This window comes from Dermacentor silvarum, chromosome 7 (genome assembly GCF_013339745.2).
Source record: "Dermacentor silvarum isolate Dsil-2018 chromosome 7, BIME_Dsil_1.4, whole genome shotgun sequence".
NCBI classification, from domain to species: Eukaryota; Metazoa; Arthropoda; class Arachnida; order Ixodida; family Ixodidae; genus Dermacentor; species Dermacentor silvarum.
Genome location: NC_051160.1, coordinates 31,613,473 through 31,685,561, shown reverse-complemented (window position 1 = coordinate 31,685,561; position 72,089 = coordinate 31,613,473). Strand labels below are relative to the sequence as shown.

General features: G+C 48.6%; 1 protein-coding gene across 1 annotated transcript; it reads right to left on the bottom strand.

Annotated features, from left to right (window-relative positions):
- Positions 1 to 42,116: 42,116 nt before the first annotated feature.
- Positions 42,117 to 59,324, bottom strand: LOC125946900 (uncharacterized). The gene is made up of 5 exons (XM_049671079.1): positions 59,214 to 59,324; positions 58,501 to 58,621; positions 49,741 to 49,914; positions 42,628 to 42,756; positions 42,117 to 42,209 (listed from the first exon to the last, which is right to left on the bottom strand). Exons 2-5 carry the CDS (start codon positions 58,573 to 58,575, stop codon positions 42,117 to 42,119), a joined length of 471 nt encoding a protein of 156 aa, XP_049527036.1. The 5' UTR covers positions 58,576 to 58,621; positions 59,214 to 59,324.
- Positions 59,325 to 72,089: the final 12,765 nt, after the last annotated feature.

Sequence of the window (72,089 nt, the reverse complement as noted above, 5' to 3'; positions counted from 1 at the left end):
AACACGTTGTTACGTTCGGCGACCAGCGGGGGCAGCGAACTTGGAGTATCTCCTGATTGCCTGTGACGAATCGCTTCGGGAGGCTGAAAACGTCCCACGGGAAAGATCAGCGGCGACAGCATGCCTAGACACCTTTCAAAGAAAACGTGGTTACTAGCTGTCACCCGGGCGCCGACCACGACGCTAGAAAGAAAAAAAAAGCAATAAACTCTTGGAAAAGGACCGCTTCTACGACGCTTTCTCACGGCCGCTCGGCAGACCCGCTTGCAGCCAAGGCCGTTCTCCAGACAAACCTGTCGATGGGTGGCCCAACCCGGGAACTCAGACGCACCAGATCGAGTCGAGTGCGAAGCTGCCTGTCTACGAGCGTCCCATCCTTTCTGTGGGGAAGTGAGCAGTGCGTGCCCGAGGGCACTTCTCCGAATGTGTTCAGGGAACAATGGCACCGGGGGATTATGCGCAGCCTCGCCCTCGAGGCGGTGGCTCTCGACGCTCCGATTGGAGGAAGGTGGGACCGCAGCTTTCCCTGACCCAGGAGCTTAGGGGGGGCCAGAGGACTTTTAAGGGGACTTCTGCGGCTCTCTGGTGTGCTTCGATCCAGTAGTGCTAGACTGATGAGACGTTAACGTTCTCAACTTCTCATGTAAATATTGTAAATAAACCCAGTACTCTTCGTTCTCGATGAGAATCTGTTCCTCCCTTCAACGACGTCTTCAGCGTGGATGAGGCAGGACGACGGCATGGGCCAGCTACCCCTTGGGATATGCCCGACCTCGTACTCTCCACGAAAGAAACAACCTTCGATCTCGTCAACTCTGGTCGGACGACGGCGTGGGCCCGCTTAGCCTCCGTGTGACGCCCCGGTCGCCGAGGCCAGCTACCTGTTACGAGACGCACCGGTGACGTAGGCTAGAGAGCGACCCCCAGTTTGACGTCAGACTCCGAGACCACGATTCCCAGCTCCTACAATGTGCAGCCAACGAAGAAGTGACTAAGAAATGCCCACAATATGGACACTCCAAGAGAACATGGCGATGGCGGCATCGCCATCGCCTTGGAGTCGCCGTCGCCGTGATGTTCCGCATGTATTTAGGTAGATGCATAGTACATGCCGTGGCATGCTCTTGGCATGCTGTATATGCGGATTATATAGCCACACTATTGTATAGCTAAAGTAGCTCATACAGGTCTTAAAATCTTGACAAAATTAGTCAGAATTTTTAAAATGGCAGCCTAGGAACAAATATCACGCAAAGAAACACCGACAGCGCATGCCTTTTATCTCAAATACTCACAGGCTGTTAAATAATTTCCGGACCAATATTAGAGCTCTAACCTTAAAGTTATGTAATTTTACTGGCGCGGGCTCCGTACGGGCAGCGTAGCGGCGCCTGTGCGCAGCCATGCTACACGGCGTGGCAAAGCTTTTAAGGGTGACGGAAATTTTGACGCACCCGTGTATATCGCGTGCGCGTATAGTTAGGACAACGTTCCAGAAGTGTACGCCGACACCGAATTTTCTGCGACACGGGGCCCTTAACGCTATCGCGTGAAAAGCACTCTAGCTTGTAGCGCGCAGCAAGGAACGCACTTTGCGACGAGGTGGAGCGAGGGCAACTCACCGCATCACGGCTCGTCAACGCGAAGCCCGAGCACCTGGCGTAAAGGCATTGCCCCAGGCTGTACTCGTCCTTCTTCAGCTTGTAGATCAACGTCCCCATCTCGAGAGACAGGCCAACCAACGTTTTCGTGTTGGTATATGTCGTGTTGGCTCGCACGAAATGCCAGTGGCTCTCCTGCACAGTTGTGCGCACATTAGAAAAAAAGGTTGCGCCGAAGATTGTGCTGGGCGTGAAGGTTTATTAAATGCATAGTAGTCTAGTGTTGGGTTGTTTTGTGCGTTAGGATTACCGAATGGCGTCGATTACCAATACAACATCAGTTACCGCTTGGCTGTCACACGGGCAGTGCCTGTTTCCCAAGAGCATTTCATAAATATTACCTTATGACTACGGCTAAAAAAAGTCAAGAGACACTTTCTTTTCTTTTTTTTTTCTTTCTTCTATAATTCAGGGTAAGGGCGCAGAGCACAGCTGCACAACGGTTGGTTGGGTCATAGCTGACGGTACGCACCAGGCTTGGGAACCTTGCCATGGAGGTGCCAAGGACATTTGGCGGCGCGGCGTAACAGTTCTCTTCGTCCTCCATCGAACCTACCGATGATATGGCAATGACCGCGTCGACCTTGAACGTACTGCAGAGCAAGAGCGGACGCATATGACACCGATTCAACCACAACACGGACTCAGAGATCGGCAGGTGCGCACCGCTCGATCACGGTGGGTTATGAACCACATAGTCAAGCTGCACGTTTCTAAACAAAGGGGGCGCGGCTCTCAATATAACAGTGTGTGTACATTGGAAGCATGCCAAGCAGCCACACGTACAGCTTCATTGCAGTTTTCTTCGATAACAATGGTGGATTGGTTGATTGATTGATTGATTGATTGATTGACTGATTGCAAGAAATGTCACAGCGAAGAGCTCTGTAACTTAGGCTGTTTGTGGTTGTTTACCGTGCATGAAAATACTGACGTGCGCTACTCTGTTTGCATTGAAACATCGCTAAAGCCTCGGACCGAACCCTCTACATCGCGAGCCCTCGATATCGCAGCAGCAGCACGCCATACTGACTAAGCCACTGAGCCGGGTAAGTTCACTCCTGATCGCTCAATTAGTGTGCCGATTCATCAGCAGGAAATGTGTGAAAGAAAGTTTGCCTTCGAAAAATAATCGTTTTTCATCCAAGAAAAAGGGAGGGGGGCCTGAGGGGGGGACATGAAACATACGTATTAGTTATATGTTTTTTTTTTGCACTACTATTTTCATTCTCATAAAATGTTAAGCATCTTCGGCACTGGCTCCGAGATCCACACTGACACAATCTGTCACATTGACGTCATGGGTGCCCTAGTTGAGGCTGCAATCCAGAAGAAGATCAGATGTTTGACCTCATTAAAAAGGCCAAGTTTGCGAAATATAATTTCAGTATTTAGCCTGGCGAAATCAGTTCAGTGGTAGCGAGAGCAATTTTGAGCTGTCGTAAGCATTATGACAAGGCTGAGCTACAAGGTCAGTTCTGTCTCGATCGCAGAAAAAAACTGCAGTCAATCCGGGACGTCAGGCTGCACAATTTAGCTGTTGTCGTGTTTTGAGACGTAGTTCAGTTATTATATTGCATCATTCACACATTGGTCGCACTACTATCTATTGATGAGCCCCGCGAAATTCGTTTGTTACAGTTGCGCCGGGAACGATCAGCAGAATGTCGACACTTACTTGACGATTTCCTCGACTAAATCGTTGTACTGGCTCATAAAATACAATTTGCTGTAATCGCGTGATCCAACCGCGATGATGGTCCTTCTTTCTGGATCATCGCCCTGGAAGCCCTTGAGAGCCTGTTGAATCGAGAGAAGCCGTGAGATCCCACACTAGCTTTAGAAGAAAAAAAAAAACGATTCCTCGTCGATTACGATACTCCGTAATGCGACATTGGAACGCAGCTCTGTAAGTGTTTTCATTTTGCGAAATATTGGCTGGCGCGGACAATCTTTCTCGTGCGGCACGTTGTAAACGGAGCGAAGTGTGGCGCGTCTGCCTCGCTAATCGGGAGAACGCGAGAGCAAGCGCGTGGGGCCAGCGCGTGAGTGACACGCGGGCGCGATTCAAGCTGCCGCTGCCGACAGACCTACCAGAAGACGCGCGCTACTCTAGCGCCATCTCGTAGCAGTCGTCGCCGCACAACGCTTTTCTTCTCACGCTTTTGCCATACCCTCCTCCTCCGCTTTCCGGCTCATGGTTGCGCTCCACCCTCCTTTTCGCTTTCCTCCTCGCGTCTTTCAACACCGCTGCGCTCCGCGTTCGCTTTCACCTTTCCCTGTGCTCGTTTGCTCGGTTACACCGCCGACGCCCGTCGCAGGAACGGGCGCCTAAGAGCCGCGCTCTAAAAATTACGCCAGACTTAGCGCACTTGTTGAAACAAAGGTTACGCGAAGCTTGCGACGTTGATTTTAAACTCTGAATTGAATTCTGGTGTTTTACGTGCCAAAACCGCAATTTGGTTATGAGGCACGCTGTAGTGGAGGACTCCGGATAAATTTTGACCACCAGGTGATGTTTAACATGAACCCAAAGCACGGGACACGGGAGGTTTAGCATTTCGCCCACGTCGAAATGCGGCCGCCGCGACCGCGATTTGATCCCGCGACCTCGTGATTAGCAGCGCAATACCATAGCCACTAAGCCACGACGACGGGTGATTTCAAACTTTAAATCGAATGATATATATGTAAAGACGCACACTGTGCGCGCAATTTCATTTTATTTCCAAGTCCGGCACAAGGGGGAACTGCTCGCTTTGGTCCTTGACCAACCACAGAAGTTTTGCGTTATTTCGTTTCACGCTAACGGGCCTGTTCGTGTTCTGCGCCAAGTTTTGCAGGCAGCATATTGAATGCGTGCCTACTTGGCCAGACGTGGATACGTCTTCCATGCAACCCACGTGAGTGACGCGATGGCGGTTTACACGGCAACCGGGATCTGCCAACATCACTCGGCGTGAATAGATAGTGTCTTGCAATTATTATTGAGCATGGAATTGGTTTTGGTAAACAATGAACGAAAGGAATACGAGGAAATGGAGGTATCATGCCCAGACGCATCAGATGAATCGAATACATGCGATGGGCAAAGCGGTAAACGAGGCGAGGGACCGTTGTCAAAGACTGAAATCGGAACTATACTCGGGCGCCTACTTTATTCTGTGGCAATGAGGGAAAAGATACGGAGGCGAAGCGAACGTGTGACAGCGCTCCCGCAAGTAGTTTCACGGTCTCTTTCACTGATTCGAGTTTGTTTAAGCTGGGAAACAAAAAAAGCATCAACCACCTTACTCAATACAGCACTCGCGATACAAAAAAAAAAAAAAAGAAACGTGAAATCAGGCTTATATACCGTAAAATACCCACTCAGCGTTACATTGTAGTTTACCCGTCGCAGTGGCTCAGTGGCTAAGGCGTTGCGCTGCTGAGCACGAGGTCGCGGGATCGAATGTCGGCCGCGGCAGCCGCATTTCAATGAAGGCCCAATCCAAAAACGCCCGTGTGCTTGCGTTGTAGTGCACGTTAAAGAACCCCAGGTGGTAAAATTAATCCGGAGCCCTCCACTACGGCGAGCCTCATAATCAGAACTGGTTTTGGCACGTGAAACCCCAGAAAGCAGCACAATTGACATCACTTCCGGTAATTACTACGGCCATAACTTCCGGTGTATAGGACAGAGAAGACCACTTTCACTGAGTGATGCACACGCATGACCTTGCGGCTGTAGTGAGCCTCTGTTAAATTTAACTGCTGTCATGACTCCTTATGAGAGGTAAAGCGAAAATGCTGTCAGATGTATTGCGTCTCGTTTATTTTCACTGGTGGCCGCAGCAGGGAAAGAAATTCACGCGGAAACCATCTTACGTGAATGTAGGTGCTAATGTGATTAGCATTGGAGCAATCTGGCGACACACCGTACTGCCACCGCGGAGACGCGTCATGTTTGAGGACTGTATGTGCAGCGGGGTTCCTCTCGCACATTGACACGTTGCGTCATCTAGCGGTGTCGCTGCAATGTCCGCGCGTGGTGCGCGTGTGAATATTTATTCAGATACGATTGTCTGAATGCACATGACCCCGATTTCGATTCCACACAGCGCCGAAAACGTTTAGGGCTGCGTTGGCCATAGCCAACGCAGCCCTGGCGCACGGCGACATGGCGACGGCAGTGTGTCGCCTACAAAGCGACGACAATGGATTGTACGAAGGAATGCCTTCGATAGAACGACAAACGCGGTATGATGCCGGCAGGCGGCATGACGACAATGAGAGGGCGGAAAGTGCATGACGACGATGACGTCACGACGACCGTGTGACGACAGCCCGATGGCAAAGCTGGAATGACGACGATGACATGACAACCGACGCATGATAGCGACTGTCCGACGACGATGCAACGAATACGACGGCATGACAATGGCGCATAATCACGATTGAATGACAACATCACGATTACGATAGAATTGTTAAGAAGTAATGACGTGAATGAATCCACGAAGCCGTATAGGACGACTGACAGCACGACGGCAATGGTATGACGACGACTCTGGGGACGACGAGGGCTTGACGAAAAAGTCGGATAACAAAGCTTGAATCGCTAAAATGGTACGACCGGCCGCTACGGCATCAAGACGGTACGACACTGAATGCATCGCGACGATTAGGACGATGACGCAATGAGAAGGGCGTAACAAAGGTGTGGGGACACTTCGGAATGTCAACGAGTGTATGGCAGAAAATGACGTATGACGACTGTATCACGAAACCCTGTATGATGACGATGGCGTGACCACAACGGCGTGACGAGAGTAGGATGACAAAGCTGGAATGACCATGATGCAACGACCACTATGGCATCACGGCGATAAGCACATGATACCAGTAGCTTAAGATATTAAAAAAACTTCCACCACTAGGTCGGGTAGAAGGCGTGTCGATGACGACATGACGAGAGTCAGGTCACAAAGCTGGAATGACAACGGTGGAGGCACAACGAAGTCATCACGGCTACGAACACATATCTAGTGGCCGAATCTGGTAGACAACCTGGACCACTGGGTCAGCGTAAAAGGCCGGACGGATGGACGGAGACAAAGACAGAACGGCTCAAAACGGCTGAAATAGGCAAGGAATACCTGGCGCATTAAAAAAAGCTTCGAAATCCGTAACGTCACAATAACATATTGGCGCCGAGGTTCTGGCACGTAATGCAAAAGAAGATGAAGTTTGACTTTGATTTCCTCTTGTAGTAATCAACCTATTACTCCTTGGTTTATCAGTATAAACAATTATAATCTGATCAAGTGTTCCTATTAATTTTTTAATGCGATTGGCATTATTTGCCTACTTCAGGCGTTTTGGGCCTATCTATCTATCTATCTATCTATCTATCTATCTATCTATCTATCTATCTATCTATCTATCTATCTATCTATCTATCTATCTATCTTTCTATCTACCTATATATCTAACGATATATCTATCTATTTACCTATCATCTGTCTATCTAGCCTGTTATGCCGACTCTGTGCCCCAAGTTGTCTACCAAATTGGGCCACTAGGTATGTACTCGTGATCTTCATGGCGCCTTGTTCGTTCCATCAGCGTCATTCCAGCTGCGTCGTGTCTCTCGTCATGCCGTCGTCGTTAGCCTTCTACGCCGACCGAGTAGCCTATGTTGTCCGATATCTTGGGCTACTTGATGTGTGCTCGTGGTCGCAATACCTTCGCGGTCACTGCATCGGCGTCTTTCCAGCTTTTCAGCTTTTTCATCCGACTCTTGTCATTCCGTCCTCGTCACTCAAACGTCGTTATACAGACTCGTGATAATGTAGTTGTCTCGTCATCGCGTCATACACTCGCCGTCATCCCAGTGTCCCTCATGCCGTTCCCATGCCATCGTGGTCATTGCGTCGTCGTCAAAGTCGTCGCCATTCATTCGTTGTAATACCTTCATCGTGATGGCGTCGTGATTGTTGTATCGCCGTCATTACAGTTCCATCATTCAACTCTCGCCATGCAGTCTTCGTCATACATCAGTTGTCACTCCATCGCTGTCATGCAATGGTCGTCCTCCCATTGTCCTCATACCAGTGCCATTCCCTCGTCGTATTGCATCATCGTATTCATCTTTGCCTCAACGTCAAACAGTCGTTGTCGTGCATCCATTGTAACATCGTCGTCGCCATTGCCATCGTGGACGCGTCATCGTCATCATTCCAGCTTCGTCTTCCGGTTGTCGTCGTGCCGCTATCGTCACGTCATCCTCGTCAGACGCCCCTCGTCATCCCGTCTTCCTTATGCCGCCATTGGCACGCTGTCATCGTTATACTATCGTCATTATTTCAGAATCGACACATCTCAATGCCCTCGTGCCACCGTCGTACCACCGCCCTTGTCATTCCGTAAGTCATTCCTTTTTTTCGCCACTCCATCGTTGGTACTGCGTCGTCGTCAGACAGTCACCGTCATTCCCTCACGCTCATATAGGCGACCTTGGAAAGCAAGTGCCATGCCAAACTGGACCGATACCTGAGATAGTAAATGTAGAAACAAGGCAAGGTCTCACGGATTTCAAAACGAGATTTCAGGAATACAGTGTGTCGTTACGCTGCTTCAATGCTAATCGCATTACCACCAACAGTCATCGCGAGGGGGGGGGGGGGGGGGGGTTCTGCCGTAACCGTTTTCACTTACACTCATTTGTCAAACCTAACGCTGTCACTCACCTCTACAACCGGCTTCATGGCCCGCACGGCTCCTGAAAGTTCGCTGGGCTTCCTGACGATGTTCAGTAAGCCATAGCTCCGTATTTTGTTCAGGGCCAGTACGTTTAGCTCGCTTACGGCAAAAGTTAGCAGCTCCGGTGTGATGTACCTGCAACGGAACGAAAACCATGGGTACGACGAGTCTTGGAGCTCGGTCTAAATAGGTAAACCTGCATACTGCCTTCATTGCGAGCAGTCCCTATGCTCCACTGTTTCGGCCAGTTTCGGTATTGTGCGCTGTTTTTGACAGCATTTAGCCTCGGCGTAATTTATTTTCTGGCTTCAAACCCCCCTTGCATCTCATTAAAGTTCTCGACCCCAATTTATCACGATGTAGTAGTTGTGTATGGCAGCGCAAGGTTGATATTGGCTGTCAACGCTAGCTTATGACGAAGTGCTGGCCAAATTACCCGTAGTGAATGTTGCGGCTTATACAGAGTGTTTCTGAAAAAAAATACGAAATTCCTGCAAAAATAGGAGATTTTGACTAAGCAATCTCCTCAAAATGCGGCCTCAGCACCAAGGCGTAAGTTTCAAAGTGAATCATTGTATTTACTATTTTTATTTTATTTTATGCATACTACACGCTATTGTAGGGGTCCTAGCAGGAGTGCTTTTAGTCGTATAGAAAATTGTGAGAACAACATGACAATCTAGCATTTAAAATAAATGAAAAACAAATAAAATAACATCTGGGACGCTATGTTTAGCAGCCACGAAAGCAACACGTTATTCCGTGCACAAAATCATTAGCATCAACGATACTTGAAGGTAATTCGTTGCGATCAGAAGCAGATTCAGCGAAGAAGCTACATAAATGGATCTTTGTCCTTGCGAAAATCGGTGCCAGTACTGTATCATTAGTGTGCCTAGTTCTCGTAATGCGTGGTTTTACAAATGCTGGGATGGTAAGTAATATTTCCGATAAGACAGTAACACTTATTAGTAATCATATAATAATCATATAATAATAATAAGACTAATCAACTTTTCAACCGAGATTCAAATGATTGATTCACATGCACAACTTGAAGACCGTCATCGGCGTTGTTAACAACTGGTTCCCTACATGTCAGAATCTTACGTTGCATGCTAATTTGTACAGCCTAGTGAATTTCGGCCAATTTCACAAGATAGAACTGAAATTGAACTGCCAAAGAGCGCAACTGTCATGGCATTAGCAGTCGCCCATGAGTGACGTGTCTGCTTCCGCCTTACTACCGGACGAGCATGAAGCGAATGAGATAGCGGTTGGATAGGGCGCTCGTTTGATGCTTGTTTACAGACCTGTAAGCGATGTTTTATTCATTATTTTTAAATGTGTTAACAGACTTACATTGCAATGCTATATCGACTATCTGTGGAAATAAGATCAATAGGGGTATTTGGTAATACAACGATTGAGTGCCGTAATGCATTCTGGCCGTTTCGTTGAGGTTTGCTATAGTCTGTTTTCATTTGCAGTGTTTTGCGAGGTGCTCGTCTTCTCTCATAACTATAGTTGTGGAAGGGTTGGTCGATCTTTGAGAAGTTTACAATAATTGGTATGAAGTATTCGAATGAAGTATTCCAACTATGGTTGTTTTCCTAAACGGAATTTCCAGCACTCGCTTTCTTACGCTGAACGATTACAGCTCCAGAGGGTGGTATAGCATAGTAATGTCCATCTCAGCATATAGCTACGACCAAGCCGTGCTTATATATACCGTAATCCTATCTGCACAATAGCAAGAACCACTTATACGAACGTTGGCCCACATTTCCCTCCTTCTTGTACTACCGGAAGTATTTCCTGTGTGTCGCGTGAAGCTAGGTGGTCGGCAACATTTTGCCTTACTTGATAGCCCTGTCGCTGTTGTACTCGACGTGGGCACTGCCAAGTGCGTCCGCTGTAAATAGGGCCCGAAAGACGCTTCCAAAGCAATTATAAATCGGTAACCGCGCAATCAGTGCTGGATACGCCCAAGCTGGGCGGTCTGCGCCTCACAGAGCATTGCATAGAAAAATACCATCCGTACGATTTCGGAAGCCTTACCGGTGGTCAAAGGCGACGCCTGAATTCACAATGTTGTAATCCTTGGCCTTCTTCTGGAAAATCTTCCAGCTGTTCTGCTCTAATGAAGCCACTATCTTGCCGTCCACGACGACTACGTCGGTGTAGTACAGGTACTGGCAGATACCTTCGGGCGGGTACATGCTCTCGATCACGGCAGCGTGGCCCACGGTGCACACAATTTCTTTTACTGAAATGAGACGAGATAGCCAATTGTTCACACTACCCGATTCTTCGTACGATCCGCCGTACTAGAAATCGGATAGCCTCCGCGCACGTGTGTTCAGCGCTTCATACCGCGAGAAGACGCGTCGAAAAAATTATTGCTTCGACTGTTGGAGACCGGTGGAGCGTGTCGTAAGCTTGTTTGACGTGGCTGTTGGTATATCACTGGTCGTACGACAGGTCGCATTGTTTTGATGCAAATGAGTTTAGTGGTCGGAGTGGTAAACACATGTCCGTAAAAACCACCTGACCTTTCGGACGACACGCCGTAAAGATGCCTGCCTGAAACCTCTTGCGCCCTGCAAGGAACTTTCTGCAAAGTTGCTGTAGCGGTTTTGAACGGGCATCCACATCAGCCGCGCCGCTGACGTAGAAGACAGCCAGGCGAACGACCATCGCGAGGAGACGTTCGACCATCGCCTGGGCTGGATGCAGCCGTTGCCGCTCCACACATCTTACCATCTGCGCTCTGCGTTAAATGTCACCGCGGGCGCCCTTACGACAACCTCCACATTTGTGGTGGCCGAAGGAGCTGCTGCTTTCTCCGAGACGACACACTGCCATGGATAACTTACCGTAGTCCCGATTTATGCCGCGTTTACCGCCGTTCTGGTCCCACTACTTTCGCTCATATTTTGCGCAGTTCGAGGCAGCTCTCGAGCTGAACACTGTCATTCAGGATTTCAAGCACGAGGTACTCCGTTGCATTCTGCCAGCTAACCTTGTAGACTGCCTTGGAGTGCCACCGCCCGGCCTGCACCCCTACGACTCGCTGTGAGAGGCAGTGTTGAATTTATTTGGTGCTACATATCGCCCTCAGACAAGGGTCTGAGGGGCGCCCTCGGGGTCAGACAAGGCGACACAAGCTCTCCAATGCTATTCACTGCATGCTTAGAAGAAGTATTCAAGCCCTTAGACTGGGAAGGCTTAGGAGTGAGGATCAACGGCGAATATCTCAGCGACCTTCGGTTTGGAGATGAGATTGTCCTATTCAGCAACAATGGGGACGAATTACAACAAATTATTGAGGACCTTAACCGAGAAAGTGTAATAGTGGGTTTGAAGATTAATATGCAGAAGACAAAGCTAGTGCTCAATAGCCTGGCAAGGGAACAAGAATTCAGTATCGCCAGTCAGCCTCTAGGGTCTGTAAAGGAGTACGTCTATTTAGGTCAATTACTCACAGGGGACCCTGATTGCAAGAGAAGGAAATTTACAGAAGAATAAAATTGAGTTGTAGTGCATACGGCAGGCATCACCAAATCCTGACTAGGAGCTTACCGGTTTCGTTGGAAAGAAAAGTTAACAATTATTGCATTCTACCGGTGCTAACATGTGGGGAAGAAATTTGGAGGTTAACAAAGAATCTCGAGAACAAGTTAGGGGGCGCACAAAGAGCGATGAAACGAAAAATTGTGGGCCTAACGTTAAGAGACAGAAAGAGAGCGGTGTGGATCACAGAGCAAACGGGGATAGCCGATATTCTAGTGGACATCATCAATACTTCTTTTTGGGTGAGTTGGTACATCTTGCGGACAAACAGATGCGGACACACAGCGCCTGTGTGTCCGTGTCTCCCTTCTTGTGGTCGTCTGTTTGCGCTGTCACCCAAACATTCTAGTGGACATTAAGAGAAAAAAAGTGGAGCTGGGCAGGCCATGTAATGCGTAGGATGGATAACCGGTGGACCATTAGGGTTACAGAATGGGTACCAAGAGAAGGGAAGCGCAGTCGAGGACGGCAGAAAACTCGGTGGGATGATGAAGTTAGGAAATTCACAGGCGCAAGTTGGAATCAGCTAGCGCAAGACAGGGGTAATTGGAGATCGCAGGGAGAGAGAGGCCTTCGTCCTGCAGTGTATATAAATATAGGCTGATGATGATGATGGTCGCCCTGTATCGGACCTCTACTCAACACTGCCAGTTTAACACTGCCAGTTGAACAACCCGCACCGGTCCCTCATTCAACCGCAGGGCAAATAGAGACCAGCCTTAACCCGCTGAACTGTGTGAAGTTTCTCGCATATCGGACTGCACCAGCCCTTCATCTCCTGCTGCTATAGCCCATCAAGCGCCTAGACTATGCGGTTCTCCAATGTCCGAGTCGAGTGCTTCGCAACGTAAGCCCTTTGCCCCAAGTCTCACTGACTACTTCTCCCTGCACGTAGTAGAATTGCGCCATCAGAGCAACTCCCGCGATACAGTCTCCCTAGATTCGATGGCACCTTTCCAGCCGAATTCTGCCTCAGTATCACACTGTCTGGGTATGTGCACAGAGCTTTCCGTTTTGTCGAGTCACACCGCGTCTGCAGAGGACCGCCACTGACCGCCTGCCGTCTCGCCTATAACTCCTCGTCAACACATCGAGAAGGGCAAACAGGGCCGCACACCTTCCGTGCCTACGTGTTCCGGCAGAAGCTCGGCATCGTCGAGGGCGACGGCCACAGCGTCAACCACTGTACTTTCTCGTCGCCGTTCTCTCGGCTCCTCGCCGACCCCGTCGGAACATCAGCAGCACGAACGCAGTCAAGCGTGTTGCCTTTCTACCCACGTCAAACAGGCCTCCACAAAATTTGTCTCATGGTACTTGACTGTCCTTCTTGTGCCGGACGACGCCTAAGTTGACTGCGCGTTCAAACGCACGCTCGCTCTCGACATGGGATGGTTGCCGCAGCCGCCTCTCTGCTCGCCGCTTAGACTTCCCCAAGGAACGTAGGGACGTTGGCACGGCTCATTGGTCGCCTTCGCGTCTTCCTGCAGGTTGTTGGTGCGACTATTCAAACAATATATCGGAAGGATTTTACGCACATGTGTTTTGCTCCTAAAGTGATCAACATATGTGTATTGAAAAACCGTTGGACGACGCATCAGAAAGGCGCGTGCCTATGCTGCCGGAACCAAAAGGAACTTGACGGGACATGTTGGATGTGGTCAGTGGTGTGGTTCTACGAGTGCTCACGTCCTGTCTTGCCACTCAACTTGCCGCTCAACAATATTGTTGACCTTTAATGCATCTGAAAAAAAAAACTAGACAAATCCAAATATTAGTCTGTGCCTTTTAATTTACCTTTATTTATGTACCTGCTCAACAGTGCTATTCAATGAAATGTCGAGTGTGAGCAGCAGCAGATGTATTGCTCACAAAACCTGAAGGCTTCATGGTGATCTTCTTAGCGCACGTGGGGGTGATAGTCTCGCCAATGCGATTTATTTTCCTTTTTTTTAAGCAAGCTCTTGTTTCTTAACTTTACAAAAGTACATCTCAAGAACACACATTAACCTTGCCAAAGCAAGTGCTAGAGACCAGTTTTGGACCATACTCAATTGACCTGTCATTGACCATACTCAATTGACCTGTCAGCACCTGGTCAATAATAAATTTGACCTACTGTATCTCGCTTAGATTTTAGAGAAACCGTTAAATATTTCACTTGGTATGTATTTGAGCTTAGTAAAGGAGAATTAAAGCAATAAACCGATTCTAGGTCAAGTGTTGCTTATCTTGCCAGTTAAAGGGTTAAAACACTAACACCTGGTGAAAAAAGTGTGGTACGGCCCTATGCCATCCAATACCTTGCCATGAAGATGTGGAAGCCCACCGCGACTGGCAACACTGCACAGAACCCCTTCAAGGGTTTGTGTGGTATTGTGCCGAAAACTCACACACCCATGTCGTTCTTCTGAATACGAAAATCTGTTTACGAGCGTAGTGGCGTTTTTTTTTGTGTGTGTGTGTGTGTGTGCGTGCATGTGCGTGCGTGTGTGCGTGCGTGCGCGTGCGCGTGTGTGCGTGTGCGTGTGCGTGTGCGTGTGTGTGTGTGTGTGTGTGTGTGTGTGTGTGTGTGTGTGTGTGTGTGTGTGTGTGTGTGTGTGTGTGTGAGAGAGAGAGAGAGAGAGAGAACTCGAGCATGCCTTACCTTCCGGCCACGGGGTCGTCGTCGTCGTCGTTGTGGTAGTTGGTGGTTTGGTAGAAGTCGTTGAGGGCAGCATTGGCGCTGTTATTGAGACACGAAAAAGCGACCTGTGAGCATCACACGCCTCGTTCACACGCCGCGCTGTTCTACCCTGACGCACAATGTGGAGCGCCTCATTAGCACCCCGCTTGGCGGCGCAGTGGCCTGGCCTCTTCCTGCTTAGGAGGAGGTCGCGGGTTTGATTCCGGGCCACGGCGGCCAAATTTCATGGAGGCCAAATACAAACTCGCGTTTGCATTGGACCTCTCTACTTCGTGCTCACATTGAACATCATCTTCATGAATTGAACATCATCTTCGTGCTCACATTCAGCTGTCCGTTAAGGAGCCCCAAATGGTGAAACGCAATCCGGAGCCCGTCACTACGACGTCTCACAACGCCTGTGTTGCTTTGAAACATTAGGATCAATGAATCAATCAATCAGTCAGTCAATCAATCCAATCACGCAAATAATAATTCAATCCTTGCTGGTGTTCCTTCTCATAGTCAACCTGTACGTACGCAAGGCTAGAACCGCGTAATTAGAAACGATCAAAATTTAACATCATCTTCGAAAGCAAACAACGCTAAGAACGATGCTAGATGGAAACACACAAGACGGAGCGGCGCCACGGCCCTAACTGCTGCGTGTCGCCGAAGCTTGATAAGGCGGACATGCTTTAGATGGTAAGAGCTACTGCAAGCAAAGCAAAGTGCCTGGAGGCAGATCGGCTTATCCTAGACGATGGGGAAGCGCTTGCTGCTAAGCCATGCTAAATCCAGCGACCGCCCTTTCCAAGACTCGCTACGTCTCTGTGGAACGGTTAACTAAAGCTTCAGCAGTACAACAAAGAGGTAGGCTTCGTTCTGCTGTCTATACCGGCGTCTATTACCGAAAAGCCAACCTTGCAGTGCATGATGATTTTCGCCAAGTAGACTACTTCGTTCCATGGAAGCATAAGGAGGAGGCCGTTCGGGTATGTGAAGGAGTGGACCTGTCAAAACTATAGTTGCCGAAGTGACGCACGCTAAAGAGCAATGCTTGACAGCATTTTTTGGCAATTAGGAGGCGCAAGGATGACCCGACCCGCAAGATGGCCGTTCAGGGTTATAGTCTCGGAGCCCGGTACCTGGCAGGGGTTTGTGGTGGTCTACCTGCAGAAAAGCCTTTCGTTACTTCCTGTGGAAGATCATTTTCTTGTCCGTAGCCCCATTGAACGGCCCAAATACTTGAAAAAAAGAAAAAGAAAAACTGTGGCTCCAATCCACGCAGTGAAGGTGGTTAGACAGCGAATCTGTAAACAAGACCCACAACGATTACCCATTGTGACGTCACTTGAATTCACGCACGTGGCTCTACAAAGAGTGAAATCACATACAAGTGAAATGTACTCAACCACACCCTTTATTACTTCACAAGAACATTATATTCACGCTGTTCTTCTAGCGTCTTTACTTTCCGTGGTCTACCCATGGTAGCCTGGAATGAACTGAATGAGTTGCTAGGCCGTAGGGACGTCACCACGTGATTTCTATGCTGCTGGGTACTTTTCCACTCGGAGTAGCTTACGCAACCGTAATCTTTACTGGGGAAACACACGCGGGAAACACACGCGGGCGAAGGAACGCTGTAAACGACACGCACAACGATTACCCATTGTGACGTCACTTGAAGTCACACGTGGCTCTACAAAGAGTGAAACCAGAGGCACTGGTTTCACGAGGGTTATGAATGACGCCAACCCCTCTCGAAGCAGCTGCAAACCTAATCTTTACCGGAACGCATCGGAGGGTGTTCCCATTGTTCACACGCGCCTCATCATCCATCATGTGGTTTTCATGTTTGTTTTGCGATTTTTCGTTTGAAAACGAGTGCTTAGCTGTATGCTGTATGCCTCATTTCAAAGGAGATATGCTGTTTGTATTCAATTTTTAGCCTGGCGTTTTTGGCTTAGGCTAACACGAAGATTTCCTTGGCTGGTAGAGGTATACAGCTTAGCAGTAAAAAGAAACGGCGCTTTGTCTTGTGTCTTTCCGTTTGGTCCTGTTCTTAGCTCTGTTTGCTTCCGAAGTCATGTACACCAACCAGCTCACCAAAGCAACATGTTGGATATCATCGAAAAATAACATGAAACCGCCGAAATCAATACATGTTAGACATGTATCTATATGAACAGGCAACGCGCTCAGCGAATGGAACGCGATAATCGGCCTACATGGTGGCTGGCGCTTTTTGCGTCAGCGGTGAGCGCTGGGTGATCGCTAGGAGGCCAAACGCACTCGAAATGCGTCACAAAAGGTTCCTCATTTCATCGTATGCGCAGCATCATGCATCCGCTTGGTGTCGCCAGCGACGACCCCTGGGGTAAAAAGCACCGGCCACCTTGTGCGTCAAGTATCGCGTTTCCATCACTGTGCACTCCACAAAATATTGTGCTGGCTTTCCTGCCCAAACTTCAGTATGCTGCACCTGGGTGATACCCGAATCAGAGTACTTCAGAAGAAGTGACAGAAGGGATAACAACATTTTAGTTAGCTTACGTCGATCGAATTACAGCCGTTCCGATGGCGGTACATCAGTGACACTAAAGCAATGTTTAGCTCGGTGTCAGCACTGATACCACCTATTCAGGTACATCTAAAATTCATAAATGCTTTTCTGACACACCCTCTGGACCACTTTGAATGAAATTTGTTGCATTTAAACCTTTCAGGCGCAAATTAAATCTGCTGACTGAAAACTTACTTGAACCGCATATGTTGCATAAAAAGCGTACACTGCTGAATGAATTGACAACATTAAATTCTTTAGTAAGTTACGTCAACTTTAGAGAATGTGGACTTCATGCAAAAACTCACTACAGCACCATCAGATTTGAGAACATCAACTGTTTCATGTCTAGCAGGATTGAAAAGCACCTATCAATCCGCATAAACGTTAAGGTTGTTACAACATATTGCGAAATAGAATGAAAGAAGGGAACCCACGACTTGGACGAGATACTCATACTGAGCAAAACCACACAACCGCCTTCCTCCCTTTTGAAATAAATATATCTCGTATAAGAGGTGTAGTGATTTACGGAATCTTAACATTAAGATTGCACTATAGGTATACTTTTTACGCGGGTAATATGGCTATGTATTGCAGGGACGCCAAGCCGTAGCCTGAAACAGAAAAAAAAAAAAAAACCTGTGACGGCCTCTTACGCGGCCGCATAGAACTATCTCATGTTCCTAGCCTCCGAGATGAGGCTGCGCTCGCAGCACGCGCTGCCCGATCTCGAAGGCCCTGCTGTATTACATTCTCGCGTTGCACTTTTGTCCTTCCGGCTAGAGGTTCGGGGTAGTTGCGAAATCTCTGCCCACGTTACGTCACCGCAAGAAACCCCCCAGGCAACGGATGCTGAACACTAAGGAAGCTTAGGGTAGGGTGCCACGATACGCTCGAGGTGCGCATCGCGGCACCCGACGCTACAGCTGTCCAATAAGGCTTCGGTAAACCGGTACTCCACAAATGGTAATACATCAACAGAAAAGCTAAATCTCCCGATTTTCTGTGACTAAGCTTATTGGCGGTCCCTGTCACGAAAGCGGAGGCGGTTTCAAGTATATTCTAGCGAGACGTCACTTACCGGTTACTGGGAGGGTGATAGATTCTGTCTCATCCTCAGGAGTGGTTGGCGTCGTGCCTCTGCCTCCGATTCGTATGTCAACCGACACTGGAGGAAGCTGGCCACCACCACCCCCGTTGGTAACTTCGCTTTCAGTGTGGTCTTCATCTGCAGGTGACCGAGAAAGTACGCATCATCATCATCATCATCATCATCATCATCATCATCATCATCGCTGGAGCATTGGGCTGCGGTGTCGGAGGACAGAGGATCACTCCCACCATTCATCGCGCATTTCGCTAAATCATTAGAGGCGGACATCAAGCGCTTTGAAGGCATCCATCGGAAAATTCGAGGTGTGTTGAGCATACGCGAACACTTCACAGGGTGCGCGAAGTCGCTAGTTTGTAAGAGGTACGATCGATGTATAGAAGCAGCGCTTTGATAGTTCACAGCGTACAAGGTCACCCGTGACACGCGCGCGCGCAGCTATTGAGACGTCAGAATTATCACAGTCCAAGTATGCTATCACATACTTAGCGGTGCTCAATTCTAGCCTAGTTTTATTCTTTTGTAAATTTCCTTCTCGTGATCAGGGTCCCCTTTGGTTAATTCGCCTAGATAAGCGCACTGTTTCACAGACTATAGAGTCTGACTACAAATCATGAATTCTTGTTCTCTTGCCTGAATATCACTTTTGTCTTCTGCATATCAATTTTCAACCTTACTCCACTTTGTAGCCACTTTGTAGGCTAAGGTCCTCAATCATTTCTTGCCATAAATTCCCATCGTAGTTGAACAGGACAATGTATTGCTTCTGTATTGCTTCGATTTAGAAGCTTCTGGTATTGCTTTTTTATTCAGTTGTATTTCGCACACACCTTGCAACGTTTTCTTGGGATGCTTAAGAGTTTTGCCGTCACAAGTAATTAATTGTATGACGTTATTTTCAACCCATCACGTGCCACAGTTTCGACTGCACTTGTCGGTCAATCGAAACAGTGTTCGATAAATTACATTCAGCATGCGCTGTCTTTTTGTTTAGTCAGCATGAACTACTACGTCTCTAACGCTAAAAAATTATGAATTCATATTGATCAACGGAGCAGCGAGACTAATAATTGTCATAGAAAGATTCTGCAATAAAGAAATAAACTAAACGATGGTTAACATATGAATCCGCATTGTTTTTGTCTGAGAGAAGAACGAAGTTCAGGAAAGTCGATGCATTCCCCATCATGAGGACTGTACAACCGGGCAGGCAGTGCGCGCAGAGACCCAATGCAGACACTGCCCTCCAGTAACCCCAGCAATAAACTTCGAACGAAAAACATCACAATCCGTCACCGTAACTGCTGATAGTGGGGCCCTCATGTTCACTCATGAGCAGCACCACTAAAGGCAAGTACAGAAAAGGGACACCCACAAGATACCATCTTCGCTATACCTCCTTGTCGCAATTGCTGCCGACTAACTCAATTTGAGATCGTATTAAGTACAGTATACTCGTAATGGTGCTCACCACTCTGCAACGACCCAACTATCAGGAGGACGACCAGCGCGAGTACGCCAAGAAACAGCACAATGGCGACCACGATGGCACCCAGTCTGGTTGTGGACTGTGTTCCCCTGCAAAGTAAACGTCCCACGTTACCTGGCCTGTCTTCGTAAGGTCGGCACTCCCGAAACTACGCACACTGTATCACGTGCAGGTCAAGCGAATGAGGGTGGGCCTGATGCAGGAGCATAGCTGTGTCCTGAAGTAGGGAAACAATGCTTTCAACTCGCTTAAAGCTTGGGTTCACGTGACAGCCGCGGATGCATGACGTGTGACAAGTCATGTGACTTCGTGTGTTGCGCGACATGAGCGGGTCATGCGCGAGCAGACCCGTTTCAAGCATGGAAATTGAAATGAAGACAACAGAATTGGACCTGCCCTCGCATCGAATGTGATGCCTTAGACAAATATCCAATGTAGGACCCTAAGGTCTCTAATGTATTCCCTGACTCGATATTGTTACTCCATAGTGGAGCTGAATAATCAATCGCACACCCAAAAGCCTCAGTAAATTAGGCTCTTCATTAGGAGCCCTACGTCCTAAAAAGTACAGGAAAAGCACGGCGATAACGTTAAGCACAGTCGTCGTTCGTCGAAATCTGATCTCGTGAGCAAAGTGCCTCCAATATTTATACTTGTATTACTGTACATTCTAGAATAATCACTCACGTTTCCATTCGAGAATATACAATTGCATTCGCGTCGTGCGTAGTCTGATTACAAAAGCCGCATTCGCTACAGAAACCATGACAACATTCACGATTTTTTCGGATGGAGTAAGCGCATCTTGCGTCCAGCGAGAATTCGATAACCGTGACAATGCTGTGAGCAATGGTTGGCGTCAAAAATCGAAACGATGTGCCCGTCCCTTGTGTAGCAACATGTACATTGAGACTGCTATAGGTTCCTTCTATAATGTCCCTTGAAAATCGATCAATCGATCGAGACAGTACTTACTCCGTATGGGTGGCTGAAAAGAAGTTCAGAAGACAATGAAGCATGTGGAAACAGTCGGGCTGCGGCCGATAATTTACCTTCAACAGAAGATGAAAGTGATTTTGAATCATACGACGAAAGGTTTGACGGGCCCCACGAACTCTGCTGGACAGTGGACTCGGGATAGTAGACGGCTTCCATACTTCTCGAGCTGTTGTTGATCCTGTTCTGTCGGGAAACTTTGTTTCGTCGCAAAAGATGAAAATCCGACGTTGCTCGACTCTCTCACAGCAGACAACACTGGATGTGTACGAGCTTGTCGGCTATACCTTCAATTCTGAAGAAAAAAAAAAGAAAGATAACTAAAGAAAATGAATACGACAAGACACTGTGCAACATTAGGTTAGGTGTGGTCATGAATACGTAAGTCTCTTTACGAGGCTGTACGTGGATTAGAAGACGAATTCAGGCAAACGATAACTGGACCGCAGTTTCAGAAGGACAATAGCGGCTTTACACGAATGCGACAGAAGCGTATCGTACCAAATTGCAAGCGCATCGCATCTCATCTAAACGAGGCAATTCGCCAAGAAGGCGTATGGAATTAAATGCGCCAAAACAGGGTTAGCTTGAGATGGGGAATGCGCATTTCAGTGGTGTATGTAAACAGAAGCATGTCGTATCAGGAATTATGGCAAAGTATTCGCTTCGGGATGACAACCGGCCAACCAACCGGCAGTGGTCGCTGCCGCAAAGCGGGACAGTAATGGCGGGTTACGTACCATGCAGCATGCGATTTCCTTTCACTCGTGAGTACATTACGCGCGTTGAAACAGTGTCTTCTTTCGCAATAATAAATAACATTACCATCGGTGAGTTACTTGATTCGCCTCATTAACATAGCCAAGGAGGTAATAGAATCCGAGACAGCCGCGCTCAGCTACCACTGGACATGGCAACCGCTATTGACACGTTGGGAAATTTGATTATTCTGATACAATTTGGAACGTTGCCGCCAGATAAACATCGCGTAAATTTATCCACGCGCACAAATGAACATGAACCTGCGGAACGTAGCGGTCACCCTGCTGGTACTTTTCGGTGCACTTCACAACGCGGACAGCAAAAGCAGGCTTATCGGAAGTGAAAGCGCTAAATTTCGAATATCATACGAGGCGGCGTTAGTTTTCGGGACAAGAAAAATACGCATTCATGTCAACGGTGCGTGTGAGGATATGCGATACGATAAATTGCCTCGATACGATTCTACCGTAGCCATGTAAACGCAGTATCCTCGATCGTAAACGCGGGCATGTAGTAGGTCTGCTACCCCCGTACGTCGTACAGCGAACATGCCCACGGATCGACAATATCAAGATGTACGTGCCTCGCGAGGTCTGGACGTATATGTGGAAGGAGCCCGGACGAGGCTTGCAGCAGTGGCAGTCCGGGACTACTATGATGATGATGATGACGAACTTGTAGCGTAGTGCTGCCCTCTGGCGCCATACGTAGTACTCTCCGTCAGAGCTTTTTATCTGCAGTGTCCGCTCGATGGGGCTACGACTCATCAAGCAGAGAGCGAGAGAGAGCGCGACAATAAACTTTATGCAAAAGAGCACACGAGCGTAGGTAGCTCCTCCGCTCTGCAGTGGGTGGTCCCCTCAGTCCAGGAGTCCAACGGCTTTAGCTGCCCTTCTCGCTCGGTCGACCACGTTCAGCTGGTCCGTTGCTGTTCCGTTGGGTGGGAGCTGGGCAGCGCTGCCTTCCATTGCCGTGTGGTGGTGGTGTGTGTTATGGGCGTGAGCTGCGGTGTGTTTGCGCAAGCCTGTACCATGTGGTAAAGCGTTGCGCGTTGATCACAGTGTGGGAATTTATAGGAATACAGCGCAGGGTGCGTGGCGTGGTAAGAGACTCAAATGTGGATACGTGTTTGTATGGAGTTTTCGCCATATTACGGCTTCCTCTCGCGTCAGAGCATTGTCAGGTGGCGGTAGTGTTCTTCGTGAAAGGCGATAGTGCTGTAGGACGTGCGTGTAGGTTTATGGTATGAGCTCGGGATGGAACTTCTCGGCGCAGCCCTCTCGTGGCTCCCGGTGTCCATGCGCTAAGGCGTAGGCGTGTACTCATTCCGGTCAATCAGGTGCTTGTGTATTTACCAGAGGCATGATGCCAGAAGTCTGTGAGAACATATGAAAGACAATAAACGCCACGTTGGCCAGGCCCTTTCCCAGAAAGAAGCCGCGGCTGCCTCCGCTCTCTTCGCACCGAGTTCGCCGCCCTCCTGTATGCTAGGAAGCCCCGCCGGCTGACTCGAGTGCGACGCTACAGGACTCAAGCCATGGTGAAAACTCGCTAATAGGAGTTCTCCAAGGACGACGTGGCGGAGGCTAAAATGCCCCAACTTGGTCAGCTATTGAGGAGGAGGAGGAGGAGGAATGAACGTTTATTGCTAGAAACAGCGAGAAAGTGTTCTTTCTTCGCCCTAGGTGGGCGGCTCTCTCAGTCCAGAAAGCCGTTGGCTAATGCCGCGGCCCGGGCCCGGTCCACCACACTTCGCTGATCCTCCAGGCTGTGTTGTCAGCTATTGAAGCTCAAGAAATAAGACGAAGGCCAGCATAAATTAAGGAGTGGGATTCACCAGTTAGACGCGTATGAAATGGTCTGTGTTCCAAAGGAACAAAATCTATTAATATTAAAATGTCATAAGGGAACAAACAAACTAACAATAAGGATAACAGCCTAGTCGGCGAGAGTCCCAAATGAATGTTTCTGGGGCATGCACATATTTTCGTGCGTGTGTCGTAGTATGGACATTCCAAAAGATAACCGCTATGCCAAGCGGACTAGTTCTTTTTGTCAGAAAATTCACCCGCACTGCAAAGGGGCTATAACTAAGCAGAACGCGTGTTTGATTTTTTATGCTAATTATTTTAAATATTGACATTCACTCACGAGATATGAGGCGATGAGCAGGTGCTAGAATAAGCAAAAAAAAAAAAAGGGTCTGCGGATCCCACGAATATGTGTGGATCGGTCATAAGCGAACTTGTTCTTTGTGTTGTTGTGACTTAATTAGCGAAACTGGCTTGGCTTGGCTTTGCTTTGCTTGCTGGCGCATTCTGCAATGTTTACCGAAATGCCTGCATGTCTTTTTCTTCGCGTCTATGCAGCTGGATGCTCTTCATCCAAACCAAGCTCCGGTCCTATTTTCTTCGCTTATCTTCCCGACTTCTTTACATCCGTGTTCTCGATCTCATTTTTTGGTGCGGACTTCACTTCTTGTTTCCTGTTCCGCTCGTTTACTCAGGCATGTACCCAGTGGATTTTGATTAGCAAAGAACGTCCTCATTGGCACAGTTCCACGTGCTCAGTGGCCAAAGTTCTCTGCTTGGCAAGACAGAAGGCAACAGCAAGCTATTTATTCAAGCACATATTCAGCGGCTCTTGCGGTTGTCTACTCTGGATGACAGCACTCGCAAAGTGGAAGGAAGAGCGCAAAAAGATTCGCTTTGCAACAAAGCACAATAGCGGTAGTGATAAAAACAATAAAAGGAAATCTAGAACTTAACATTTACGCGAGTATTTACATAATATGCTAGCATACTTATTCGAATGTAGGTCGATCTGCTTTTGTTTTAATTTTTTACGATCTTCTTTTTTTTTTGCTTATTAAGATACAGCCACAGGAACTTTTGCCGAGTCATTTATAGTTACCTCTGCAACACCAAAAAAGAATACCTTATTAGTATTTCCAATTTTGCATGGCTGACGAATTCTTCTTCAATAGATTATCAAATTAGAAAATTCAAAAAGAAAAGAAGACCATTTCGCAGTAATATTAATAATAACATCAAAATATACTTTACTTATTCGTTACGTCGACCCTTTACTACATGTATTCTTAAATCTTAGAACAATGCTACTCTAGCTCTTTATGAAGGCTCACTAACTTATTACACCCTATTTTATTGCATTTATTATCGGCTTCTTTTTCATATCCGATTATTTATTTATTTAGCTATTTTTCGTTGTTTTTTTGTATCAGATTACCACCCGGTACGTGGCCTGTCCCTCCTCCCAGTGGCATTGTGCCATTAAATAAGGGATCATCATCATCATCATCATCATCACTGTCGCAGCACTTATCCCCGGTTGAAGCATTGTCGGCACTGGAATGACGTCAGCCCGAACGACGACGCGACGATGACGCGACAATACCGTTGCGACGACCGCGGTGTTACGACGACAACACGACGACGACTGCGTCACGATAATGGAATGACGTCACCGTGACGATGACGGAGACGACGGAGATTGCGTAACGACCGCGGAATGAAAATGAGAGATACGACGATGGGGGGCGAGCGAAGACGACGGTCCTACGACGACGGTGTGGCGAAGACCGCGTGACGACAGCGACGACGAACGTGCGATGACGCAGGTGTGACGAAACCGGCGTGACGCTCCCTGAAGGGGAAATTTCGACGGAGGCCAGACGCTCTGACCCCTAAAACTGGAGATTTGGTTCGGTTTGGTGCCTTTGGGTATGGCGCAATCCAGTACTGGGGATCGCCCATGAATCGGGTGGCAGTTGGTGAAAAGGAAAGAAACTTAAATAGGATTTTGTAATTTAAGAATGACATTAGAAATGAATACTAAAAGTTATCATAAATTTTCACGCTGTATTATTTAAAAATTTGAAGTTAAGGTTTTCGTTTTCATGTTGAGGAAAGTAAAGGAATAAAATTAACACGTCAGTCTCCTTGTTTCCATTACGAAATTAAATATGGCATCACATACGTTCTTATTGCATTGGCCTAGTGCCGACGCCCTCAGAGACAGTATGACAGGAAGCGTTGTGACCTATCCAAGTTGTGCGAAGGGGTCCTTCTAGAAGTCATTTTCCTTGCACGTTGAACCTACGGCACTTTATAAAGAAATGTTCCATAATTTCGCGTTCATTGCAACAAAAACATTGAGAGGAAGGCAAAAAACCAGACCTGTGGGAATAAACATTAACATTTAGTATTCGATAACGTATTCTCGTAAATGAAACTTCAAATTTTCTTGAACACCATCAGCTGTGCCAAGGGAATCTAAGGTGCTCAAAATAAATGTTATTTAATACGCATGATTTAGCATGTTGTGCTTGGACCGAAAATTTTAAAAATCTTGCACCAGTGATGTATGCCGAAGGTCTCAGGATCCTCAGTACCGGGCCGTTAAGAGATACCGCCGCTATTGCATGCGTCTGCTGACTCGTTTAATCTGAGTCCCATGTGCCCTAGTATACCATACCAGATGAATGAGGCGTAAATATTGCGGGATAGATAAGTAAAATTCTCGCAGAATGGCAGATGAATTGGGCACGGATAGAGCAGAACACACGGAAAAGGAGTCGCTTATGATTACGCCTCAAGAAATTAATGTGGGAAGCTTTCGTAAAACTAGAATGTTGTTGTTGTTGCCGCCTGAAAACATCGCTCGTTCCCACGAGGAGGATTAGCCACACTGGATAGAGAACGATCGCGAATACAGCTTTTAAGCATGAAATGCTTTTAGCTCGCGTTGTCAGCGACCTCCAAGTGACATTTAGCCAAAAGCCAGAGCCGTTATCCGGGCGCTCAAACGAGTGCAAGCCGGCAAGCTGCGAGAACAAAACGAGATCTGGGTAAACCAGTTGAAACTTAACAAAATGCCCTGTCTGGCCCCAACCCTTTGTACAGGGCCGCATTACATACGCTAGTTACTCTTCAAACAAGTTACAAAAATATATTGCTTCCGAGTTCTTCCTAATGTTTCTTCACAATATCACTCTAGCTGTAACTCCAAGTAAGCTGAAGTTTTATTTGTCATTTCCAATAGCGACGTTCAAAAGCCAGATACTGGGGACCTAAGGCTGCACATTTGCAGCGGACAACTTCGATGGGACAAGAAGAAAAAGTGGCGGCAGACGCTGAGCGCGTTGGACTGTGGCTAGAAGAAACGCGGTTCAAGGCGGCGGCCCCACAGGCAGCAAATGTCGCCATATGTCTAGACACTGTACCATATGGTAGCCATTTCATGCTTCCATCTACTCTCGCTTACGGAAGAGCCAGCAATATTTTTTCTCTCTTTCGTTTGGAGCTTATACACAAAGGCCTTTACCCTGTAGGAGGGATTGATCGAATAGACTGTAGTTAAGTGAGGATTAGAGATGAAACGTTATGGAAGAAAAATCACATCATCTCACCCTACGGGCAACCGTGGTGGGATGCCAAAGCATCGCGGGGCGTGCGCATCGAGTTTCCATTTCGTTTCACTTGGCAACACAACCCAATGAAAGTTAGAGTGAGATAATGTATTGAGAAGAGAGGAAACGCTTGTACGGGGTTGTTGCGTCTTTATTTAGAGATCGTACGTGATTCCTAGCGTCGGTGCGCGCGGTATCTTGAAGACGATCCCGAAGTTCGGGGTCCCCTTGCCGACGCTGACGTTGATGATGGCAGGTGCTATGGCACAACAGTATGCAACGTAGGACCATAAATGTTTTCCACAAAATTTCAGGCCGACGTGTTATGTCGAAAAACACCGAGTCATTACCAAATTTTCTAAAGAGGGCACTTCACTGCAGGAATGCATATCTATGTAAATACCGTATTTTTCGTTGTTTAAGTCGCGGTGTTTTTGCGGAATTTTTCGTCGGTGCGTCTTATATATAACGATACGACTTATATACGTTTTTTTTTAAACTGCCGTCAAAATCGGATTGAATGCTATGGCCACGCGAAGCGCGCTGAGTTATCCTCCTCTGGCGGTTACTACGGGTCGTGTGCGCGCTATGGAGGTACCGGGTTCTTCTCGTGATCGAGTTGCCGAGCGCCGTGCGAGAATGACGGAGCAGCAACGCAAGCGGCGACAGGGCAACCACGAGTCGACCGACCCCGAGGTCGTCGCATTTGCAGATCGCTTTCAAGATACTACGGCACGCGCCGCTGCGCAAACTACGCAGTTGCCACCAGAGTGCAAGCCAACCCCTTCTCCCTTAGGGTGCCTCGATGTCCTCCTCGCCCGCCGCTCCGTACAGGGTGGAGACATTCTTTGACGGCGTTGGTGCCGCCAGAACCGGTTCGTTCTAGCCGCCGCCGCCATGTTCATGCCCGCCGCGCACGCTGCCCGGTACAGGTGGTAGGACATCGCTGCGACGAGTTCGCTGGGTGTCGTCGGTACAAAATGCCTGGTCTAAGATCTACGAAAGACCTGTGGCAATTGACACCTCCTGATAGCTGACATAATAAAAACCTGCATGGCGACTGAAACGTCATGACAGAAATCACGTGTCTACTCGTCACTTATTGACCTCTTTTCTTTAGCACCGGGATTTTGTTTATGTAATAGGAATTTCCAGGGCTGCATAAGAACATGCTGATAAGCAACACAGAAGAAGAAGTAGTTTAATGATTTGAAAATGTAGAGAGGTCGGCCGGAAAAGGGAACATCTGGCCTGCTACTCTACGTAAAGGAAGGGGAAGAGGGAAAGAAAGAGGGTCACATTGGGGGATGACAATGGGAGGAACGAGGTGAAAGGATACATTGCATAAATTTTATCACAATCGTGAGTCCAGGCCCGTGTCGCCTAAGAAACGTGAAATAGCACGCATTGTCTCTATCCTCTGCCAAGTCTGTCTTCCGACAGCGGTCCATTGTATAAATGCCTCAAGGTAGCTGCCAGTGTCAGTCTTGCGCGCGCATACTCAGGGCACACCACAAGCACATGGTGTATAGTCTCTATAACACCACACACTGAACAGTCCGGGGAGTCTGTCCGTCCAATGATGTGCAAGTATTTGCGCGTGAAAGCGACGCCTTATCGCAGTCTGTGTATTAGGCATGTATGAGGGCGTAGAATTCCACGCAGAACAGGAAATTGCATATCGGGATCCAGCCTTTTAAGGCGGACGTGACGAGCGTCTGGCTGTGTCGTCGCACTCATTAATTTTGACAGGAGGCAAGTGATGTCCGGTCTAGAGAACGGCACTACAGTTCGTAGGCCATTGCTGAGGGCGCGCTTTGCTTCAGCATCGGCCATCTCATTATCATTGAGCCCACAGTGTCCCGGGATCCATTGGAACACTATGCGGTGGTGTTTTTCTTGAGCGCATGAAAGTAGCTCGGTAATCTGTAGTGCCAGAACTTGATATGCGGTGTGGCGCAGGTAGCATCCCAAAATTTGCAGCGCGGGTTTTGAGTCCGTGAAATGCACCATTCTTGAGGTCTTTCCCCGCAGATGTGGCGAATCGCTTCCCGAATAGCCACAAGCTCTGCAGCGGTTGATGTTCAATTGTTATCTAGAATGAAGCCTCGAGTCATCTGCTGGGCTGGTATCACCACAGGTGCTGTCGATGCATTTGGTGACGCGGACCCGTCTGTGTAAACATGAACATAAGTCTGGTATTCTGACCAGATGTATGCCAGAGCAAGTTGTTGTAGTCCGCTAACGGGAACTAATGATTTCTTTAGTATGCCGGGGACGTGCACGCATACCGAAGGTTGAACCATCACCCACGGTGGTTGGACGGGGTGATATGGAAGGGCATAGCCTGTTGTTATGTGGGGTAGATGCCAGCGGAGTGCACTTGTGAAATTGCTGTCCGGCCGCAACACAACAACAACACAGCAACACAGGTTCACCGCGTAACTGCCCGAAGAACAGCAATGCTGGCAACGTAGCAATTTTTGCATTCCTCTACGAACGCTTGTGTTAAAAGCATTATTTCCCACTCTGAAACAAAATCAGTGATTGCCGCGCAACCTAATTTCTGTATTTACAGCTCGTAAACAAAACACGCCACGCTGATGAGCGGTTGCAACGCGTTTTACGAGGGTATTTCCAGACTACAGCATTAAAGCGCCACTAAACAGAAACTGGAAGTTCAGCTGGAATAAAAGAGGGGTCTTACGGAATGCGCACAGTTTTTGTTCGGTGCAAAACGATGTCTTATTAGTGGAGAAATTCGTAATCGAAGTCCAAATATCTCTTCCTCAATTTCTGTCGTCCCTGATTCGGTATTGCAGGATCCTTCAGTTTTTTGCTGTTTACTCGCTTATTAAAGCTCCGTTCGCAGTAAGAATGACACGACTGTAATCGTAACAGGACTGCAATCCACCAGTATACAGCTCAACTTGCGGTTTCTCGTAAGTGTCCCTTCAAATAACGTGACGAAGATTATTTAGCTGTTCCGTTAAGTCGGATGCCATAAAAAAATGTGGTTGATCCCTCTTATATAGGAATCGGTATAGAACACGAAAGTGAAACGTGTCTTCACAGAAGTAGTGTAATGTTTATTGCACATTGATATATAATGTCTATTGGTGTTTTGTGGCTAAAGCGCCCTTAGGCGTTGATGCACCCACGCTGACGCCTGGTGGCACGTCTCCTCCATCACGACTACCAACGTCGATGACCATGAGCAACCGTCGTGCATATGGAAGCTGCACTACGCTGCACACGCTAGCACAACGCGAAAGACGAAGCACGTAACTGACACACTAATACAACGCGCAAGACAAAGCACGTAACTGAATCGTCACCGAGTCAAATCAGCGCGTACAGCGCGTCGTAATTGCAGCCTCCGCGATCAACTTCAGAAACATTTTCAGAGCTAATTGCGGAGGCCACGCTCCGCTGTGCTGAGTACGGTGAACGCCACCTAGGTAGGTGGCGTTGGTAGTGCTTCTTGATGCCAGCGTCCCTTCGAATGTTGGCATCGAGGCTTCGTAGTGCTGAGACCACCGAAGCGTTCACTGTCGGTGCGCGTTAGTGTCATAATGCTGTACTTCTCTTTTCTGCTCGTAGGCGGCGGCACCGCCCCGAGAAAGAGCGCGGGTACACGGAGGAGTGTTAGATATATAAGGCGCGTCTGTGTAGCTCTCTGCAAATGCGTTTGTGGCGCAATGGGTTAAACGCTCGGCGATCTATCGTCGCGGACCGAGAGGTCGTGGGTTCGATTTCCAAATTTTCCATGTTTGTGGAACTTTTCCTTCTGGTTTCTTTCTTTGTATTATGTTCGTGTACATTGTAAGCTGACGTATTTCCGTGACGGAAATACGTCACTGAAGTCTTGGTGGACCCCAGCATAAAACACTTTCGTGTTAATATATTGCTACTTTACTGTCATGACGCGTTAGTGCCTGTTTGAAGTGCTGTCGTCGACAAAAACAGCGCATTGCTTCCGTCAAACCGCTCATCACACGCGCGCCTACAACGCGCCGCTCGCAGCGGGCAAGAACGTGGCGCACGCCGTAGCAGACGACGCAGTTGTCTCCACCCTGTACGGAGCGGAGGGCGAGGAGGACATCGAGGCACCCTATTCTCCCTGGTGTCTCCCTCTCCCTGCACGGGCCCGGGCCGGGCCGTCCGAAGCGTTTGTCGGTGGGCTCGGGCCGGGCCCAGGCTTAAAGCCGCGGCCCCGGGCCGGACTTAAAGCCGCGGGCCCGGGCCGGACTCGGGCTTGAAGCCACGGGCCCCGGCCAGACTCGGGCCCGCTCATTGAAGGGCCTAAGTAGGCCTTCGAGCACACGCGACTGTTATGCATTGCATGGTTCAATGCATTCTGTGCCAAGCTGAAGTGACACGTGCAAGATGACTGTCATCATCATCATCATCAGCCTATATTTATGTCCACTGCAGGACTCCTCTCCCTGCGATCTCCAATTAACCCTGTCTTGCGATAGCTGATTCCAATTTGCGCCTGCGAATTTCCTAACTTCATCACCCCACCTAGTTTTCTGCCATCCTGGACTGCGCTTCCCTTCTCTTGGTATCCATTCTGTAGCTCTAATGGTCTATCGGTTATCCATCCTATGCATTACATGGCCTGCCCAGCTCCATTTTTCCCGCTTAATGTCAACTAGAATATCGGTTATCCCCGTTTGTACTCAGATCCACACCGCTCTCTTGACTGTATATCTCATCAGATGATTATATCTTATCAAAGAAAATAGTAAAACAGATGAAGTTCTCATTTTTAACAGCGGAGATGTTTCAGCCGGGCCTAATGTGTCCGCTGAATCCAAAAATGTGGCCCGATCCTGGCAGCAGTGCAGAAAGGGTCCAAGCGCAATGGCACATACACCTTGTGAACTAGCAAATCTGAGCCTGGATAAGTCTAGCTAAGAATGGTGGGGACTAATTGCCTATCGATAGGCAATTGATAGCCTATTAATAGCTAGTCGATAATCGATCAATAATCAATAAATTCCCGAAAATGCTGGGGATGACTTGGTAGTGCTTAGCCTAGCCCAAATACGTGGCCAATACCTTACGATAGCCAATCGACAGCCGATCAATAGCTAATCGATAATGAATCAACAAATAATAAATTCGGATAACTTGGTAGTGCTTAGCCTATCCCAAATACGTGGCCAATATCTTGCAATAGACAATCGATAGCCAATCAATAGCTAATCGATAATCAATAATATATAAATTCCGGGAAATGATGGGGATGACTTGGTAGTGCTTAGCCTAGCCAAAAAGCCAGGACTAGCTAGGTGCCCATCATCTCCGCTGTCTCTTTAGCATTGTGCCGCCAGTGCAACCTATGCTAATTTTTTAAGGAAAAATAAATTATACAAAGAACCACTCCTCAAACCATTTCCATGTTACCGCTTTTGCGATCGCTCTATTACCAGTGTCGATACTATGGCATTATTTTAGCGCTAAGGCCAGTTACGTTTCTTAATATCTCGAAACTGGTTCAGTCCTGAGAATTTGTTCCAAGTGGATACGCCTTGCGAACTCAGCGGCTATAATTCGTAGATTGAAAGATTTGCAATAAAATAATTAATTAAAAAGTTAATTCGCGTAATTATGTAAATATTCAATTAGGCATTTTGACCATCCATTAGGCCATCCATGTCAGAATTAGCTTGGAACTACATAAAACAATTAGCCTCCTTAGAGCGTCGTCGCATTAATGCGAACACAAGAAATCCTGAGATATGGTCAATTCCATACTTCAGAACACTCTATAAGCATCAGTCGTTAATACATTACCTACCATTCACTTTGAACAGATACAAAAATGGCGGTAATTTCAGTAAAAAAGAACTCAGCTGGCACTTTGGTCGCTTGTAATGTATCTGATATGATTATTATTCTGCCTTTGTGTATGGTTCTGAGTATATTATGTAAATCCTGTTTCGTTTTCTTAGCAAATGTTGATCTTGTAAAATTCAGTCTCATGCTACGTTGTATAGCTGGTATTGCATTGTTTTGTATAGCTAGTATTGTTATTGTAGTGTTGTTTAAAATGCATTCTGTTAAAACTTTTTCCAATTCTGTTAACTCATCGTCAGTTAAGACCTAGCAGCAACCAAGTTCATACCTAGCAGTAGCAGCCAGTAAGCTTCGCTGTGCCTAAGCTTTGCACGACCGAGTGCAAGCTTGCCTGATTTTTTTTTTTATTTTTCCAGAATCTCTTTATAAAAAAAAATGTCAGCGGTGCTTTGCTCAATCGTAATACATGTCTTCTACGCACGCAGTGGAACGAATTTCTGGCCGGGCGACCAAAAGGCGAAGAGCTTCTGCGCCATGCGTCAGTTATGTTCTTCAATGTGCACCTGGAGAAAACAGTTAAATGCGACGTAGAAGATTACCTCCAAATATTCTGTAAGGACTTCAGGGTTAATCCCGTTGAAAACTGCTAGTGATCGGGCGACCGACCCGGCAGCCTCCCTCAGCTTCATGTGCGCCGGGCCCATCGATCGATTGCTAGTGTCATTAGTTTGATACCTCCCAAATAAAGTGATTTCCATCTTCAATGTAAGACAGGAGTGAGCTGGAATGTCGCAAACTGAAAGTTCCAATAAAATGGATACTTTTTTATTGATGTCACAGTTGTATTGGTGGAAGCGATATATGCCAGCCTGCGATTGTTGATTTTGTAAATTTTCGGTAGTAAATAGAAATGGCTGGGGCGAGAATTTCCTGGTAGCAAGAACGGACCAACCACGTTGTTCGACGTCTTGAACATCCTTGCCGAAGTGCCACATTTTGCAAACCTGCCTGCCCACCTGACGAAACTATTTTAACAAGTTAACTGTTATAACAGATTTAAGCTACCAGATTGGTAGACATAATTCGAGTCAAGTTATTCATTCATGTTACGCAGATGATTCATCTCTTGCACAAATGTGTCATGGTTTATTATGGATACAACATCATGTGGTAGGTGATTTCATTGACAGATGGCAATAAATAGGTGTGAGCGATTCAAAGGATTGGAGAAGCATTTCTCTCACCCGAAACAATCTCCTCCAAGCCGAGGAAGCAGCCATAGCCCTCGCACTCTCCCAAACAGAGGTTCAAGTCATAGTGACCGACTCTCAATAGGGGTGCCGCAACTTCGCTAGTGGCAGAAATTATGCCAATACGCTCAAGATCAATCAAAAGCCGCCAACGAAATCAGTCATAATCATCTGGGCGCCAGGTCATCACTGCATTCCTGGCAACGAGGTCACCAACCACGTGGCTCGAGATTTGGCCCACCGAGCCGACGTCGAGGAATGGGAACCCGAGCACATGCACCCGCTAGTCTCGTACCAAGACATCACACAACACTACAAGCTAACCCGCAGAACATAAGCACCCCCAAGATAAATCGCCACCTAACGAGCAGGAGCGATTCCTCCGAGTTCTACGGGTTAATACATTCCCCCACCCAACCAGAAATCACCTCATAGCCCCTACACAATTCTCTCCACAATGACGCTTCTGCGCAGAGCCCGGGTCCCTCGGGCACATAGTAGGGGGTTGCAGACAGGTACCACTAAATCCTCCGAACCCGTTATCACACCAACGAGCCTTGGGAGAGAGCCTTGGCCAGCTCTGACCTCGAGGATCAGCAACGGCTGATTGCGAGGGCCCAGAAGGCGGCCCGAGCTCAAGGCATTCTGGAATGAGGACACCTCTCGAAAGCTGCATTTACCTAATAAAGGTGTTGATAGGACGCGTTCAAGGTTAGGTGCGCTTGGAGTTTTTATGAATGCCAGAAACTGGCAACGGCCAAGCGGAGCGAGCGCGAGCACCAACAACAAGAAAACGTCTTCTTCTTCGTCTTCTGCTGGCGCCGCTATTTGTCACTACAATCACTCCCCGGCGAAAAAGGAGCCATCCTGGCGACCTATGGAACAGGCAGCACTGGTGGGCCGTAGTGCGGCTTCAGTCGGTCGACATGAACAGTTTCGCGTCCGCGACGCCGTTGGTCCGTAGATGGCTGAACAGGCTCAATGACGTAGTTGACCGGGGACGTCTGTCGTAGAACCCGGTAAGGGCCGTCATTCTTTGAGCTGAACTTTATGGAAAGGCCGGAGAATAGACGAGGGAACGCGGAGCCATACCAGCGTTCCAGGTGAATATGATGGAAAGGACAAGCCGGCGTCTCGACTATGTTTCTGGCTGGCCTGGTTTTGCGCGGTAAGAGAGCGTGCGATCTGACGCCATTCTTCGGCATAGGTGGCAGCTTCGGATAGAGTCGTAGATTCTGAGGCCTCGGGGCGATACAAAAGAATCGTGTCCATAAACGAGGAAGGTTCGCGACCATAAAGAAGAAAGAAAGGAGTGAATCCCGTGGTCGACTGAGTGGCGCTATTGTAGGCATACGTAACAAAGGGAAGGATGCGGTCCCAGTTAGTGTGGTCAGCGGAAACGTACATAGCGAGCATGTCGCCGAGAGTGCGATTGAAGCGTTCAGTCATACCATTGGTTTGCGGATGATAGGCGCTCGTAGTTCTATGGACAACGTTGCATTCGCGAAGCAGGGCTTCTACAACCTCGGGGAGGAATGAACGACCACGGTCACTCAGTAGCTCGCGAGGCGCACCATGTCGAAGAACAAGGTTGCGAAGGATGAACGAGCCTGACTTCACGTGCTGTGGCCGCCGGAAGCGCTGAAGTTTCGGCGTAGCGCGTGAGGTGGTCCACGGCGACGATAACCCAGCGGTTGCCATCTGGGGTGTATGGCAGAGGGCCGTACAAGTCAATGCCGATACGGTCGAAAGGCCGGGGGGGGGACAAGGCAATGGTTGAAGCGGCCCTGTTATCTGTTTAGGCGGGCTCTTGCGGCGTTGACACTTGGAGCACGAGTGGACGTACTGCCGAACGAAGCGGTACATTCCGCGCCAGTAGTATCGAAGCCGTAGGCGTGCATACGTCTTTAGGACACCGGCATGGGCGCGTTGAGGATCCGCATGAAAAGAGGCACAGATGACAGAACGTAGATGGCGAGGAATCACTAGCAACCATTTACGGCCATCAGAGAGGTAGTTGCGGCGGTACAGGAGCCCTTCGCGGATGGTAAAGTGGCGAGCAGTGCGCCGAAGCGAGCGGTCGGTGGTGCGGGGTGATGGCTGAGATAGATACTCTAGAAGAGAGGCTATCCAAGGATCCCGGCGTTGCTCAGATGGCGTGTCGGCGAATGTAAGAGAAGAAGAATCATAGCTTGAGACAGACGCAGCACCATACTCATCAGGCAGTGGTGAGCGCGAAAGAGCGTCGGCATCCGAATGCTTACGGCCTGACCGGTAGACAACACGGATGTCATAGTCCTGTAGACGAAGCGCCCAACGAGCTAGGCGACTATATGGGTCTTTTAATGACGACAGCCAGCACAGGGCGTGGTGATCAGTCACGACATCAAATGGACGTCCATATACGTAAGGTCGAAATTTGGTGATTGCCCAAATGATAGCAAAACATTCTTTTTCCGTGACCGAATAGTTCATTTCCGCTTTGGTGAGAGTACGGCTGGCGTAAGAGACGACGTACTCTTCGAAGCCAGACTTACGCTGGGCTAGAATAGCGCCGAGGCCGACTCCACTAGCGTCCGTGTGGATTTCTGTTGGAGCGTCTGGGTCAAAGTGGCGTAGAATAGGTGGGGATATCAAAAGATGGCGTAAGGTGGCAAGCGCATCTTCGCAAGCTGTAGACCATGCCGAGATGCCTTGGCTGTTGGCAAGCAGCTGCGTTAAGGGGGCGATTATGGACGCAAAATTACGCACGAATCGGCGAAAGTACGAACACAGGCCTATAAAGCTACGGAGCTTCTTCAGCGTACACGGCCTGGCGAATTCTTCGTACTTAGCCAAGGCTATGATGATAATGATGATGATGATTTATTCGCATCCCCCTTGAAATAGGGCAGTGACAAATACTCACCTAGCCTGCGTTTGTTAATCACGTATGCTATACCAGCTTTCATTCTAGCATAAATGTATTCATCTCCTTAATCTTTTTTCTCTTCCTCAAAACTTCTCTGTCTACCTTGCAGCGCTACATATGCCTGTAACGGATCCGGTCGCATCAATCTCTTCCCTGCCTTTTTTTCCAACGGTACGTTAAACGTCTCTTGCTTATCTCTACTGCTGATTGGTTGATGCTTCCGTTCTCTTTAAATCCATGATTATAGGTACGACTAAGTCGTGTAGGGCGCTGCATTGTGGTCGCCACGCGCACTCGGACGTCCATTCGTTCGTATCTTTGTTGGCGCATGCGTACCGCTCGCATATGCGCGTATAAAGGGGAGGCTTCGAAGCTGATGCTGTGTGGCCGGCTATGGCACGCCCATCTCATGGTATGCGAGTAAAACGCGTTGTTTTTCGGGTTCGATCTGTCCTGCTTCACGCTACCAACGGGAAGCAGCAAGCCATACCCACGGTAAGAAAGATGAAACGTTCCTTAAACGTTCCCTAGACTTTCTCTAAACTTCCCTGAATTTTTTTTCAACTTTCCTCAAACTCCCCTAAACACACTCTCTAAAATGTACATTAAGTTCTCCAAACTTCCCTAAACACTCGCCAAGACAACTTTCAAAAACTGTCAAAAACGTTGGCGTAAGGAAGCGCCGCAGCAGATATTGCCCTGAACTTACTCAAACGCCCTCTAAGCTTCCCTATACACGTTTCCTAGACTTCCGTAGACGTTCTTCAAGCTTCCCCAATCTTCCCTAAACGTTCCCTAAAAGTTCCCTAAACTTTCCTTTACACCCTTCGTCGTATTTCCACTGAATGTCAACTCGTCACGCACACCGGATACGTGGAAACATTGATGATAACGACCATGTAAAGCCTTCGAGCAGCTGTTAGATGAACTTTTTCCTTTCGACAAGCTGTAATTTAAAGACACGCATAAAACATCAATTTCAAATCTGCTATAACATTGCGTCAATTTTCATTCGGTTTTACCTCGGTGACAGTGTTACGTCTCTCTAAACAGCGGGCTAAATCCTTCGCCTTTCGTAAAATAGCGTTTCTTGGCTAGGTTGGCGAAAACACGCACCCGGCGGGCGTCCGCAAAAGGCGTCCGCAAAAGCCGTGCCCGGAAAGCACGGGACCTCTACCACCGGAATTGACGCCGGCGCCAGTGCCTTCCGCAGCAACACTCAACGCGCGCTCCACGTGTTGTCTTCACTCCGCTGCAGCAACCACCTGCAGCCGCGTCGTAGGAGATGGGAATTCCTGCAGCAGAAGTGGAAGCCCCGACTCGAAGGGGAGAAGGAAAGCGGATTGGAATAGTAGGCGCGGTCAACATGTGGTCACCCACGTAGCATATACAAAAAGGAGCACGCTCTCGCCCACAGTCTCAGTTTGCCGTCTGTTTCTGTGGAGGTACTGTCGCAGCAGCATGGAGAGTGATTCTGCAACAAGTAGCGGCAGTAGGTCTGACGTCGAGGTTTTAGTCGTAGTGTCGACATCGGCAGAAGACTCGTCGACGAAGCGCTCCCTCGACGAGGACGACTCGGGGGGACGAGCGTGAATTGAAACATGTACGCTCTACACCCAATTCACCGACTACGAAGAAGAATTAAAAAAAATAAAAGTTGGAGGATCCATAAGCATACTCTTATGAGATGAGAACACACAGAATGAGGCAACACTGCATTGCAGCCCCCTCCCGTAACAACAACCTAGCCAAAAGAAACGCTTTCGCGTTCTCATCTCGTAAGAATATGCTTAGGGATCCGCCAACATTTATTGTGCAATAGAGTAATGAGTACCTCATTAAAAAGTTTTAGCAGTAAGTCTTAATCTTCTCTAATAAGGTAACTCAAGTGAACCGCAAACATTCTAACGTGAAATTTCTAAGTATCCATGTTATCGAAGTGTGACCAGGTTGCATGCACAAGTATGTTTATTGGGCACGAAGATATCGCCAGACGGCGCAAGACTGATAAATTCAAGAGTGAAATTAGCGAAAAGCAAAAAATATATAAAATAACGTGGCAACGTACAAGCATGGCAGTTATAGTAAAACAGCTTTCGTCAAAACGTCGGCTTTTCTGTGAAGCTATATAGAAGTCTCTATGACGATGGCTAAGCCATCGCCATATATACGTGTCGCAATCGAGGTGACCGCTCAGCCGCTACCACATGCAATTGCGCCAATGAGGAGTTCCAGTGAGGTCGTGGCGCGAGTGCACCAAATTCTGGCCATCGCTAGCAAGAAGAAGGGCCCTTGAAATGCTCGCAGACTTGCTCGAGGACGGCGAACGGTGTGGTGCAATTGTTGGTGTGGTCCCCGAGGTGCACGTTGAACAGCAGCCACGACATACGGTTGCGGAAGCCTACACTGCTGGCCATTCGTTGATACTGCGTGAGCAATCGATCCAGTAACGCGGTCAGGCCAGATAATTTTGTCGAATGCAGAAAAAAAGAAACAAGAAAAGAAACGAACAAATTGGCGGTTTCGCTCGAACAGAGAGAGAGATAGATACAAACATTAATGGCATGCGGGAGATGTTAGCTGGCTGATCGCCTGGCATGCTACCCCAGGCGATGGCTCATAATTATGCTATTCAAAGTGACCACACACAGCACATAGTCGCAGATCTTGTTGTCGCATTCAGTGCGATAGCAACGTTCAGAGCGATTGCGCTCAAGTTCTTTGGATGCAGTGCAGAACGCGACGCGGAAAGGTTCCTTACAATACGTTACAGAAGGGTCCACTCTAGGTATGCCCCGCCCAGCCATGAGCATTAACGTTCGCACAAACTCATGTTCCAATAAGAAACTGCCGCAACAACGTGTCTTTATTCATCGGTCGGTAACCGTTAAAGCTACTAACCCCCCCCCCCCCCTCCCCCCACATTGTGCGCGGTGTCGCTGGCTGCGTTCCCCCTTGACAGGAACCCTTTAAGATCCCCCCAAATTCTATCTTATATATCCAAAGGCGACTATAATTCAAAATGTAAATATTGCGACACAGATCCAGCCAATCAGCATCATATTCTATGGGGTTGCAGGAATCATCCTCCCCCAAGAAATCTCCTGCGGCAAGCTCCCTCACAGGAGGCGTGGGACTCCATACTAAAATCTACGATCCCTCAAACCCAAGCCGGCCTGGCGGACTGGGTGGTGAAGGTCGCGGCCAGCTGGACGCCACCCTAGCCCCCTCTGCCTGATCTCGGCTCCCCCCTCCTCCTCCCCTTGTCTTCAATAAAGTTTATTTCCTCCTCCTCCTCCTCCTCCTTTCTATCAGACCTTGTGGTGAAGCGTAGGCAAAAACTCTTGGCAGCCTGACAGTGATGACAAGAATTAGCGTTTTGCTTGAACGGCTCGACGACAGTTCTAACACTCTGCGGGTGCTACATCTTGGCGCTACGCTGCGCGCCAGGCAAATGCTGCTAGGCCGCAGAAACAGCACCCTGTCAGCTACGCCCAAGATACCTGGCGTCTCATAACGCTGACCTGGTGAGCAGCGCCGCCAGTGGTGTTGTAGGCGGTCGCACCTCGACGGTGCACGAGCTGAGAGCGACGGGAAACCATCGGCGTTAGTCAGGTATACGCCCCCGGTTAGAATGTTGTCATAATGTTAGCTTGACGTTTACTGCACGTTTCGGTCAGACCAGCGCAGACACGCAGCACCTAGGCAGGGACGCTATAGTGTGCTCGTATTGCAAATCAGTTATGCGGAAGCCAGCTAGGTGAAGAAAGAATCGCGGACCGCGAACATTTTAAAGCGTTTAGCTTTCCTTGGGAGCTAACCACGATTTCTTTGCGTATAACTGTATTCGCGGCCCGTCGATCCGGAAGATAGTGCAGTCTCACACAACGGTAAGGACAGCACGGTGGTACGGTACCACCGTGCGGTGGTGCAGCCAGACGGTATACCGTGCGCTAGCGCATGGCGGCTCGTGCGGTGGTAATGGCAAGCGTTCTTGCGTTCTTCTGTAGAGGCGCTGTCGTTTGACAAGCTGCGCCTCTGCGACCAGAGGCGGTCACAGACGCGGCCCGCGATTCCGAACTGGTCTTTGGGGAAGTGTAGCTAGAAGTACCGGTTGGATTCCGCGTTCTTGGGAGGTAAGGCATGATACTAAGGGAAGCGCCAGCCATGACCTATAGTGCAGCATAGTGCCCAAAGTAACCACCTCCTAAAGCACGCTAAACGAAATCTTGGATGGCAACCGGCGTTGGTTCTTCAGAATTACTTTTGTCACTCACCCGACAGTAGCGAAAGCTACTAATGAAACCCGATATCACTTCTCACGAAGTCAATCTTCGCACTTGAAAAAAAAAATTTGCCCTGTTCGGGGAATTGAACCCGGCACATTACTTGGAGAAAAAATCGAAATGTATAATCGACTAATTAACTAAAATGTACTAATTAGGCTTTCAACTAATGACCTAATGGCCCATATTGCAATTTGCAAATTCTAGTGGAGTCCGCAAGGAGGATCCACTTGGAAGGAATTCTCAGGATTACACCTGTTTCGAGATATTAATTCCCGAACTTTGCGGAGAAAAGCATTGGCGTTCCACTTACTTTTTCAACAAAACGTCGTTTTATGCATTGAAGCACAAAAGTAACTGGAACACCAATGCATTTCTCCGCAACGTTCTGGAATTAATATCTCGAAACTGGTGTCATCCTAAGAATTCGTTCCAAGTGGATCCGCCTTGCGGACTCCACTAGAATTTGCTAACTTGACGGCTAGAATTTCTAAATTGCAATATGAGCCATTAGGTCATTAGTTTACTGATTATTAGTGAATTTCTTAATTAGTCGATTATGCTTTTCGATTTTCTGTGCAAGTAATGTTCACCGCGTCTTCGAGTAGACCAGCTCACGAACTAGAATTGTGATGTCTGCCACAGGCAACCTATAAAAAATTTTAAGTGTTCGCTCAAAAGACCCGGTATATTGCGGGGACGCTCGACTTTCACGTGCTCCTGATATTGCTTTCCCCGAATGGTTCGCGTCTCCTATAATCCGGCTTCGTCGCGTACCTTTGCCCCAGCGGCGGTCGCTATAATTGGTGCGACAGAGGGCGCGAGTATTGCACTGCTAACGCAACCTAACGGCGGGGTTACTCGGGCGTAGAAGGTGGGGTCCTCTTTGGCTTGGGGTCGGCCAGCTGCGTGGACGTTTCGCGAGCTCGCCAGCCGTTCGCGGGACCGTTCTGCGAAAGACTTAGGCGCAGGACACGAATGGACGAACACGATCGTTCAAACGTGCCACCGTTCGCGTGACCGTACACGCGAATGATTAGGCGGTGTCCAGCATGGAAGCAAACTTATTCGCTCGCTATCCGGTCGCGGTGAGTTGGGCTTCCTCGATTTGTCGCGCGCCCATCGGCATATTCTTCGGGCAGTAATTCGGCTAGCAGGCATTACTGTATGAAAGGTGCAATAAATGCCCTTTTGATTGTTTGCACTGTGCTGTCGTTCCGTTGTTCCAAGAACGTGCTTGAGACCCCGCAATACGTACTATATTATATATAAATCCTGTTTCAGGCATGTCACAACTTGTCTTGTTACATGTAATCATCCCCGGTGGAGATGCATCCTGCTATGCTAGACGTCTCCAGCTAAACCTACCTTGTCGGCGAAAGTCGAGGGCATCTCCGCCAAGAAGACGTTGTTCTTGGATTGCGTCAACGCATATCCGGCGACAGCAACGAGGTTGCCATCACGGCTGATCGGCACGTATTTACTCTGCGCGCATATCTGGAAGAAAAGGTGTTTCATGATTCGCGTTGAATTTGTGCCACAGCTAATTATAACGGTCACATAGTAAACTTGTCTGTTCAGTGACGTAGCTTTGGCCTCTGAGAACGCGATAACTGCAAGCGCTAACAACGGCAACGGTGTTTTATATAATAATATATGTAAGCCGGCAGTATATCAACAAGCTAACTTATGAAAGAGGCTAACAACTGTTCTTTTTTGCTGTGGGTTAGAGAGGAGGGGAGGGTCTGTCGATTGGGTAGCCATGTTGTTACACGAAACGAGAGTGAAAAACAACGACGGCTAGGACGACACGCTACATTTCATTTTAATCGGAGCTGTTAGGGCCGAGTTAGGCTCGCAAGGCATGCCGCACTGCACGTCCTGCCGCAAGCGTGCTGGTCGTGCGAAAAACTGCGCATGTCGTACACAGATGCACAAATTTCGGTTTACACAGCTTGCGCAAACCAACTGCACGCGTGCGGCGCGTGGCGTGTGGTTTGAGCGTAAGTCGGTCCTATAGAAGAGTTCAACAACGCTTTTCGTGCGGTGACGGGCGCGTGGATGGTATAGAAGCCATAGAACCGCAAGGCTACGCAGCCTGAGCTGGAGCCCCTAACCGGCCGTAGGATTGGGTCAGCGGAACGCGCAGACAGCGTCGGTAGCAAAGAGGTCTTTGGTCGGTAGAGCCGGCGCAGAATACAGGAACAGCGGCCTCCGGGCGCGCGTGATCTCAGAGGCCACGCAGGAACATACGTTTGGGTGTAATGATGGGCGGGTGGATGGTATAGAAGCCATAGAACCGCAAGGCTACGCAGCCTGAGCTGGAGCCCCTAACCGGCCGTAGGATTGGGTCAGCGGAACGCGCAGACAGCGTCGGTAGCAAAGACGTCTTTGGTCGGTAGAGCCGGCGCAGAATACAGGAACAGCGGCCTCCGGGCGCGCGTGATCTCAGAGGCCACGTAGGAACATACGTTTGGGTGTAATGATGGGCGGGTGGATGGTATAAAAGCCATAGAACCGCAAGGCTACGCAGCCTGAGCTGGAGCCCCTAACCGGCCGTAGGATTGGGTCAGCGCAACGCGCAGACAGCGTCGGTAGCAAAGAGGTCTTTGGTCGGTAGAGCCGGCGCAGAATACAGGAACAGCGGCCTCCGGGCGCGCGTGATCTCAGAGGCCACGCAGGAACATACGTTTGGGTGTAATGATGGGCGGGTGGATGGTATAGAAGCCATAGAACCGCAAGGCTACGCAGCCTGAGCTGGAGCCCCTAACCGGCCGTAGGATTGGGTCAGCGGAACGCGCAGACAGCGTCGGTAGCAAAGACGTCTTTGGTCGGTAGAGCCGGCGCAGAATACAGGAACAGCGGCCTCCGGGCGCGCGTGATCTCAGAGGCCACGCTAGGAACATACGTTTGGGTGTAATGATGGGCGGGTGGATGGTATAGAAGCCATAGAACCGCAAGGCTACGCAGCCTGAGCTGGAGCCCCTAACCGGCCGTAGGATTGGGTCAGCGGAACGCGCAGACAGCGTCGGTAGCAAAGAGGTCTTTGGTCGGTAGAGCCGGCGCAGAATACAGGAACAGCGGCCTCCGGGCGCGCGTGATCTCAGAGGCCACGCAGGAACATACGTTTGGGTGTAATGATGGGCGGGTGGATGGTATAGAAGCCATAGAACCGCAAGGCTACGCAGCCTGAGCTGGAGCCCCTAACCGGCCGTAGGATTGGGTCAGCGGAACGCGCAGACAGCGTCGGTAGCAAAGAGGTCTTTGGTCGGTAGAGCCGGCGCAGAATACAGGAACAGCGGCCTCCGGGCGCGCGTGATCTCAGAGGCCACGCAGGAACATACGTTTGGGTGTAATGATGGGCGGGTGGATGGTATAGAAGCCATAGAACCGCAAGGCTACGCAGCCTGAGCTGGAGCCCCTAACCGGCCGTAGGATTGGGTCAGCGGAACGCGCAGACAGCGTCGGTAGCAAAGAGGTCTTTGGTCGGTAGAGCCGGCGCAGAATACAGGAACAGCGGCCTCCGGGCGCGCGTGATCTCAGAGGCCACGCAGGAACATACGTTTGGGTGTAATGATGGGCGGGTGGATGGTATAGAAGCCATAGAACCGCAAAGCTACGCAGCCTGAGCTGGAGCCCCTAACCGGCCGTAGGATTGGGTCAGCGGAACGCGCAGACAGCGTCGGTAGCAAAGACGTCTTTGGTCGGTAGAGCCGGCGCAGAATACAGCAACAGCGGCCTCCGGGCGCGCGTGATCTCAGAGGCCACGCAGGAACATACGTTTGGGTGTAATGATAGGTGGGTGGATGGTATAGAAGCCATAGAACCGCAAGGCTACGCAGCCTGAGCTGGAGCCCCTAACCGGCCGTAGGATTGGGTCAGCGGAACGCGCAGACAGCGTCGGTAGCAAAGATGTCTTTGGTCGGTAGAGCCGGCGCAGAATACAGGAACAGCGGCCTCCGGGCGCGCGTGATCTCAGAGGCCACGCAGGAACATACGTTTGGGTGTAATGATGGGCGGGTGGGTGGTATAGAAGCCATAGAACCGCAAGGCTACGCAGCCTGAGCTGGAGCCCCTAACCGGCCGTATGATTGGGTCAGCGGAACGCGCAGACAGCGTCGGTAGCAAAGAGGTCTTTGGTCAGTAGAGCCGGCGCAGAATACAGGAACAGCGGCCTCCGGGCGCGCGCGATCTCAGAGGCCACGCAGGAACATACGTTTGGGTGTAATGATGGGCGGGTGGATGGTATAAAAGCCATAGAACCACAAGGCTACGCAGCCTGAGCTGGAGCCCCTAACCGGCCGTAGGATTGGGTCAGCGGAACGCGCAGACAGCGTCGGTAGCAAAGACGTCTTTGGTCGGTAGAGCCGGCGCAAAATACAGGAACAGCGGCCTCCGGGCGCGCGCGATCTCAGAGGCCACGCAGGAACATACGTTTGGGTGTAATGATGGGCGGGTGGATGGTATAGGAGCCATAGAACCGCAAGGCTACGCAGCCTGAGCTGGAGCCCCTAACCGGCCGTAGGATTGGGTCAGCGGAACGCGCAGACAGCGTCGGTAGCAAAGAGGTCTTTGGTCGGTAGAGCCGGCGCAGAATACAGGAACAGCGGCCTCCGGGCGCGCGCGATCTCAGAGGCCACGTAGGAACATACGTTTGGGTGTAATGATCAAAGCGCTTGAAAGGACTCGCGTATACAGTGCACGGATACGAACCCACGTCTTCGCATTACGCGTCGATGCTCAAAGCGATTGAGCTACCGTGGCCCCATTTTCCGATCCACGTTCAAACATCAAATCAAACATGTTTATTTTGCAGGAAGAATACAAAATTTCACTGCGGGAGAGAAATACTAAAGGCGAGAAAGCCTGGAGTATTTATGTATATCTATTAGAACTAACTCTGGGAGTGTTTACATCGCCACATTTGACTTTCGCGTCACCCTGGCCACCTGCTTCCTTGCAGCGGTTTCAGCGCGACAAGCCTTCAATGACGTCATAGACTAACACAACCATTCCACATCACGAGCGCTAAGTTCTCTCCTCCTTATGTCCGTCACGACGAATTGATCTTTTTAGCAGCGGAGCTCTTGTAGGTCCCGGCTGCGCCGTCCGTCCTTCCGCCGCTGTCACGCAGGTCCCGTGACCAGAAGAGGATGAGAGCCACGCCTGGGTGCGACTTTACAATTGCTAGTAGGTACAGCGGGGGCGAGGCACGTGCGGGTCACGTGACTTCCGCTTAGCACGCGTTGTCACGGCAATCGTGGAGCTCCTAGGTGCCTAGGGACATAATCGCTAAGGGACTTTTGAGGCACTGATCTGCACGGCCGCGCGGCGGCTACTAGTTACTTAGAGTGGCTCTCTTATCTCCGGGACCGGGCGCAGGGACCTTGCCGAGCGCAGCTCCTACGTGAGTAGGGAGCGAATCGTTTAGGGTACGTTGGATGTCAGGTGGTGTCTGGGCCACGCCGGCCGCGCTTTATTATTGTAGCGTTTGTTCTAGTGGCGGAAATCCTTGCATTAGTGGTGGTGTGGCATGACGGCTTTTGATCTCGGTGAACTGTGGTGGTGTAAACACGCGGATACTGCTCGCATTTGTACCCCGGTACCGGACGCCGACGCGAAGCGGCGGTCGTTGGGGTGTTGCGGAGCGCAGCGTAGCAACACCCCAAATAAAAAAATACTGCTCCAGTCAGGTAAACTGCTCCCTCCCTGATAGTGAGATTATATTTGGATCATCAAAACAGTGATGCGTTTATTTAGGAATACCATCGTTTCTCTCTCAACGCATCACTGTTTTGATGATCCAAATATAATCTGACTATCTGGGAGGGAGCAGTCTACCTGACTGGAGCAGTATTTTTTTTATTTGGGGTGTTGCTACGCTGCGCTCCGCAACACCCCAACGACCGCCGCTTCGCGTCGGCGTCCGGTACCGCGGCTTCCGCCGCGGCACCGGGGTACAAATGCGAGCAGTATCCGCTTGTTTACACCACCACAGTTCACCGAGATGAAAAGCCGTCATGCCACACCACCACTACTGCAAGGATTTCCGCCACTAGAACAAACGCTACAATAATAAAGCGCGGCCGGCGTGGCCCAGACACCGCCTGACATTTAACGCGCCCTATACGATTCGCTCCCTACGCACGCAGGAGCTGCGCTCGGCAAGGTCGCTGCGCCCGGTCCCGGAGATAAGATAGCCATGCTCAGCGGAGACCAGTGCCTCAAAAGTCCCTAAGCGATTATGTCCCAAGGCACCTAGGAGCTCCACAATTGCCATGTGTGATGATTAGGTTCTTTATAGTGCGATAGGAAACGCATCCAAGGTGTTACGCCTTGGTGCTTCCAATAAAAGACAAGGCTGTCTGCAAACCACACGCAAGGGAAACATTTATCAATAGAAAATAACACTCTCTTATATACACGGACTAGGAATAACAAAGCGAAAAGATTACAACGACAGTTATAGCACGCGATACACGGATAAGTTCACGAACAAAGCTGGAGTTCACTAAGATACGTAGGGGTAACAAAACAAGCGGAGGTCACGTGAAAGTATAGTGTTCACCAGTTATAGGCGAGGATGGTGGTCCAGAAGTCTATGTGGAGGTGGCACCAGCAAAATGAAGCCTGGGGTCGGAGGAAGGGAGCAAGTCTCGAACGACCGACGTGACGCTGGCTCAAGGAAGGTCTTGCCGTTGAGAAGAGGTCACATATGTTCGTCTCGAGCCTCTCCAGCAGGTCCGCTGTGATCGAGTGGAAGGCCTAGGCATCCAGGCCCAGTCACCTGGCAGCCCACTCTTCCGCACCTCGTCGTCCAGCTTCCGCAGAGCGCTCACTGTCGAGCAAACCGTAGCTTGTTGTGGGTAGATGCCAGGTCGTCGGCCGTTCGACACGTGACAACACGTGTTAAGAGGAAGTATCCGCTGTACCTACTAGCAATTGTAAAGTCGCCGCCGGGGCAGGGCAGGTCACGTGACCAGCAAAGGAGAAGAGGCACGCTGGGGGAGGAGGCGACCAATGAGAGGCCTCATTGGGCGCGAGGAGGTGAGGCGATGGATATAAGAAAAGGTGTTTCTGTTCGGCGCGCCGTTTCGGATAACGCACAATGTGAAGAGCTGCTGCCGACGCCGACCGCGTTTCCCGCGTTCGCGCCGAACGCGCGCGGTGTGCGTGACTGCAGCCGATGCCTCTGGCGGCGGCTCGGCTGGTTCCGACCATAGAACTAGACACTCAGCGAGTAGAGTCGGAAGTCGTTGCCTCGTCTGGCCTCGCAACGTTTCAATATAGCACAACTTATAGTATAAGTTTGTGTTGTAGATCTGTGTTTACTTGTGTTTACGCAATTGCATCACGTGCAACACATGCACATGTAACACTCGGTGTAACTAACACAGCTTCGCTGTTCGACCATCTTCACGGAGTGGAAGGGAGGTATAATTTTTTGTATATAACTAGGCGAGTCCCTGTACGTCCAATGGGGCTATGTCACTTCCGAAACGCGACTGGGGCAGTAGGGATCACAGCAAGGTATACAGTGTTGGGATCCAGTTGCGGGTTCGTGGCTCGGACTTGGGTTTCACAAAGAGGGTCACAGAGGAGCACCAAAATGTCGTAGTTGGCCTGCGCATACCGGGGCATCGCACTAACCTGACAAAGCGGACACGCCCTGTCGTCCGTCTCTGTCGCCGAGAGATGCTTGTTGGCAGCCGCGGCAATCAATCCGCACGGAGCTGTGACGTCATGGCTCGGCAAAACTAAGGCGAAGCGATGCGGCGCGCGCGATGACCTCACGGCTCACGCAGCTGTGGCGAGGCTAGGCGCGTTCGGCGCAGCTGGGGCGAAGCGTTGCTAGGCGACGCATGGTGACGTCATCGCCAGGCGGAGATTTTGGGCGTACACTAGACGGACCATCCTCGAGCTTACGCAGCTTCGCTAGTTCACAGGAGTATGCGCCATTGCGCTTGGACCCTTTCTGCACCACCTCCAGGATCAGCCCACATTTCCGGCGTATACCAACGGACTACCTCCAGCTTAAACAGCTTCGCCGTTCAAAAAAATAAAAGAAACTCTAGAGGGATTATGTCACTGTTTACCTGTCCAGGCGAGCACATATTCGAATTGTGGTGTGGCGCTTCAAGACAAGCTCAGAGCACTTTAATGCTGGATGCATTGACGCGAGATGTCGCCCCGAGCAGCGCTGCTCAGTTTGCCCTTTATCAACATGGTCAGTCTATATTTATGTCCACTGCAGGACAAGGACCTCTCCCAGCAATCCTCAATTACTCCTGTCTTGCGCGATCTGATTCCAGCTAGGTTGGAATCAGCTAGCACTTGATTTAGTGATCTCGATTAAAGTAGCACGCGGTTTCTGAGGCACCCCATGCTATTCTCTTCTTGTTTCTTCCGGCATTCCAAAACACGCGCCTACGCTAGTATTCGCTATTTTTGTGCTCTGTTCGAAACGACGAGGCGCCTTACCCCGTCGAAGCTGGTCATGCTTGCGTCGATGCATGGGGAGTACGGGATGTCCTGCTCGGCCTGGGCGTCCTTACGCAGCACGTAGAGAAGTGTTCCCAGCTCGAGCGAGAGGCCTACCACCGCCAATGAGTTCTGGTATGGGTACCCTGGCGCCACCAGCTCAGACTGGTTCATCTACGTCCAATAATTAAATCAATCAATCAGAGGTCTCAAGGTAAACTGCAGGTGGGACATCACATATTTTTACAGTAAAAAGTATTATGTGTTAACAAATACAAAGAAAGTGTCAACCATGTGTCGACGCTAAAGAAGATAAGGTCGACGTACATGGTGGTTAAATTATTTGATGAATAAATGTTGATTATATCTCTTTATCTCTTTCTTTATCTTTTTTCATATTCATTTATCGTATTCGTATCGTATTTACCGTGCAGTTACGTCGAGCTTGTCTTCTTTATATTTGACACTTGTTGACTCTGTTATTTTACGTAAGTGGTTACAAGATAGCCAGATCCCAGATACGCCAAACCCGTGCGAAGTCAGCAAAGGATACCAAGCTTGTCTTCAAAAGAACCTAAACTCAACGCTCGCGGCGAAAGTATGGGGCGTGCGGGAACATCCGAGATATGCCGCGCGCGCGTTTAAGTTAGCACGTACTCTGCAGATGGCACTATTAGTTAAATAAACACACACTTCATTAATTAGCCTTGAATGTTTTACGGCTAAATGTACAACTTTCTTTATAATATTGTTACGCGAAGAACGAGTCAGTAAGACGGGCAACTATTTACAGGTTGTATTTACAACAGCGGTTGCAGTGCTGACCGGTTAGGTTCACAGCGCGAGCCCAGCTCGTTCTTCCTCTTCTTTTCTCGAGTGATGGCGCCCGCGCGCCTCGGTCAAACAATCAAATACCACACGCGTGTAGCATAATCCCCCGGCGGCAGAAGCGACGTCCCGGAGCGTCTAAATGTCATCACTGGGAGGGTGATACTGCTTCAGTCGTGTAACGTGCACGATATCGCTGAACTGGGAAGCAGATGGGGCGTCAGGGGGCGATCTCGTAGGTGACGGGAGTCACGGCACGAAGCACTCGGTAGGGGCCTGTGTAACGCGACAGCAGTTTTTCTGACAGGCCGACCTGACGCGACGGAGACCATAGAAGCACCAAAGAACCATGCGGGAAGTGCACGTCTCGGTGTCGCTGGTCGTACAAACGCCTTTGACTCTCTTGGGAGTTCAGAAGGTGGTCACGGGCAATTTCCCTTGCGTGAGCAGCGCGGGCGACGGCATCGAGTGCCTATTCACTGGTGGGTGCCGCGTGAACAGGGAGAGTTGTGTCGAGGGGCAGTGCTGGTTCTCGGCCGAACGGGAGGAAAAATGGGGAATAGCCGGCTGTGTCGTGGCGCGAGGAATTATAGGCAAAGGTGACAAACGGCAGAGTGAGGTCCCAGTCTGTGTGGTCTGAAGAGACATACTTCGCGAGCATGTCTGTGAGAGTGCGATTAAGACGCTCCGTGAGGCCATTCGTTTGCGGATGGTATGACGTGGATAGCTTGTGCCTCGTGGCACAGGACTGCAGGATGTCCGCGATAACTTTTGACAGGAATGTCCGGCCACGGTCTGTGAGAAGTTGTCGTGGAGCTCCGTGTAATAAAATCACGTCGCGTAAAAGAAAATCGGCAACATCTGTGGCGCAGCTTGTAGGGAGCGCTCGGGTGATGGCGTAGCGCGTCGCGTAATCTGTGGCCACAGCGATCCACCTGTTCCCAGAGGTAGAAAGAGGAAAGGGACCAAGTAAATCTAAACCAATCCGAAAGAATGGCTCCGCGGGAATGTCGATTGGTTGTAGGTACCCAGCAGGTAGCGTCGATGGTGTCTTGCGTCGCTGGCATTTATCACACGCAGCTACGTATCTTCGAACGGAGCGAGCAAGCCTAGGCCAAAAGAAGCGTCGGCGGATCCGGTCGTAGGTACGTGACACACCGAGGTGACCGGCAGTGGGGAGGTCGTGAAGTTCGTGGAGAACAGCCGAGCGAAGGTGTTTAGGGATCACAAGGAGTAATGCTGGGCCGTCGGGGTGAACGTTGTGGCGGTAGAGTACGCCATCTTGAAGTGTGAATAAGCGAAGGGAACTGTCGGCAAGTAGAGATTCCAGGCGGTCAATGATGACACGCAAGGACGGGTCACGGCGCTGCTCGTCGGCGACATGGACCAGTGGAAAAACAGAGAGAACGCAGGCGTCGGTGTCAGGCTCAGACGTAGAGGTCGGGTCTTCGACTGGGTAGCGAGAGAGGCAATCTGCGTCCTGGTGTTGGCGTCCCGACTTGTACGTCACTGTGTAGGGATATTCTTGTAGTCGGAGAGCCCAACGACCGAGCCGGCCAGTAGGATCCTTGAGCGACGAAAGCCAACACAGCGCATGATGGTCTGTGATTACTGAGAAGGGCTTGCCATATAAATATGGGTGGAACTTTAAAACAGCCCAGACGAGAGCAAGACATTCGCGCTCGTTAATCGAATAGTTGCGCTCTGCAGTTGTCAGGAGTCGGCTAGCGTAGGCTATAACGCGGTCGTGTCCGTGTTGGCGTTGCGCTAAGACGGCGCCGATCCCATAACCATTGGCATCGGTTCGGACCTCTGTTGGTGCGGACGGGTCAAAGTGGGCCAAGATCGGTGGATTAGTCAGAATCGTGATAAGGCGTGAAAATGCGGCAGCCTGAGGGGAACCCCACGTAAAAGGCACGTCTTTCTTCATAAGTTCTGTGAGTGGTTGAGCGATTGCTGCGAAATCTTTCACGAACCGTCTGAAATAAGAACAGAGCCCCACAAAACTCCGGACGTCTTTGACAGACTGAGGTACAGGGAAAGCCGTGACTGCTCGAACCTTCTCCGGGTCGGGTTGTACTCCGAAAGCATCGACGAGATGGCCGAGCTCTGTAATCTGTCGGCGCCCGAAGTGGCACTTCGATGAGTTTAATTGGAGCCCAGCCTTGCGGAAGACGTCAAGGATGGCTGCAACGCGCTCAAGGTGCGTCTCAAATGTAGGAGAAAACACAAGGACGTCGTCGAGGTAACAGAGGCAAGTTGACCATTTGAAACCTTGAAGCAGAGAGTCCATCATCCGTTCGAACGTGGCGCGGGCATTACATAAACCGAACAGCATAACCTTAAATTGGTAGAGGCCATCTGGAGTGACGAAAGCGGTCTTTTCTTGATCTTGCTCATCGACGGAAATCTGCCAACAACCAGATCGAAGGTCAATGGAGCTCATGCATTCGTAACCAGCCGAATTCTATATTCGATATAGGGCGGCTGCTTGGTCAGGGGCGAGGTCCGGAGCGACCACGGGACGTAATGGGCCGTCGAGGTTCAAGGCATCCTGTGGGTAATCAGGACGATCTGGAGACGCGTCGGCTGCAAAAGCAGTGACGTGGTCGTCTGTCGCAGACCGGAGCGTGGCCACCACTATGCCTTCAGGTAACACTTGCTTCGTCAAGCCAAAATTGATGACGGGGAGACACATCCGATTAGCGGCAAGGGTAACGTCGGAGTATGGCACAGAGACGTCGCGCGCCAGGAGGATGTCACGAATAGGTGCAACGACATAGTCGCCATCAGGCACGGTTGCCGTTGAGGCCTCCACCACGATGTTACGCGAAGAACGAGTCAGTAAGACGGGCAACTATTTACAGGTTGTATTTACAACAGCGGTTGCAGCGCAGACCGGTTAGGTTCACAGCGCGAGCCCAGCTCGTTCTTCCTCTTCTTTTCTCGGGTGATGGCGCCCGCGCGCCTCGGTCAAACAATCAAATACCACACGCGTGTAGCAATATACTTAGTTGCTGGCTATTGCTACGCGTTCTCGGTAAGAAGAGGTATCATTCGATGTCATTTTGCTGTTCACACGACATTTGAATATGAACTAGAAAGTAGTGTTCTTCCGCACAAACCTCAAATAGCTATAATCACTAAGACTTGGTTACACAGGCATATATCAAACTCTGAGATAGTCGCACCTGACTATGGTATTCTTCGTAAGCACAGAAGTTCTTAGGGTGGAGGGGTTGCCATTCATTATCAAGAAACGTTCCATACAATCAGGCTCGCTGATATAGCTGGTTTGGAGTGTTTAGAGTGTATAATTGTTAAAAATTGCCGCAATGAATTTAGTTTGGTGATAGGTTGATCTTACCGCCCACCCAATGGCAATAGCGATTTCTTCTAAACGCTGAATGAATTTTTAAGTGTCAGTGGCGCCCTCACCAGTAACTCTTTGATAGCTGGCGATTTCAATGCATTATCCATTGACTGGAACAATGAAACTCCAGGGCCTCTCTTGAACAGTTAACTGATTTAGGTGTATTTCACGACTTTTCCCAATGAGTCCAAGAACCAACTCGTGATCACAAGACAGCGAAGTCCATTCTAGGTCTATTTAATGCGTAAGCATTCTTTGGCGAGTGCCCAAGCAAAATCTGTCCGTAACGCGGAAAGTGTCACACGCTTTATCTGCAAAATAAATCCATAGTTGACGAAGGTGATACATTTAGTCATTATAATAGTGTAAAGGTAGATAGATGACTGACAGCTTTAGATTTCAGAACTAATCAATGGAAAATGAAAGAATTAGTAGCCCTTCCCCTGTCGAGGAAATGGGGGTAAGTGAAGCTTTTGGTGTGTTTCTTCGGTGTTCCTCCGAACGAACTGCACTGACGAGTATCACATTGCGCTCGAACCACAACCGATCACACGCACTGCATCTGGCTCCAAAGTTCCGGTTGAGAAACTCCCGTTGAAACCTGGCCTTCACAGCGGGGAAGTTGGCGTTAGCGTTGTCGAGGCGTGCACCACCATTGTCGAGTTCCTGGAGGGCTAGACGACGCTGATGTTTGGCCTCTAACATCGCGGTCCCGCAACATCGCGCTCCCGCATCGCGCTCCCGCAAATGGCTCATACCCACTTAAGCAATGGCTCACACCCCCGTAAACGCGGCCTCCCCATTGCGACGACAGAATAGAAGTGAAATTCTACGCTGGAATGATTAGCGGCAACGCAGCCAGCTGCGGAAGCCGACGACGACGACGAACGCGGGAGCAGTGGCACGAGTGCGTGCCACTGCTCCCCCCTCCCCTCCCTACCCTCTTCCCGGAGCGTTGGGCGCGACGGAAGACGGCGCGCTTCCTTCCCGTTTTTCCCTTGCTTGCGCGAAATTTAGCCGCGATCGTCGGCTCACCCTCGCACGCTTTCGCTCGCACATACAGCATACGGCGCGCGGCGACGATTTTATCGCCCTTGGCCTTTATACGGAATCTCACGGTGACGACGACGGCGACAACAACGACGACGATGACGACGACGAAATGTGCCTCGAGTGTCGATATAATTGATATCGCAATAAAAGAGAGAAAACAACAGAGAGAAAACAGATCATCGTTCTTCTGATGCCCCTTGAAAACTTTCCCGCATTGCTGGTCTGCATGCGAAGAAGCCTGCTTTAGGATTTAGGATTGCGGAGTATAAAAAATGATAGAATAGCTGATTGGTAGATGTCATAATAGTGTAATAGTAGATGATTGGTAGCCTTAAAGAATCACAAAAGATCGGTCACGTAATCGCACTCACTTCGTAACATAAAAAGGAAATAAAATAAAATAAATAAAAAGGAAATACTGTGTGCTCAAACCAGCACAGAATAGCGAGAAAGAAGATGACGGAGATGAAGAACAAGCAGCTACGGTGACACAGGAGCAGCGAAACACTCACAGCGAAGGAGAAGCAGGTTCCCAGCCTCCACAGAAGACATCCAGGTTGCCTCATTTACAAAAATGTGCAGGACGCAGCAATTAAAGAAGATTGTAATCACGTGATAGTACGGAATGAAATTGTGTTTGGAACGTTATGATGTGGTCTGAGCAGCAGGAAAGACATGGTAAGGAAGACCAATGCTATAGAAATTCTGAGAATTGTCTACTAATGTGTAAGCATTCTTTGGCACCCAAAAAGCTATGATGGGTAGACATGCATAAGCTTGGCAAAGCAAGTAAGCAAAAGCGAAGTAACAGCCGAGCCAAAGACTGCTTCCGCATTAGTAGACAATTCTCAGAATTTCGGTAGCATTTTTGTTTCTTGTCGGAAGAAGTTTACCTAATTAAAACTCAGTAGTACACGTTCTCAATTGTATATGTGATCACAAACTGATAACTCGAATGTTGAACCTGGGCCACATTCCTAAAGAGAAAAAAGAAGTAAGAATTGCTCAGACTTTCATACGTGCGAATGACCCAACTGTTTTGGGTGCGCTGGTCGGCTCGCTTTTGAATTTTACTAATTTTTTGTGAAACACGCGATTGCAGTATCGATAACGTACGACAGTTCCTAAAAAAAAATGGCGTGCTCACGGGCATTAAAAGATTTCGTACCTCATAAAAGAAAAAGAATATAAGAAATACAAACTTCGGGATTATTAAAGAGGTTGTTGGCGTCGAATACAAGGCGAAACAGGATAAGAAAAACGTGCCAGCAACACCCCTTCCACGCCAACGCATACGTACGCCTGGTTCTTAAATAATGCAATACAAAACCTATAAATCGGTGCTTCAATGTTGCCATGAAATAACTTTATTCTTCCGGCTCCGGCTAAGTTCTGGCAGCCTTTATCATCAAGACAAAAGTCTCAGTATAATATGTCTATTCATGGTGAAAACGTTAATGTTGAAACGCAGCTCGCATAAGCCTTTCAACATTAGCTTTTTTTTTCCTTTTTTTTTTTTTGCTCAGGTATCACTCAAGACGATGGCAGCACTGCGCACTTTATTCCTCCAAATTGTGATCCGTAATATTTCCGCATCTGGGCAAGGTGTTCTGTCACTGTTGCTGAACTTGGACACAAATAAAAACCCGAGAGTTGACGGCATACCTTACACTTTTCTTGTTAGGTACGCTGAAGCTGAACTGTGTAGGAAGTAAATATGTCTCCTATTGGGAAAATGATTATCCCACGCTCAGTTACCGGCAGAAAGTACAGCGAGATACCTAAAGGTGGCGACTCGCATCCAATAACCTCCTAAAGGCCTATCTCATTGATGTGCTTATGCTCGAAAATTCCAGAGCACATAATATTTAAGGATACATCGGCATTCCTAGAAAATAACAACTTGATTAACAATAGGCAACACTGTTTCCGCAAAGGGAAATCGACAGTGACAGCGCTCCTTGAAACTGCTCATGAATTCGCAGCTGCTATTGAGGCTCATTGGGAAATCGACGCAATCTTTCTAGTCTTTCAAAAACCACTTGATTGTGCTTCACATTCAAAACATTTGTTGACGGTAAAAGCTATACAAAAAAAATATATGTTAATGTCATGGATAGAATCGTACTCCCGACAACAGTTTGTATTATTTGAGGATGTTTGCACGGCCACTACAGCTGTTAATCAAGCCTGAGCGGTGGAGACTCTTAAGAAATGTCGTGGACGTTGGTGGCGCAAAGCTAGGAAAATCATGCAATGCTGTGAACTTTCTATTCTGAATCGCATAGCTTTGGGTGTATTTAAGTATTTAAAGGTTACGTCAAGGTTTTAATTTATACTTCGTTTCACACTCAACGGGCAACGCTGCGGAAGTTAGACAAGTAGTGCGTTCAAAGAAGTATCACTCCACGCGTATCGCAGTGCACTCGCCTTCGATCTGCGACCCTTTTTACGGAAGTAGTAGTATACTATAGCTACAACTTTTGGACGTAAGGTCAACGTCAGATCACACACTGTCATTGCGCTTTTGCGCTTGCAGTATGCGATTTACTATGTCATTGGTCGCGAGCACAACCGATGCACTGTGGACGCTTGTCGCAGCAAAGTGTCGCTCCACTCGTTCGCTGGTAGATAGGTTCATATCTGCGACATTTTCCATGCAGTAATTACGTCACGGTTTGTGACATAACAGCGTGATACTTAATGCTACAGCGAATTACATCACGCACATATGTGACGCACATTGTTTGGATCGTGAATGCAAGCAGTGAGGTAAGTCTCAATCTGTTGCAGAATTGCCTGCTACATGTTTCATACGGAGTATGCAGGGTGTCTCAGCTATCATTCATAGCGTTTAAGAACAAAACAGAAAACGGGCCACTTTGCGTGAAGCTAACCAAGTGCATATTTTCACAGCCGAGCAGATCGAGTAGCCGCGAGTAATTTTGTTGTTGATGCCATTCAAATAAATTATTATTTGCAATTAGCTACTCTTTGTTACTGTCCTGAATGGCGTTCTGACAACTAAGAATTTGTAGGAAATTGAAAGAAACTGAAAGCTGGCATGTTTTCAACCAGCTACTTATTGCCCGTTTGCTTTTTCCGGCTGATAAAGAAAGCTCGCAGAAAATAATACATATCACGTGGCTAACTGTCCGCCCGCATCAAAACGCAGCGCCCTCAAACAAGCTCCACAGTAGTTAGCGGCAAAGCTGGCGCTTTATCGGGCGCGCGCCGCCCACGAAAGCGCGGCGCGACAGATAAAGAAACAGGACTTAGTTTCCCACTAAGTCCTGTGGAGCGGAGGTCGGTACCGTGCACTGTATAACACTAACCGCGACCCGCCGCTGGGACGACGATTAGGCAATGACCTCCGAGACCCGGAGGCGCCCACTGCGCGTACCACCCGATCTCGCAGGCCATTGTTATCGGACGCCACTGTATGTGCGTGAGGCCATTGTTGGATCTGGTAAATGCATCGCAAGGTGTTCGAGTCCGCGACTCACCAGGCCGATGAACTTCGGGTTCGGAGAGTAAAGAGCCGTCGGAGGTACGGCGTAGCACTCGGACTCGCTCCTCATTGGACCAGCCGAGGAAATGGCGATCACGGTGTCGGCCTTGTAAGTGCTGCAAAGACGGCGCATTGTTCATTCGCCACCGTAATACCCCTGCGGTTATCAATACGGTAGCTGTTTGTTTTGCAAGGACTCATTCTTTTTTTTTTTTTTTTTGCGGAGATTACGTGCTGCGGCTGGATCGGCATCGAAGACGCACAGAGGCATCGCATACAGAGTTGAGACTGCGCAGTAGAGGATATACGAGGCGTAGAGGAGCAAGCGGCATATGTAACGCTTAGACGTATGATGAAGTAGGAAGCTCCGACATCCGCAAGCGTTTGAAAAGCCTAGGGTGTGGCGAATGAATTGCCCCGGGTGGTAAAGCAGCTTGCAAAGTTTGGGTTGGTTTACGGGCAAGCCAGACTTCCAAAGGCTGCGAGGACTCCTTTGCAAATGCGGCTTGGCTTCCTTTCATGTACGAATTAATCGGATTTCGATACATCGGCGGAGGTTTTGTATAATGTAACGTACTGTTCTTTTCCCGCTTCGTGATTGACGTACTCGTGCAAAGCAACTCGTCGTGCTCTCGCTATCACCCGGATCTGTCACTCTGCGAAACAGATGATAAGAATTGAACAGGACCGGAGGAAAAGAATCCTTACCGAGTACGGCTCCCGGCTGTAGACTAATTTGATTACGAACGCGGAGTGATGAACTCGCGCGGTGAACTGGCGTGGTGAACTTGGTAGAGGAGCTGGCTACGTTATCCGAGTGCGGCATCACGACACGTATACCACGGTGGCGAACGGGAGTGGAAAAGGTGGAGGGAGGGAGAACAGTCACGCGCCGTTGTAGCGAACGATGACTTTATAAGGCCGACAACTGGTTCAGCCAAGAATATTGCCACGGGGTAGTGACGATCAATAACGTAGTATGAAAAACTGTGAATGACGAAAGTAACTATTCATTGGGCGAACTTGTGCCCACAAAACAAGTGACATTTCGAAGCACAACGATAGCGGCGAACATAATGAGCGCTCGTCCAAAATCTGATCAGCGGGTCAAGCGCGTTGGCTTTTATACGCGAGTCATCAAATGTTCCACAATAATCGCTGGTGCTGGCGAGTTTTTCCCGAAAGTAGTACACAATTCGCGTCGCGCATACGCTGCAATCAGATTACACAAGGTTCGGTGACAACAGACAGCGGATAGAACCATCGATAACATTCGAGAAACGTTCGATACATGCAGGCGCGTCCTGCGCTGGGCGATAACACTTGTTAGTCGGTGAAACGCGGTCACCCGAGAAAGATAATCAAGTACACGTGTCAATACCCTCCCCTTAAAAAGCATCGCCCCGATGCTACAAACGAACTCGAAAGCGAAAACAAAACCATGCTCTCTATACTCGGAAGGCGTCCACTTTGCGTTGCGTCTGGTCCCGAGCGCCGTGGCGAAGTCACGTGAGGCCGACCAACGTATAAGTGCCGCGCAATATTTTCTACTCTCCATTCTTCGAGTATTCCAGTTTCCAGCGCTTCTTGTTCCATTTCTGTGCCTATTTTGCTTTCCGACAGCGTGTTGACTATATAGGGGAAACTGCACTGGAAACGTTTGAGACATACAACAGGAACATTCTGCAGGGCACCATACAACGGCGTATTAGAGTTCGTTAGAAATTAGTTGCATCTATAGGAGTATAGATGTTCTATATAGGAGTATAGAGTATAGGAGTATAGTATAGATCTGTTCAGAACAACGCACACTGTGTTCCCCCACAGTTGCTCGATGTGCGCTTATTTAATAGCTAAGCGGCCATGTTTCGGCAAGATCTTCTCCTTTCTCGCACTAACGCTATTTTCTTCATCAGATGCTGAGGTGCGAACTTCGAAGTCAGTGGAAGCTAGCCGTTCGACTAGAAGGCTGGCAGCCAATATACGGACTCCGGAGGGCTTCAATCGAACAGGGCAAACAATTAGGCTGCGACGTGGAAGCTTGTCGACAGTGTTCTGTGCCTTCCCTGAGCATCTGCAGAAGCCAGTGAGTGTCGTTCCTTCATAGTGAGTATTGGTACGAGTAGTCCATGCGTGTTGAAAGTGATGCAACTCCAAACGAGCTCACAGAATCCGCTACGTGCTCGTTGTTGTTACCCGCTCAATGCCGTGTCTGTTGCTCTCGCATGAATTTGTGCCTTCATGGTATAGTAAAGTTATACACCCAAAGGCTCCACGATACCTATAGCATCAGCCCTTTTAACGTGCATCCAGACACAAAACGAACCTATCTTCCGCTTAGCGAGCCAACCAGTGGCAAAGAAAAAAAATCAGACAGCCTGTCATGTACTATTAAAACAGGAATGATCATTACTCTTTAACTCAACTTGCATGTCTACAGAGAGGTTCACTGTTAAAGGGAACACTTGTGTGCCAGGCCATGTCCTGATTTTCCTCTCTCGCAAGAGTGCAATCGCCAAGATTTGCAGCAAGGTTCGTAGCTCTGGCTCCTTTCGACACAACTGCGCAGTGAACTTGCAGTGCTTCCGCAGCCACTTACTGCTAGAACGCCAGCAAAGTGAGAGCCGCACATTTGTGTTCCCACATTAGGTAGCTAGCTAGACACTCTGTTGGTCTTCCTTATTCGAATCGCACTTTACGCAGTTCTCCCTGTGCTCTTTTCCTAGTACATCAGTGCATTTTGCATGCACAAGTACTTTGATGCGTTAATGCGACTGCATACAATTTTATACGCGCGAAAAGGCACCGATACCTCCACCAAACACCCCGGGATCTACCAGTCACTGCATGCATTGAAGTTGCAAATGCTGCCGAAGATGTGTAAGAGGTTGCATTGGCTTCACCTACTCAAGACCACTATAAGAAATTCCTCCAGGCACCGGAAGAAAAAGTCACTCAGCCCCAGAAGAAGGTGAATATGTTGCAACAAATCAAGCGAAGGCTTAGCTGAAGAAGCCACCAGATGATCAAACAAAAATAAATAAGCACGGCGGCAGCCAAACAGGACTGTGCTTTCAAAGCTTATACTTTTCAACAATCAGTAAAAGGCTATGGTCCTTTTATTGGCAAAGTTGCGAAAGCAAATATACCGCTTACTCAATGCACTCTTATCTTAGGAAAGGCAGCACCTGAAATAAAAATGTTTTCTCTTGATACTTGTATGCTGCGCTCTAATCATTACAGGTTAAAAACAAAATATGCACAGGACAGGAAGGCCTCCTCACGTACATTACGCCTTGCCTCTATGACGTTCCTGCCTATGGCAAGATGGCCGCCGCGCGCTCTGCCAGGCTTCACCCCTTAGCATTGGCACGCATAGCAAGCCTCCACTAGAGCAAATGTTCTGTTAACCTCCTTGGTTACAGTCATGGCAACGACGCATCACATTCCGAGCACTTTGGCGTGCCAACTGTTGCCTCGTGGAAGCTCTTGTAACAACAAAACGTTCGGCAGACACACTTCAGACTGCTGACGTGTGGGAATACAAAAGCATTATACCGTTTGTAGACCTCGAAAAGTCACGAACGCGCTCATTTTACACACTTATGAAGTGGCGCCACCTCCTCCCCACTGGCTGTGTCATCACGTGCCCAATGACGCACGCGCTAGGCTTAGTGAGCAAGATGGTCGCGACGTGACGTGTGCAATCAGGCACGCACTAGGCACACCTCTAGTAAGCCAGATCCGTTGAGCCACCGTGGCTCAATCCGTTGAGCCACCGTGGCTCTTCCAACCGTGGCTCTTCCCAAGCGTGCTCGTCTCGCCTCCCTGAGGCCCGGGTTCGATTCGCACCCAGACCAAAACGTAGCAAATTTTCCATTCAAACCCATTAATTTACTTTGTTTACAGGAACCTCCCTGAGAAATTTGACATCAATCCGATTATTTTTTTTTTACGTGTTTCTACTCTTTGCGCCGTCGAGCATTTTCGGTACCATCTTTCGGTCACTCCGGCTACGCTGACTTATTTTCGCCTAATGGGGCATATAATGCTCTGGCATTAAAGGTGACGCTATACCCTTCGAGAATGGAGCACGCTCCACGTGATCTCGAAGGCCGTGGGAATGCCATCAACATGGCTTGAGCAAGCTTGGCAATCGTGGCGCGCCGACTTCCGCTGATGCCCCGCTGCTAGTGGGTGGCACCATAACGACGTCATGGGAGAGTGAAGTGTGCATCTCAAAGCCGCAAAAATTCGAGACGAGGGTAACTCTCATTTCGCGAATATTTCAAATTTTCTCAGACAGATCATTTAGACCTGTGTGGGTCAATTTTCATAATTCCTTTTGCGGTGTGCTCTATGGGATGCTGAGATTAGATCTAGAGCTGATATGGTGACACGAAAACGGCCTTGCAGGGCCCCCTTAAGAGCGTCGCTGTAAAATTGACAGTCGTTTCAAAAACGGATGGTTGAACCACTATTACTCTGCTGGTTTTTGAAGTGTCGCGCATTACTTTTCTTAAGCGGCAACAATATACCAACAAAAAAATGTTCAGTTCAGTGTCACCAGACGCTTTAGGATAGCGCAACTCATATAACTACCAGCAAAGGCGGGCCCCTGATCGTCCCACGCTGTGGAAGTGAAATGTGAATTCGCGATTGTGTTGAAGTCGTGTTTCTGAAGATTACAGCGGGCGTTTACCATGAGGAGACGTACAGGCAACGTTACGAAAAGCGGACTGTGGATAAATTGTTGCCGCATTTTTGTCGGAAGATTGTGCACGTCGTGGGAAATGCCCTACGCAGTACTCCTTGAGACTTCAAAGAGTGTCGCAAATGCCTTCCCCTGAAAAAAAATTAATAAATTATAGCCTTGAATCAGCACCGTGGCCAAGCAAGTAGCCAGAGGTTGAGTGTGTTGCGCACTTGCAGGTCTAAGCGAGAATCCCGAAGGCGTCATCATTACTTTACCTAGTGAGCGACAAAGCTTTTCGCCAATCACGGAGGCAGCAGCACTTACATCTTCAAACGCAATCACATTAGTTGGGGATAAGTGGTGACTTTGATTGTGCGACGACGACGCATTTCAATGCCTCAACTTCGGAAATCCGTTATCTACCTCAGTAGCACCTGGCGCTACGCCGACGACGTGGATAGGGAATGTCAGCACACAAAACGCATTGTCTCAGCGACGACGGCAAAGTAGTCATGGTATCAATACCGTAGGTCATTTGCATCCGAAAATCGCCTCGGCTGCTGGACCGCATATCAGAGAGACAGGACGTAGTAAAAGCGGTTTGCGTTGCTGAGTTGAAGTCTCTTGCCAGTCGAGTGGCGAAAGAGGTCCGAACATGGTGGCCATTTCGTGGGAGAACCATCTAATCTCAGGAGATTGAGCTTCGATACCCCGATTCATATACCCGCTCTTGCGTGGACTGTTCTCCGTGGGTTCGCAGACTCAGTTTGTGCTGACGTATGTGTACTCGTAAGCTTTTGCAGCACTATTTCCCAGTAATGCTAATCCAACTAACCCAACGCAAGACCTAAATACTGTGTTGTCTCTCACACCCGAAGCGTTGCATAGATTGCCACGTGTATGAGTTGGTCGGGATTATATTGACCTCGAAAATCCCCATAACGGGAAGTTGTGGCCTTTATTAGAGCATATGCATAGCACGCGGCTCGAGGCATGCTGGGAAACGTCACCAAGATAATATTGCAGTGTTTGTCGGAGTACGGTCGCGTGATTTACGTTGTTGATAGCGCAGTATCGATGGCACTATCGACAGTGCGCTCAATAGTACTGTCGATAATAATAGCGCGCTATCAGTAGTACTGTCGATAACGCGCTTTCGGTGATACTGATACTACCGATAGTATCTGTAGTATCGATAGTCCCATATTAACTCAAATTTAGATAGTGTCAACAGTATAATCGATAGCTCTGCATCACTAGCATCAAGACCAGCTTTAGTTTCAAATTAAAATGCCTGACAAGCGCTCCCAACCATCACACTGGGAAAGCGCTATCATTTTAAGTTCGACAATTGCCCGGTAGAGTTTCTACAACTCCGAAATTGCGTGCCAGTAGACCTCTGAGTGTACTGCACCACACTACTCAGGATAGAGTTTCAATTGGCCAATGTGTGACGTATTGTGGCTTACTTACTCGGCGACCTCCTTGACGACGTCCTTGTACGCCTTCCACGCGTCTCCTTCGCTGTAATCGTACAGTCCTATGGCTATGATGGTCTTCTTCTCGGAAGCATTGCCTTGGATGTGTTTAAGCCTCTGTAAGGGCCGGTAAACAATGTTAGACACTAGTTTGTGGAATCTATAACATCAGGTCCCTATGTACGGTAACTAAACGACAACACTCTGCGGATCCTTAGGCTGCACGTTAACTGAATATTTGTAGTTCACCATACGGGAATGCAGACATATATATATATATATATATATATATATATATATATATATATATATATATATGTGTGTGTGTGTTCAGCGAACACTTTCTGAATTCATTTAAGGTCGCCTGTGGCAGATAGCCCAATTCTAGTTAATGAGCTGGTCTACTGGAATAGGCGGACATTACTTGCACAAGAACTTGAAAAGCATAATCGCATCATTATCAAAAATTCACTAATTAAGTTTTTAACTAATTACCTGATGGCCCATATTGCAATTTACAAACTGAAGCCGGGGAGTTCGCAAGCTGGATCCACTTGGAATTAATTCTCAGAATGACACCAGTTTCGGGATATTAATTCCCCAACTTTGCGGAGAAATGCATTGGCGTTCCAGTTAATTTTGTGCTTGAATGCATAAAGCGACGTTTTGTTAAGATACTAACTGGAACGCCAATGCATTTCTCCGCAATGTTCAATAATTAATATCTCGAAACTGGTGTCATCCTGAGAATTAATACTAAGTGGATCCGCCTTGCGAACTCCACGGCTACAATTTGTAAATTGCAATATGGGCCATCAGGTAATTAGTAAAAAACTTAATTAGTGAATTATTGGTAATTGTTCAATTATGCATTTCAATTTCTTGTGCAAGTAATGTCCGCCTCTTTGAGTAGACCAGCTCATGAACGAAAATTGTGCTATCTGCCACAGGCAACCTTTAAGAATTTTTGAAAGTGTTCGCTGAAACACCCTGTATATAACGTGAGTAGATGTACAGCGCCATTTGGTGCCTTGTGCCAAGCATTTTCAAGACGATACACTTCAACAGCACGAGATGTGAAGCTTCTATGCTGACGCTGAGACAAAATGATGTGAAAAAAAAGAAGCAAAAAAAAAAAGGCAAAAGAAGGACAGCTGACTGAAAGAAACAGGCAGGACAGAGCGCAAACACTAAACACTAACTGGATGCACGGTTATTGAGGGCATGCATGGCCTCCGATATCGGGCTACGGACGCGCCGAATCTCGGAGGCTATGTGCCGTTGTTTCCCCCGTGACCTGTGGTTCCGTCGAGGTTGCCCGAAGTTCTGCACTTTTTGTGAGACATCGCTGCAAGCGAATCTTCCGGACTACTTATTTGAACACAGCACGCAAGTAAGGGACCCATCACGTATTAAAATGCGGCTGCCGCGAAAGACCCCTCCTGTGCGAATTTCGAGTGTGACCCGCTGTATATGCAACAGGAAATTGTCATTCATCTGACTGCAGAAGAATGCTACAGGTCGATGCACCTTCTGCGTTCTCAAAAAAAGAAACTACGCAGTTCATGAAACAAATATAATAAAACATTCTGAGCGAACCGCTTTTTTTTTTTTCTGACCTATTGCAGTGCTCGAAATGCGAAAAGCTGCGTTTACTACGAATTCCCCGTAAGCTCCCAAGCTTACTACTTTTCGAGTACGCCGAAATGGGCATTTTTCGTGGTGTTATCAGAAATGTGGAATGCAATTTATTATCATATGAAGCTTTCTCGACGATGAAAATTTCTGCGCGGATTATCGTAATGGTTTGTGTGTTTGTGTAGATGTATAATAAAAGTGAAAGTTTGCTGTTGTGGCTACTGAAATTTCATTTGCGCTGGGAATCTTTGGCCAGGATCAACATAGTTTAACAAGACATTTTTTTTTTCAGCAGCCGTAAATGGGTCAAGGTTCACCTATGAAAAGTAGTATTCAACATGTACAGCGAAAAAAGATTAAAGATAAAGAAACATACGCCAAGCGAAAAGCGCTTTTTCGCGCTTGACTGAAAGACTGAAAATATCAAATTTCGAGAAGTTCTCGCTGCGCCACACGGCCCAAATACGAGAAAATACTCTGAAATCTGTGACGTCACGCTGCCCTACCGTCGCAGAGGTTCCGGCGCGAAATTCAAACAATGGAAGTGCGAAATGTATTTTTCTTCCAGTAACGAGCATTTTACCCCAAAAATTAGCAGCATTATAATGTTGTTTCCAACGAGTACATTAGCGGTGTTTTATTTTTATACGTTTCTTTAGTGTTTGTGTTTAGTGCCCCTTGGGCACTCATTGAAATACAAGGGAGGTAGGTCTTACCCCAATCAAAAGCTTGGTAAGAGAAAGGACAGGGGGAACGAAACATTGGCGGTAACGCCACCTCGACATAAACGCCTCAGCTGCTCACGACGTGACGAATTTTGTCACCACGTGCTCTGAGCAATAGTGCCTTGTTTATGAATGAAAAATGGCATCATTGTCATCTTAAATGAAGTATAATTGAAGGCTGGCGTGTTCGTGTGTGTTAATCTCGTAAAAACGCGACACAAAAAGTAAAGGGAAGAGAGAAACGGGACGTACAGAAAGGCGACACAAGAACAGGAATTAAGTTATTACAGAATAGAACAGTATAAAGAGGTTGATTCCAACTTGGTGATAGTGAACTATGACTGGTGCTGGCGGTAGACATTTTGAATCGAATTAACATAGAATGAATCCAGGAAAAGAACAGGAAAATTAACCGTTATTTTTATTTCAATGTCGAGATAGTAAGTGACAGTAAAGTGGGCGCAAACACCGCTTGCTGCGGGTGGGAGTCGAACCCAAATTTTCCGCATTACCTGTGCAGTACCACCCTTGAAAATGACGTTTTATTAAAAAAAGGTAGATTTTTTATTTTTACTATTCCAAGAATCTGTAGACATACAGAATTGTGGTGGAGAAAAAAATTGCGTCTCTATATATCTGGTTCCGTTCTAAAGTTATGCACTAGGATAATTGAAAACAACAAATAGGTTTTAAAGTTATAGGGTTTCAGTTGAAATGCGACCCCTGTTACGTCTGCACACGGAAAAGGGCATTGCTTGGACGTTTCCCACAAGGCAGTCTGTTCATCAGCGTGCGCCCAGACGATTACTGGGCCCGACATACACTGACCCTGGCAAGCTGAACGTCACGGAGAGCCCACAATTTGATGAAAGGGGCCTGCGTCGAAGACTACCATGAGAACCGCGCCAACCTTGGTTTCCCAGATTGCACGTGGTTCACGTGGTTGCAACGTACTCGGGGGGCGTGGGTGCAACACCAGAGGAGGAGCCGGCAGAGCGGAGCGACGTTATGGGAGGGATTTTGCGACCGATTCGACGATTGTGATTGGCAGAGATACAGTCATCAGATTCCCTAGTCTAGTCTCCTAGGGAAGACGGCTGTTTTAAAAGCGAGAACCTGTGGTGCAGTGAGAGCTGTCCTGACGTGTCCTTATCTCAGACGTTTAATATGCTCCTAACATTGAGTGGGCTTCCGTATCGGGAGCCAGTGTGAATAATGTTAAATAAATCCGTTTTCTGTCGACACTACTTCCGGATCCCTATGGCTGAAGGATCCCCGGCCTAAACGCTACCCCGAGCCGCAGCACCCCCTAGAACTACACTTTTTTTTTTTTTTTTTTTTTGGGGGGGGGGGGGGGCTATAAGATACTTAATACTAATGACAACGCAAACATCTTAGTTCATTGCACAGCCTGCAGATCGACCTATGTAATGCTGCGAAGCCATTTTTCTCTTCATGTAATGGAATCGCTAGTTATGCTTAATGGAGCAACATGCATACATATTTTGAGTAATTTTGATAATTTAAAATCAGTCTTTTTTTACATAACAACTTTAATGTCTTTTCGAAGGTCTTTTCAACTGCCTTTCTGAAGGTAGACGCAAAGCAATCAATCTAGGGTGAAAATCTAAATAGATTTCCGAAAAGGTGGTGACACACCCATTAAGCGACCGTGGCCACGGTAGTCCACCCGTCAACTTTAGCTCTTTCCGTACCGCGCCCATTGGGCATGGCCAGCCCTCTATCGATGGTTTGAAACGGCGCTTTCGAGACCTTCCGCGCCGTTCACGGACACACTGCGCCATCGGACGTGAAAGAAGAGAAACTATATTCTTGTTTTCCTAGCAGTTCGCTTTTTTTCCCACCAAGCGGTGATTTTTAAACGCGCTCTGAAGTTTCGCGATCGTCAAAGCGGAACGCAAAAACGTCCGGCTCCGGAAACGGCGCGCTCGCTTCGGGAGATTGCAGATATCGCGATTCCGCTGCCTCTGCGGCTCGTCTTATCGATGCATCGAATAGCAGCGAGTCAGGGGGGTACGCTGACTTTTCGTCGGACTTTGAGTGCTTTGAGTCTGACAGTTGACGACGACGCAAACCAGCCCGGAACATCGGCGGCCGCAGCCCGGCACGCCAAACTGTAGTGCTTGCAGTGAAATTTTTGTAGCGAAATACCTGCTCAATGAACAATTTTTATTTTTTCGGAGATAGTGCCCAAAAGACGGCAATACATTTTTCATATCTCATAGTTTTCGTAACATTTCTTTCTTAGTAGATACAAGCGTGTCTTTAGAAACATTTTTCAATTTTATCGCACAATCTTGATCTTAACAATTTATATCTTTTTTATGACATACATCTAGTTAATAAAAGTTTAATAAGTGAAAAGTGCATTCATTTTTCTCTATATTTATGTATTACATTAAATATTGAGTGCAGTAGTTCTTTCAGAAAAAAACATCTACCGTAACATACAAAAAACGCCTATGGTGTTTCCCCATGGTAGGGAAAGAGTTAAGGGGTAAAAGGGGCTCGGTTTGGCCCTCAGCTTTCTTTGGCTTCATATTGTCTGCTTGATTCATATGCTTGAAACAAACAGGAAAATCCATATGCGTGGTTCCCCTTATTTATATCGTTATAACGGCAGCATTATTGTTTGTAATTTATTTTCTACACAGAAACAGGTCCAAACGTTAGACCGACTTCATGAACGCAAGTGATAGGCGCTATGATAGTGCTATATGATGATGATATGAATGCAAGTGATAGGCGATATGGGGGAGAGAAGTGGGAGAGAGGGAAAAAAGCCCGGACTTCATTTCCTCATTTATTATTGGACCTTTTACCAGGACGGATACGCAAAACCTACCTTTTTGAAAGCGCATGCGAGTACGTATAATTTATTTAATGATAGTCGTTAGTGCCCCGTCATTCCCTCATGCAGGCTGCGCAATGTCACACCATGTGCGTTAGTGAGACTTCAGAAGAACGTGAACTTGGTCTAGTTTGTACCTACTGCACGACATGTTTACCGCTAAAGAACGACTAGAACAGCCAACGAATCACGAATACGATGACACCCGTGTGGTATTATGAATACCCTCCCCTCCCCCCCCCCTCCCCCCGCGTCGAATACGCGAATTACGAATTCACGAACACCACCCGTGTCGTTTATTCACGTTTCTTTCGCTGTCCTTGTCTTTCTTTACCTGTAAACATGTCGTGCAGTTAGCGCCACGAAGTTTAGGCCAGGAGGTGAACTCACTTCGAGTACCGATTTCAGGGCCGTCACCGTCGCTACGAGTTCTCCGAGAGAAACGACAACGTTCAGCAGGCCGTAGTGCTTGATGTGCTGCCGGGCCAATGACACCAGGGCGGCCCTGGCGCCATCTACCTTGCGTGCCGTGATATAGCTGTAGCAGAAGATACGCAAAGCAACTGATCAACTGATTGATATGTGGAGACGCACATGCGCACATGCGCATGTGCACGCGCACGCACCCGCACACGCACCCGCACACGCACACACAGGCACACACTAGTAAAGACAGGCAGAGAGCATATTTGTTGCAGTGAGCATACGTAGGTACATCGGCTCTTTGGTTGAATTAGCTCGATCAATGCGAAGAGCAACAATAGAGAGTTTTTGAATTGGGTTCCGAAGACCTTTGTCTTGGGACCCTTGCGTTGGTTGCCCTTGCATGGGATCAGAGGAGCATCAGAGTTTTAGAATTGGGACAAAAGCAGCGTTGGGTTGCGCGCTCGGGACGCCGCAGTGGTGGAAATAGAAGGCGCTTGAAAGCGAAAAACAAACAAACAAGAAGAGTCTTTTTGCAAGTGAAACCTAAAGGAATGCACCTTTATTTGCATATTGGGGGGCTTGGCAGTCTTTGCAATAAAAATAATGACTATGTTATTATTTGTGCGACTTCTTTCTGCCATATTTAAGCCAAAGGGAGGGGGGGGGGGGGGTTCAAAAGATGCTGACCCGAGCGCAGCTATCGTCTTCTTGCGTCAGCCCTGAGTCTCTTGCCTCTAATGACGCCGAAAATCACCCAGAACACGGCAATTTTTATCGCAACTAACTTGATTGAGTGATCCAAGCTCTGGATGGCTGCGGCTCGTACGTCTCGCTTGGCTATCACGCGACTGCTCGTCGCCCGCGCGAGCCACCCAAAGGCGGTATGGGAACCTACGCTATTTCTCGAGTTGAGCATCTTTGGCTGACCCTAACGCAAAGACCCAAAGCTGCCTTGCGTTTTGCGCATGCTCAGTTGTGGCCCGCTATCTTCTAGGGGCCCCAAGGCGCTTGGGGCCCCTTTTCTAAAACTCGCTAATGAGCTTCACACTCAAATAGGAACCTTTAGACGCTGCCACGTGATTATCAGAACCCCGAGTACTAAAACAAAGCAAATAAAAAAGAACACAGCTAACTTTGTTGCCCCTTTCCGACTTGAGAGTGTGCTTACGGTAAAGCTAAGCCTTTTGGCATTCCCGAAGTACCCTTTGCCTTGAATCTTCGAGGCAACCACGTGGTACTTAGAAACACCAACTACAAATAAAAAAAACACTGCATATCCACGGGGTGAATGATGATGAGTGGGCGAAGCTCCGGAGGGAATCATCGGTAAACCGTGAATCTTCCGTGTAATTCGCCCAGTCTCGCCGCACTAAATCGAACGATTGACTTCCACCAATGACACGCGCCATATGTGACGTCATTCCTATTTTATAACAGCACCCTTCATTATAATTGCCCCATCTCCCGCTTAAGGGGACGCTAGCACAAACGCGTTAGAAACGTGCAGTACTCTCTAGTAAGGGGGAGAGGCCACAGCGTCTTACGCAGCCGTTTACACATGCCGGAACGTGCACCGCGTTTGCCGACGCCATCATATGACTGCTGAGAGAGTATAACCCCCGAATTCATAAACGCTCCTCGACTTGAACTTGACTTGCCAAGTTGGGGGGAGGGAAGGGAGGTGACCTTTAGCTGCGGCACCAAGTGCCTATTTATATCAGAGGCTCCGGCACCAGTCAGCAACGCCGC

What these genes read in the sequence shown, in the direction of transcription:
- LOC125946900 (XM_049671079.1), bottom strand. Translation starts at nt 58,575, where the DNA reads ATGAGGAGCGAGTCCGAGTGCTACGCCGTACCTCCGACGGCTCTTTAC. An exon ending in ACCCGAAGTTCATCGGCCTG is followed by an intron (nt 49,915 to 58,500) that starts GTGAGTCGCGGA and finishes TATTGGACGTAG; the next exon opens with ATGAACCAGTCTGAGCTGGT. An exon ending in GCATGACCAGCTTCGACGGG is followed by an intron (nt 42,757 to 49,740) that starts GTAAGGCGCCTC and finishes CTTTTCTTCCAG; the next exon opens with ATATGCGCGCAGAGTAAATA.